Here is a 72,089-nt window from a genome sequence, read left to right as displayed (position 1 = left end):
AAGAGACAAAAACTTTTGCATAGCCTTCGCTGCTTTGTCCCATTTACAATGCATATAATAATGCATAATATTATGCAATTAAATGTAATCGTAGCCAACGTAACTAAAATTTATTTCAATAAATATATATATTTTTTTAAATCTTGCAATATTTGTTATTTGTCACATGTAAGACTTTTTCTATGTACACAAAAAGGCTATTTCGCTCAAATATTGTTCACAAATTGTCTAAATCTGTGTTAGTGAGCACTTCTTTGCCGAGATAACCCATCCACCTCACAGGTGTGGCATATCAAGATGCTGATTAAACAGCATGATTATTGCACAGGTGTGTCTTAGGCTGGCCACAATAAAAGGCCACTGTAAAATGTGCAGTTCTATCACAAAGCACAATGCCATAGATTCGCGAGAATGCACGTTCTAGTTTGCAGTCAGGTGTCAACTGTTTGATGTGTTCAAGCACAGCTTTTTGGCCCAGACGGGCACAGACGCAGATGACGCGAGGCGACAATACAGTCGGCTTTCGTCACCGCTAGTTGGTTGATATCAGTTCGGTGTGTCCCGGGTTTAAGTAGACCAATTTTGTGCTGTGAATAATAGGACGATTTTCCAACTGGCTACCACCGCAAGTATATTGCAAACGTGTGAAGCACTGCATAGTATATTTTAGGGATGTGTAAGAGGAAGGAAGGAACAATCACACACATCCATACCCAAAATAAAAAAAATGTATGCAGTTGTTCATTTTTAAAAACTAATTTATTTAATAAGTAGTTAGATAAGAACATTAAAGTATCAAAAGTTGTGTTTACTAGTTATTTTACTAATAAATTGAAAAATCTCGAAGGAACCCGCGGTGCATTACACTTTCTGGTTCTGATGTCAGAGCATCACTCTAATATAAACTCAATGGCCATGTTCTCTGTTCTCTAAAGCCCTTTAAATGAAGAACAAATCTAAGCAGCCTGCAGCAGTGACTACTAACTATAGCAAGCTTTATAAGCTGGAGAAATGTTTTATATTACTAGCAGAATTATGTTTTTAAAAAAAAAGCTTTTTGAAGTTTTCTTCTACCTGGAAACAATCATGTTCACAAGATACTAGTACAGTGAGTGCTTTTGAGAATTAAAAAAAAATACTTAAGTTGTTTATTCACATTTCATGGCTTTAAAATTTTTGATATGGTTGCATAATTAAGGAATATAAATAAAACTATTTGGGTTAAATATTATACAAAATAAATGTTGAATTACTACACTCAAATGATATTCTTAAAAAAAATTCATTCCTTTCTGTAGATCTGGACGTTTTAATAAACCAACCTGTTTGTTCCCCAGTTTCTTCATGTTTGACTCTGAATGTTTCATCAATCTTAATGTCTTCACTCTCCTCTTTAATAAACTCCATCTTTGTTTGTTCCTCAGTTTCTTCATGTGAGACACTGAATGTTTCTTCAATCTTTATGTCCTTGGTCTCCTCTTTAATAAATGCCATCTTTATTGTCGTTTGTCACATGGATCTCAGTTAATCCAAGAGTTTTTCTGTCTGTTTGAACACTTTGTCCTGTTTAAGAAGAGAAAAATAAATGCAAGCTAAATCTCTTGGTTCTTCTTATTACACTCAATGATAAAGGACATCCAAAAGACAGACACGGCTGTGTGTCGAACTTGTAGGAGAAAAATACCACCGAAATGTGGCAACACCACAAATCATAAAAAATGCTTAACGTAGTTTAAAGTACTAAGACTGTATATGTACTAACATGATATTAACAGACCAAACTCACTAAACATCATACTAATAAAATATACTATCTACAAAAAAATCAGATGAGCCCTGAATATGAATGCAACTTTAATTAATCCATTAATTACATCCATTAGGGATGTAATGGTATGAAAATTTCTTATCACGATTATAGTGACCAAAATTATCAGGGTTATAAGTGTTATCACGGTTTTGTTATAATGTGCTGGAGATGTAAAAAAAAAAAAAAAAGCACATACATATAAATCACAAGTTTTATATTTAAAATCACCAAACTGTTCAAAATGTTCAAATAAAGCTTCAAAAAAGTTTAATAAAAAGTTAAACCTGACATTTCAGCCTTTAAATAAAGAAAAGGAATATGTCAAAATGATAATAGCTTAATAAACCTTCGCGATCACAACAGCAAATTGGTTTCGAGCGGAGATTAACAAATTTACAACATGCTTTAACCTCGCGCATTCTTCCCTATTTATGTTTAATACGTGAGTGGGAATAATTTGTGCTCGTGATGAAGCGGTAGCGGAGCATTCTCAGAGCAAAAGAAAACCTCAATGCTCCGACTTTTTTTTTTTAGAAAATCCACTCATAGCTCCAGACAAAATCACATCGCTCTGCTCACATACTCTGTCTCGCACATTTCAATGCACTTTGAATGGAACATATAGCCTACAGTACGTTCGCTTCGAACTGGAATCATGGCGTTATATCCAGTGATGTCCACTTCACAGGGCACTTACGTTTGAATACAACAAATGTCTGAAGCCATAAAAGAAACATACTAAATGTGCAGAGGGCGCGAGGACTGGAGTTGAGAACCGCATCTTTAGGTAAGCCATTACATGGAGCAAAGATAAAAACAAAATGCCATCAAATCGTTTCTGAAGACAGTCAAAACCGTCAGAGGTACACTCATATACAACCCCTGGCAAAAAGTATGGAATCACCCCTCTCAGAAGATGTTCATTCAAATGTTTAATTGTGTAGAGCAAAAACCAAGCACATATATGCCACAAAACAATTTTCACTCAACAAAACAATATTCTGGCTGTATAAAACACTTAAAAAAACAACAAAGAAAGATAACTATAGTCAATTACAACTGTTTTTACAGATCAAACAGAGGGAAAAAATATGGAATCACACAAATCTGAGGAAACTTATATGGAATCACCAAATAAAAACACTACTAGTACTTTGTTGCACCACCTCTGGCTTTTATAACAGCTTGAATTCTCTGAGGCATGGATTTAACTAATGACAAACAGTATACTTCATCAATCTGTCTCCAGCTTTGTCTTATTGCAGTTGCCAGATCAGCTTTGCAGGTTGGAGCCTTGTCGTGGACCATTTTCTTTAATTTCCACCACAGATTTTCAATTGGATTGAGGTCTGGATTATTTGCAGGCCATGCCATTGACATTATATGTCTTTCCTGTAGAAATGTTTTCACAGATTTTGCCCTATGGCATATTGCATTATCATCCTGAAAAATGATGCTACCATCACCAAACATACTTTCAATTGATGGAATAAGAAAAGTGTCCAAAATCTCAACATAAACTTTTATAGAAGATGTAATGACGGTCATCTCTCCCATACCTTTTACCTGACATACAACCCCATATCATTAATGAATGTGGAAATTTGCATGTTTTCTTCAGGCAGTTGTCTTTATAAATTTCATTGGAACGGCACCAAACAAAAATTCCAGCATCATCACCCTGCCCAATGCAGATTCGTGATTCATCACTGAATATAACTCTCATCCAGTCATCCACAGTCCAAGATTGTCTTTCTTTAGCCCACTGAAACCTTGTTTTTTTCTGTTTAGATGTTAATGATGGTTTTAGTTTGGCTTTTCTGTATGTAAATCCCATTTCTTTTAGGCGATTTCTTACAGTCCGGTCACAGACATGAACTCCACTTTCTGCCCATTTGTTCCTCATTTGTTTTGTTGTGCATTTTCTGTTTTCAATGCATATTGCTTTAAGTTTTCTGTCTTGGCGCTTTGATGTCTTTCTTGGTCTACCAGTACGCTTCCCTTTTACAACCTTTCCATTTGATTTGTACTTGGTCCAGATTTTAGACACAGCTGACTGGGAACAACCAACATCTTTTGCTACATTCCGTGAAGATTTACCTTCTTTGAGAAGTTTGATAATCCTCTCCTTTGTTTCAACTGACATCTCTCGTGTTGGAGCCTTGAGTTATGTCAATCATCTTGGTTCAACACATCACTAATGTGTGCAAGCACTCGTTTTTAACTGCAGACTAATTAGCAGTTGTAATCAGATACAGGTGTTTGTTTTAGAAATGCAAAGTGCATGGTGATTCCATATAATTTTCCTCAGATTTGTGTGATTCCATATTTTTTTCCTCTGTATGATCTGTAAAAACAGTTGTAATTGACTATAGTTATCTTTCTTTGTTGTTTTTTTAAGTGTTTTGTTGAGTGAAAATTGTTTTGTGGCATATATGTGCTTGGTTTTTGCTCTACACAATTAAACATTTGAATGAACATCTTCTGAGAGGGGTGATTCCATACTTTTTGCCAGGGGTTGTAATTGATTAATTCATATATTCATTTGAATAATTCCCTTAGCACTCTTTTACAACTTTTCCGCCCAGTTTTGACTCAACATTAAAAACGACTCTGCTGCACTTGATACTGTAACTGAAAACTGTGCTTTATGCTGGACAGGATTACTTTAATCGTCAGTTGTTCAAATCGCGGTAATCTAATACGGTTTTAATGATAATAAAAAGATGAAATGGTAATACTAACCGTGAGGAATTTTATCATGGTTTATCATCAAACCGGTAATCATTACAAGCCTACTTATAAGGACACTCAACAAATATATATATAAATATATGTGTGTGTGACGTGACATTCAGCCAAGTATGGTGACCCATACTCAGAATTCGTGCTCTGCATTTAACCCATCCAAAGTGCACACACACAGCAGTAAACACACACACACTGTGAACACACACCCGGTGCAGTGGGCAGCCATTTGGGGGTTCAATGCCTTGCTCAAGGGCACCTAAGTCGTGGTATTGCCGGCCCAGGACTCGAACCCATAACCCTAGGGTTAGGAGTCAAACTCTCTAACCACTTGTCAACGACTTCCCTGTGTGTGTGTCTATATACATATAATATCATACACTTAAAATTTGAATTCGAGTTGTATCACCACATCTGAAGTTTTCCAGTCAGAAGCCTGAAAGGTTTCTGTTGCTGAAGTGTACATGCAAGCTCCTACTTTCATTAGTTTTGGAGCAGCATGCTCCAAAGAGTCTGCTGTCCACCAAAGAATATGATTCATATGAGCACCCAAACTGGCAAGTATCTTTTCCAGCATCAGACTGTGGTGGCTCCTCAGATATAGTAGCTTATAACTTTGAATTGTTACAATGGCAATAAATACTACAAGCACTGAACGATCACCCTTCAGTAGTGATACATTCTGAATTATCTATAACCCAGATAAATATAGACTTTGCTCTTTCTCTGAACATTTATGAAATTGTGAATTGTCACTTGAATTATTTTTACCCAGGAAATACTTAAATTAATCTTTCTTCCCATTGAATTAGTTATGTGTTTTCTCACACATTCTGAATGAACCATGTGTCCACCGTTCTGAATTTTGTTAAACTATTTGACACATCAGCAGGGATGATCGACATGGACATGAGAATTTTGAACAGCGCCATCTAGTTCACTTTTTGGTGACCTCATTCTCACACTGAAACCTCTCCTCAGCAGGTTGGCAAACACACATGAGTGATTAGCTCAACGTGTTACACCACGGATCCCGATGCTTAGCGTCATGGGTTTGCCACTCAGTGTGACACGTGCCCAGACCGCACGAGGTACTGTGGCAGAAAAAGAAATGGCAGAAATGCATTCACTTCAAAATTCTTAATTTTGAATTGATTCTCTCTTGAAACTATTGGATTTTGGCAGTTGTGAAAATGCAAGTCTGCCAAGTGGCGCAATGAGATGAATGGCATACTCCTGACCCCATAGCTAGTCGGTTCGAGTCCCGTGTGGTACAACTTTAAAGTTATACATAAAGTTGTCATTTAAATTCCTTTAGTATCCGAGTAAGAGCTGTACTAATCTTTCTTACTCTTGGATTTGAAATAAGTGTGTGTTTTTTTTAATACAAACTACGCTGATTTAGATTTTACGCGGACAAATCCGGTAATTCTGCAAACTGCAGCGTACTTCATAACTTCAGTCAGCTCGCCTTGGCTACTGCAATTTTACTCTCTGTATATTTACAATTAAACAAAATAGGATATGAAATACCACTGCCTCCTTTCGTTTTCATTTAAATATGGTAACAGCCGCAGAAATGTACTTAGTTCAGGGAAATGTGTATATATACAGCCATTACAATGAAACTAAATATTATATCAATTTGACTTTATTTTCATTTTAACATAGTTAAATTGAATACAGACCAAAGATTACCTTTTAGATTTACCAAAAAAACTAATTATATTTTATGTATAACCACTAAAGAGACATCAGAGCCAGCGGCACATATCAGAAGGACTAGCTCAGGTATCCTGCTGATCGCGTGGAGCTTACTGTCTCTGAAATTGGCTAAATTTTTTAATAGGTGTTGTCTTTCTGTCTATCTACTCAACCTCGAGCCAATAGCCTTCGAGTATGAGATGTGACGGAGCATGTGATTTGTTGAATGTAGTGAATCAATACCCCTTCTCATTCGTGAACGAGTTGAATGAACTGGTACATAGTTTATTCGTGAATGAAATGAATGAGTTTACAGGGTCAGTGAGCCAAGCATGTAAATCTCGATCAGCAATCAGCAGATACAAAGTGCAGTTATAGGAGCTGTGCACACACGCTTGTTTTCATATTTAGCATACAGAACATAACTCCACATTTAATCCCTGATTTATTAATGTGAAATATATTATATATGAACTGTCTGAGAAAACAATTAAAATGTTAATTATGCAAGAAAACCTCGTGCTTTGTTCATTTGAACAACTTAGACTATAAATTTAATGTGATTATGCACATTTTAATAAAGTCAAATCAGTTTTGGTCACAAGTGAATACGTTCATTGGTTTAAGACATAACACATAAGATACTCTTTTTCATCACCTGCTTTGGCGTATTTGTGTATAATTTGAAGAAATGGTCAATGAACGTAATGCAATTAATTTGCATTACGTAATTCAAACGTAATTTGCAATAGGCTGCAAGGAGACAATCTTGCAGCACGCATGCGGATCTCAATAAATGAGGCTTGAGAGGCTCTGGAAATGTTGTTCCAGAAGCCCAGAAAGATACACTGCAGGGACAAAAGCAGCACAGATGGAGCCAACATTAATTAACATAATTCAGTTCTGGTGAGCAAAATATTCCATTAAAGACTATTTACAGTGTATATTACCAGTGTTGGGGAGTAACTAGTTACATGTAACGGCGTTACGTAATTTTAATTACAAAATAAATGTAACAGTAATCAGTTACAGTTACTAAGAAAAAATGAGTAATTAAATTAGTTACTTATGAAAATTGTAACGATTACAAAGAGGATTACATTTGAATATTTACACACATCCACATACAGCTTATTTCTTTCCCAAATTGCACTGAGACATATGGCCCATAATCTCCGAGACGCGGAAAACACATTCGTAGAATCCAGTCATAAAAATGGAATTCAGCCTATAACGCGGACGAAATATGCCACATTTTGGATGAATAGATCAAAAGTAGGTCAGTACACTTGAATCAAAACCCGATATGGACTGATGTCTGTGAATATTCTCTGTGTCTGTGGAAATCAGGCGCTGACTGGACATTGGGAGAACCGGGACTATTCCCGGTGGCCTGGCAGACGATTTGGCCTTCTACTTTAATATTGTTATTGTATAATTGCAGGCCGAATATACTAAAGCGATTATTTCCGAATCTGCCATTCGATAATTAAATCCGTAATAAATCATGAATCGGTTAGTCGTGACTGGCAATGGTTGGGCTCGCGCGCTCTCCGCGCCTCCGCCGAACGGTTTGGATCAGACTCCGAGTAATCAATGCGAGAGAGAGAGACCGGAGTGAACTGTGTAAGCGCACAGCTGGAGCAGAGAAGCGACACTTCTGTTCAGGGTTTCAGGTGCAGGTCAGTTTCATCTGTAAAGATGCTAATGTAGTTTTGTCTTTGTTTACTTAGTCAAGCAGCAGCAGCACATTGCTCGCAATCACTCAAAATACTGTATAAACGACGTCATTATTATCTTTTGTAATGTTACAGTAGTAAGTTAGCAGACAAATCATCATATTTTATCATAGGTTTAGGGGGAGCTAGTGGATACAAAAACACAACCCTGAGGAAAATTAATGTAGCCTATGGTATGGCACTAACCGTGGTTTAATTATGGAATTTGTAGTAAAAATAAATACAAGTGGTAATTCATTTGCCAAAAAAACTAAATTGCACTTACAAAACATGGTAAAAGTCAAATAAAAATCTTCAGTATTAAAGTCATGAGAGAGATGGATGGATAATGGAAATGAAGGTGCAGTTCAGGAGAGAACTCTTAATTACGTTGCAAGTCCCCAACCTAAGGATTCACATTTTTTCATGTCAGGTCCAAAAAAAAAATAGGGTTGTCCATGTTTCAGAATGGGTTGTGGGTGTATGAGTGTGAGATTTCCCAGCCTATTTTTTCCCCAGTCCGCCCCTCATGGAAATTAATCTCTAGAACAGTCACTTCATGAGCATTTTTTACTTATTTTGAGAAACTATCATCATATCATATACAAAGAGACAGCAGTGTTTCAAAAAGACACCAATGTTTCAGGAGTTTAGTACACAGAATAGGACACATGCTTATTAGATAACCGTATTTGAGTTGATGTATATGCTTTTATTTTTTTATTAACTTTTTCCCCAAACCATTGTTAGATGCAGTTAGATGCCTGTAGTTATGCAAAGATTTGGTTTCAAAAACAGTATCTATAAACTATTTCTTTTGATTTTAAATCTGCTTTGAACTTCAGATCAATCTCTAAGTAAAAGGCAGTACTAAAGTCTGATTTTGAGGTGGATGTGTTCAAATTTGATCATCTTAATTTAAGTGATGAAGGATGGTGAAAGTCTGACAGTATTGAGCTCTACTTTAAGGTTAAACCTGCATGACGTAAAATGGTTGAAGATGATTAACAGTTGCAAATTAACATTCATCATAAATTTATAAAAGTAATCAAAATGTACTCAAAAGTAATTAGTTACATTACTTTATTAAAGTAATTAAAAAAGTTACACTACTATTACATTTTAAATAGGGTAACTTGTAATCTGTAACCTATTACATTTCCAAAGTAACCTTCCCAACACTGTATATTACTAATAACTAATAACAAAATATATTAAAAGCCTCAAACCATAGTTTAATTCATATTATAATCTCACATTTGTGTCTGAAGCTATAAATGGATTATAAAAATAGATTATAAATACATCTTTCATGTGGAGATAAATAGCAAGCACTTTGAGTGTCTTGTTCATTATACTTATTTTCGTTTAAAGACAGATCTGAAATTGTATCATGTTTATTAGCTACACAGCACGTGAGTATGAATCTGTCTCTGATCTCGTTGGTATCTGTTCACTTCGAGAGCTCTGACTGTTATTCACTGCAGCAGGCTGCTCTCGCCTTCGTTTCAGACGCATCTCAAACAAGAGTTTCATCAGATCCGTGTCTGCATCACTAACAGTTTCTTTCTGAAGAGAAGAATAACTGAACACGAGACGCACCGTTTCAGTTACTCACACGAAATAAACTTCAGTAGTGTAACTAGGTAAGGATAAGCACGGTTCTATAGACAATTCTTCAAATAAGTTTGATTTAAACGCTTTAAAAAGATTAAAGCACACACCTTTTATCAGCCGAGTCACAGACGCTGGAGCGCGCAGCAGCCTTATGACGTCATAACGACACTCCAAAATAAAAGTTTTGTCTAGACGCTAAAATAATATCATTTTATATTTTCAACAACAATTCAGTGTATTATCAAAATTATACAAAAATGTATGCTAAATATATGAAGATATTTTGTCAATTGAATGCTGTTGTTATGGATCAACTGGGGATCGTGTTAACATATATATATATATATATATATATATATATATATATATATATATATATATATATATCTCTGGATATGAGACTTTATTATTTTCAACATTACAGATCTTCTTTATGCACCAAGAGCTTGTAACACTCCAAAGAGAAAGGAAAAATTCAAATCGCATCATATGACCCCTTTTAAAACCAGTTCAAAAGTAGATTGTGTCGTCATATTCAGTACTTTATCCATCTAATTAAAGAGCAAGAGAGAAAAGAAGCAGCAAAAAATACAGAGCTTAGTATTTGATTATAATCAGACTCGCTAACTGCTTTAAAAAAAAAATATATATATATATATATATATATATATATATATATATATATATACACACAACATTTATGTCTTTCAGTATATGAACATAGAAAAAAAACTTAGGAGAAAATTTAATTAAAGGAATAACTGTGCTACATTTTGAGAAAAATTAACTTTCTATACATTTACCAACGGTTGCAATTAACTTATTTAATCTTTTTATTAGCTGACAACCATAAACAAGCAAAAACTCTACTGAATCCTTTGTGCACCAAAAAACTCGGAAAGCACAAAAACTTAACTGCAGCTCATTGTCAACCTTGCGAGAAAAAATCCTAATACGACTAAACTGGAGAGTCTTCTTTCTTGAAATATTGTCCTCTGGAGAAATTTCTTGATAACTTTCAATTTTGAGAACAAACGATTAATTGCACGACAAAATCTGGTGACAAGTCATCGGTGAATCACTAAAGCTTTTGCCATTGAAACAGATCATTGTCAGTGAAGTGCAGCAGCGGACCAGGGCACAAAAACGTGTAAATATATTTCACTCAAATCATTAACAGATTAACAAAACGAAAGGAAACAAAAATTGTGCTGAGTTTCACTGTGACGTGATCTAACGTTCACTTAAAGGAATATGTGGCAGAAAGCCATTCTTTCGTTTTGCAAAAGTTTACAGTTTTCTTTTAATTCTTTATTTCTTTATTATTATTATCATAATAATAATTTTGCCAAGGCTTTACAGTGATGAATGGTCTTGCTTGTTTGACCAACCAGCATTGGTATCTGACTAAATTACGATTAACAGAAAAGCAATACATTGATCGCACTGGAGCCTCATGCGCATCACCTCCCTTGACATCGCAGCCTGTTCATTATCAAAATAAAACACATACAAAGAAACATAAAAGTTACAGTGCTCCATTGAAATAGTGATGCTCTGGTCACGCTAAACACAACATTGGACTGTGTTATTATAGCCTTTGTGAAGGACGATGATTTATGTAGATAATCCAAGTGTAAAGCCTATATGTAATAAATATTATTTTAGCATTCAAATATGTTGTGAATATGAAAACATTTGGATATGCTTCAGTTGCCTTTAATTTGTTTTTGGCTTGACATTTATATAGCCTAAATAACGTTAAATAGGGAGGATTTGCTGTGGAGGGAAGGGAATAAAATAGCCTGTGTTTATAATGTTTGTAAACACTGATTTTCCGATATTTTAGCCTACATTATTTCTGAATTTAATAATAAAATGCGACATTTTTTTTTTTCTTCTCAAAACACAATTTTATACAAGTAGTGTTTTTTTTATCCATGCAGCAAACATTTTAAATATCTTATAAAAATGTTTTAATATCTTTAAAGCCTTTGACCGTTTTTTTTTTTTAACATCTGGCCAAAATCTAGAAAATATCATGAGTAAGTGAAATTTAGGCTAAGACTCTCTTTGTGTTTTTTGAGACTATGACGAAATGATGCTAACCATTTTTTCTACTCAAACCGCTTTCTGAACGGTAATAATCCAGAGAAACGCATCAACAGAAATCGGTAAAATAACGATTCTGCTCTGAGTGAACCGATTTTTTTTCTCTCTCTAGATTTTAAGCCCTGCTTAAAGCATATGGAGCCCCACGCAAGCAGGAAAAAAGTATTAAATCGTGAGCATGAATTTGTTTTCTCGTTTTACTAAATTGTGTGCACGATATTACTAAGGCCCAATTCAAATTCTACCCCTTAGCCCTTCCCTGTCTCGATACTCTTTTGGTTGGAGGGGTAAGGGGAAGGGCCAGATAGCCCTTCAAACGAAGATTTTTCATGTCCACACTTCAAACGAAGGGGTATGAATTATCTCTGCAACATGGCTGCTACAGCGAACAAAAAGACACATAAATGTAAGCTTTTCTGGCATAAATAAAGATTTTAACGAAAAGTAATCATTTGTTTTATGTTACATTCAATTGTGAGTTCATATTAACGGCCATGTTACTCAAAGAAATGTTTGCAAAAAATTGCTAATATTTGCTAACGTCATATCATGAAAGTGAAGTGACATTCGGCCAAGTATGGTGACCCATACTCAGAATTTGTGCTCTGCATTTAACCCATCCGAAGTGCACACACACAGAGCAGTGAACACACACACACACTGTGAGCACACACCCGGAGCAGTGGGCAGCCATTTATGCTGCGGCGCCCGGGGAGCAGTTGGGGGTTCGGTGCCTTGCTCAAGGGCACCTAAGTCATGGTATTGAAGGTGGAGAGAGAACTGTACATGCACTCCCCCCCACCCACAATTCCTGCCGGCCCGGGACTCAAACTCACAACCTTTCGATTGGGAGTCCGACTCTCTAACCACCAGGCCACGACTTCCCCACATTACAGACTGCATGATAGTGTCACAGCATATGTCTGATCAGGGCGATAACTGCCGTAGACATTGATGGGGGCTAATCCCCCCCAATAATTATAAATCGCTAAACCATTTTCTCAAATATTGCCTATTCGAGAGAGAGAGAGAGAGAGAGAGATGGAAGTTGCATGTATTCGCCAGAGGTGCGTAGTAACGAGTTACATTTACTTCGTTACATTTACTTGAGTAATTTTTTGGGGTAACTAATACTTTTCGGAGTACAATTAAAGATGGGTACTTTATACTCTTACTTGAGTAAATATTGGGGGAAATATCTGTACTTTTACTTCGTTACTGTGTGTTACGCTCCTCTCGTTACTTTATCTTAATGCAATAAATGTTATAAATGCTTCAGTTTATTCCAAACGCGCCGTCTACTTTTCTCTGGGCAATGAGCGATGCCCATTCGTGAATGATTCATTCTTTTGAGTCAATTCTGTTCAAAGGCTTGATCAAACCAATTGGCAAACGAGTGAATTGGTTCATGAATCAGTTTGAATGAGTCGTTCAGTTTCCTGCCGCACGCGCTGAGCGTCTGAAGTGGTTCACTCGGAGTTGTAACGTTTAAGAACAGAAAGAGTGTTGAAAACGTGGCTGGAACTGCACTGAATTAAAAGCAAATCTGCAAAGGCTATTATTTGCTAGCGATGGAGATCCTTATTAGATGAACACCGCGTGTGCTGTCTACTGTTCAACAGGTAATAACTTGGGCTACATTCGATTACATTACACGATACCACTGTGACATTAGTTTGTTGTATGTGTGTGGCTTATAACAGAGGGGAGTCAAGTTGAATGCAGCTTCCAAAAGACAAAAAATAGCCGATTAAGATTTTATTAATTTTAATACAGTCACACCGCAGCGAGTACGATCAGCAAGTCCAGCTGCTAAATTCAGATCTGTGATTGCTTGCTGGCGCTGAGCCAGAGATAGATGCGTTTTTACAGCACTGCGCATTATAACCAATCACACATGATTCTTTTGAGCTTATTAAAGCATTGGCCAATCAGAGGTGTTCCGATGAGTCATCGCTAAAATGCCGGTGCTTCCTTCACTCGCTCGCTGACTGAATACCTCTTTCTGGCGAATTCTCTCGTCAGAAACAACAAAGTGCAGATGTGTGTACGAATCTTTAATTAAGATATTGATTTCACAGTGTTAACAGTTTCAGTGATTTTAATGGGAGTTTCTGAGAGTGATTGAAATCTAGACTGTCAGTGAAAATGATCTTTAATAATGTAAATGTTATTTGCTCTCTTTCTGAACAATGAAAGATTAGTAGCAATATTTATATCACATTAACTTTCAATGTTAAATTCACATTTAATATAAAGTCAGTCGTATTAAAAATATGTTATGGCATGACACCTAAATCTGTTACTTAAGTAAACAGACAGGGTTTTATAATAAATTACATAAATTGGAGTAAAGGCTGATGAAATATATACATTTATACACGCACACATACATTACATACATTTTATCTATATATCTAAATAAAAATAGGCTCAGTATATATGACCCAAAGTAACTAGTAACTAACTACTTGAGTAGATTTTTTTATCCGATACTCTTTTACTCTTACTCAAGTAACTATTCAAGACTAGTACTTTTACTTTTACTTGAGTACAGTTTTTGGGTACTCTACCCACCTCTGATATTCGCGTCTGTGCATTTCTCTTTTTAGAGTGAGTTCACTTAAAAACAGCGATTGTATCCTCTCGTCGCTGGAAAATATAATGTAGCAATTCAGTATTTAAACTGTATTTAATAAAAGTCATGGGGCAGCGTTGACAAGTTTATTTTCTCCTGGATGTGTGAGCTGCGCGATTTCCGATATGTGTGTGTGTGTCAGTAAGCAGTGCATTAATACAGGACGATAATTAAAGGCTCTAATGCACACTAGCACACCAGTATATGTGTGTATTGAAAAGGCTAGACGACGAATGATGGAGTGTGACGTCATGGTAGTGGTGTCCCAATCCTTAGGGGAATATTTTCTCCACTACCCCTTGACACTCTGTTTCAAGGGACAAGGGGATGGGGTAGGTGGAGGGGTAGCGGAAGGGCAAGGGGTATAAAATAGAATTGGGATTGGGCCTAAATCTTGGCCAGAATTTAGTTGAATCAAATAAACGAACAAATTATTATATTGTGCTTATAATTTACTTAAAATGAGGGAACAAGTTAGTAAGTTTTGTGCACGATTTAGTAAAATGAAGAAACAAATTATATTGTGTGCACATTTTACTTGTTTTTTTTTTCTGCATGTCAAATGTGGGGCTCTGTACATGAGCCACTTTAAGCGTAAAAATATTCACATCGATTAATGTGCGGTTGTTTTAGAGGTTGATGACAAGTTTAGTGTGAGGAAAAAAATGTTTTCCCCGGTTCCTGCAGGGGTGTCCCTTATGCCACTGGTCTAGTGCAGTTATTGGTTTTGCACACAAAGAACTGCCAAAGTCTTCTGCTTCTTACCTGAAGAGGCGAAAGGAAAGTTCTGCATTTCTGCAAGTCTTTGTGATAACAAATCATGACACCACATAAAATACAAAAAGGTTTAAGTTTATCCAGTTTAATGAAAAAAAATTAACACAAAGTAACAAACTGATTCCAACATTTTTTTCCAGAACAAAAACAGTGCAGTTCAAACAAATGATAGAAATGAATGAACATAACCTACCTGAAACCTTTTTTGTAACATTTGAATTTTTAGATTTATGCAATCTTATGCAGAATACAGCACACTGAAGTAACCAAGTATATTTTCAATATGTTGACCGATTTAATCTTTTAATAATGATGTTTCTCTGAGGCCCTCACTGTTATTTCAACTCGTGCTTCAAAACATCCAACGGTTGATTTAAATCGTGGACTTAATTGCAATAAAAAAAAAAATTAAAAATCACACTAGGGATGTTGCAATTCGTAATTAATGTTGGTAGGTTATATTGTGCAGCCCATTATTCTACACCTTTCCTTCAGCAGCGTGAGGATGTTGTAAAGTTTGTTAAAAGTATACCATTGCTCAGCCTTTTTGAACTTTTTTTTGCCCCGAAATGAAGATGAAGATGAGAACTGACCCCCCAACTGAGCCTGGTCTCTCCCAAGGTTTTTTCTCCATTCTGTCACCAATGGGAGTTTTGGTTCCTTGCCGCTGTCGCCTCTAGCTTGCTTAGTTGGGGACACTTCATTTACAGCGATATCGTTGACTTGATTGCACAGATTTCAATTATGAGCTGCTTTTAATTGAAAATGAAGTATTTACTTTTCCTTTTTCACTGACACACTATTTTCTATTTAAAATACTATAAGGCTGCTTTGACACAATCGGTTTTGTTAAAAGCATTATATAAAGAAATGTGGCTTGACTTGACATTTTATGAACAGTTGTCCCTCAATTCTGACTGATTGATTAGAATGTTGTTCCAGGATCATGTTGTACTTACTGAAATCCCGTTCATCACTCTTAATGTTTCACAGATTTAGGAGCTAGTTTTAGTGCTAAAACACTTTGTATTAAAGGGATACTCCACCGTGTTTTCATATTAAACTATGTTTTTCCCTTAACTAAGACGAGTTGATACATACCTCTTTCGTCTCAGTGCGTGCACTCAATCGCTTTGGCGCACGGTGACACTTTGAAAGCACTTAGCTTAGCCCATTCATTCAATATGGGCCAAGCAGAGAAGCTACCAAACACCTCCACGTTTTCCCTATTTTAATATAGTTACTCGCGCAGTGTAACTCGACCTAGGACGGTAACACAAAACGTTGCGCTTTTCTAAGCGTGTAAAATGGATAACTATATTGTGTGGCGGAATACCATGGCAAGTGCTTGTAAGCACTCCGTCTTGGCGCAGTAATATCTTCACTCGTGAAAAATCCTCTCACCTAGTGAAGATATTACTGCGCCAAGACGAAGTGCTTGAGGTGTTTGGTAGCTTCTCTGCTTGGCCCATATTGAATGAATGGGCTAAGCTAAGTGCTTTCAAAGTGTCACCGCGTGCCAAAGCGATTGAGTGCACGCACTGAGACGAGAGAGGTATGTATCAACTCGTCTTAGTTAAGGGAAAAACATAGTTTAATATGAAAACACGGTGGAGTATCCCTTTAAAGCAAACATTTAGGAGTCCTACATTTAATATTTTCTCCTAAATGGGAATGTTGTGACATATTTTACCCTTAAGATGTTTTGTGGATACAGGTTTTCATTTGTGTAGAATACTAAGAAACCCTGAATGGGTAAGGAACTCTTCAGTGTCTTGAGAGTCCATTTCAACTATGTCTTATAATTTTAAAGTTAAAATTGATTTCATAAATTTTGTGAGCAATAAGTTATTGTTTGTGAAAGTTCATTATCCTGTCAGCATAGTCTGAAGATGATCTGACTCTATTGTAATGAAGAGAAGGGAATAATTGGAATTTAGGTGTGATTATTGTACACGCCCCCTTAATTTGAATGAATGGTTGTTGCTTAATCAAGTTAGTGTACATCTGAAGTGGGAGGAGGTGATGATTATTTAAGGATGGTTTGAGTACTGTTCGAGAGAGATTCGGGGAGCTCTCACTTGTGGGAAAGTGCTAGACGGTCGCTCGCGATAATTAGTATCTCCGGCGGTGAAGATCAGCAGTCAGTAGTGGATAAATGTGTTAGACAGTTAGGGATACAACTTTGGGCTAGGAGAGCTCGCAACCGATGTCACTGTTTAAATAATACAGAGACATGGGAAGCTGATTGGGTCTGTTGAGGGATGCAAATTGATATCCCGTGTATCCTCGTAGCCTGATGTGAGCTCGTCCGCTTTGCATGTGGACCAATAAAGGCTGAAAAGGGGGGTAATGTGTTTTATAAGATAATGTGTTATGTTTTAACAAGTAATAAAGAATTGTGTGTTAACTGCCATCTGAGTGTGCTGGTCTCTGCCTTCCCTGACCTTCTTGCAGTTGTTACACTATTTTGGTGAAAATCAGACCAAAAGTTGAGGAGGAGTTAGAAAAAGTAGGATTTTAACATAAATCAAAATGGCGGACAGGGAGTTCGGTTTCCTACTTAAAAATGTATATATGTCTGTTGTCTTCAAACCTTTGCAGAGATACAGCCCTCAGATGTAGTTTGGCATCTTTCCAGCAAATTAATTCATGCATTAAAGCTGAAGTAGGTAGCTTTTGTAAAAATGTATTTGTGAAACCTGTCATTATGTCCTGACAGTAGAATATGAGATAGATAATCTGTGAAAAAATTAAGCTCCTCTGGCTCCTCCCAGTGGTCCTATTGCCATTTGCAGAAATTCACCGCTCCCGGTAAGAAACAACCAATCAGAGCTGCGGTCCGTAACTTTTTTTTGTGTTCAAGATTTACAAAATGTATATAATAAGCGAGTACACCATGAATCCATTTTCCAAACCGTGTTTTTAGCCTGTCCTGAATCACTAGGGTACATCTATAATAAGTGTTTATATTCGGACCATTTTAGAGTGCTTCGGGGGTACCGCGGCGGAGTAACCCGGTACCTTTGTGATTCTTCATAGACATAAACAGAGAGAAGTAGCTTCGGCTACAATGTTCTTCCGCAAGACGCAAGCAGTTCTGTTTATTAACCGCTAGAGCGTCAAAAGTTACGGACTGCAGCTTTAAACGAAAACCGTTTCGTGTATCAATACGAAATCCACAACTTTTTGCGAGCTTGGTCTGAAGATGATCCGAGCTATGTTTGGTGAAAATTGGACCAACAATTTAGGAGGAGTTTGAAAAAGTAATTTTTCAACATGAATCAAAATGGCGGACAGGAAGTTTAGTCAATAATAGGACTAATAGGACTAGAAGCACAATCAGAATAAAAAAAGTCACATGTAAACACGTCAATCGGATTGAATTGGCCAGATCCGACTAAAATTTTGATCGGATTGTAAGGGGTGGATAATCCCTTTTGAAATCGGCGCGAGAAGACATGTAAACACTTGATTCGATTGAAAACCGAAACTGGAAAGTACTGCGTATGCGTAATGACGTATGACGTGCGGAACGAGCTGTTCTTCCTGGTGACTAAAGTGTCATAAATAAGTGTCCTGTCATTATAAAACTACCCTTCCACACAGCGTATGTGAAGTGGAACAGGACCACGTTCCACCAGTCCTTGTTTAATACTCTCATCAACAGACGACTAGTTTTGGGTGCGGGAAGGGGCAATACTATTATTTTTATTTTATTAAGTAACATTAAGCAGCACAACAGTTCATGTGTTGGTCTTTGCCTAATTAGGACCCGAAGTAGATAAATCCAACGTGTGCTTTTTAAAACGGCATGCGACCGCAGCGGGAAACTGTATATTCATGCAGTGTGCGCATGTCTAAAGAGTAAATCCGATCAGAAGCTTGTGACATGTAAACCCCCACATCTACCCGGTCACTTTATTCGGCGTTCATGTAAACGCTACGTTCGGATTTGTCAATCAAAATTAATTCACAATTATTAATTCACAAAATTGGTGATTTTCGGTTTTTTTGCAGAATCTTTTAAGTTGAGATCACTAAGAAACCTCTCAGTGTTTGAGATGGCAGTATTGGTATATTTAAAATCGTACATTTTGAGGTTGAAATCAGCTTGTTTTTCAGAGACTAGAGCGTGCAGTAGGGGCGTTTCATTGTCTGTGTATTTCCATACTAGTTAAGCCGGCTGTTGTTTCTTTTGTTATTGCCCCCGCCCTCCAAAGGAAGCATGGCTACTTATTATGCAGCGCTCTGGCCGGCTCTAGCTGATATAAAAATTCAATGAAGATGGACGCCGCAAAGATTACTGCAAACGAGCTGAACAGTGGCTATAATCTACAACTAAGAGAAGATTAAGACGAGGAAGAATGTATCGGACTGGCGTCAGATGAGTTGGACCGTAAGATATCAGAGGCTGTATCGATAGTAACATTTGATGGGGATAAAGACAGAGAAATGGGGAAATTACAAAACTTTGACTGTAAATGCTACATGAGGAGAAAAGTAGCCAGAAGCTTTCTCCAGACATTTTGTACAACATACGGCTGGATTCTTTAGCTGCAGAAAAAGAGTGGCAGGACATGCAAATTATTGGACATTTAGAGGCAAACAGATGCACAGTGCAAACATTAATGCCCAATAGGAGTGCCATCGATAAAGAAATAGTTTAAACAATGTCTTTTTTTAGAGCACGTAACTTAACTAGAAGCTGTAACATACCTGTTTGTGGATATATCCTGACGAGACGTCGCCTCGGAGTCTTCACTGGACCATCGTTCCTCGGGGAATGGGATGATTTTTCATGGGTCTGCCATCAATGAAGTGGAAAGACCAAACGTACGGAAATTTTGGTGGTTTCTTTAAGTTTAAGGCTTTCAGTTTTAACCAGAGCCGACAAACAACTTCTCCCTTCAGAAGGGCGTGCAATTCATAGGGTGTCCCCATCCACATTCAGATCTGGTGCATGGATTATGGTCAAAACAAGAGTCTTGCAGGTATTTTTTATGCTTACACCAGCTATTATGACACCCCTTAACTACACAAAGTACTCCAGTCTTTTTGTGGTCCATATTAAAAGTAAACTAGCCTGTAGGTTCTACACAATGACTGCAAAACTACTGCATCACAATACAACTACCATTAGCGGATGTGCTCTACCAGAAATCTGACACATTATGGTTCTAAAATGTCGGCGCCATGACGTTTTTTTAAAGAACTTCAAACTTTAGAAACTGAACACCAAACTTATGTGTAGTTAGCATTTATAGATAAACTAGTCATCAAACAAATGTGTGATGTAATCTAAGGCAATGTCTTCAGCAGGAGTAGGTGTGGTAGATGAAGCAGTTTTGCTTTTCTTGGGTTTTTTGTCTGGAGTTGGACAGACAGGGCCAGGTGTGTGTTTTCCTGGCAAGGTGGGGTCTTGTCCTTTGGGTAGAGTGCTTTGGGAAGAATTGGGACGTTGAACTGATTAACTTGCTGGTGTTTGTAGCAGTTGAGGTCTTCCATGCTGCTGCTGGTAGGTTCTTTGAATGAGACAGGTTTATCCAATTCAGTGATTACTTGGTTTCGGTTTCTAGTCAAGTGTTTTCATCCTTGGTACATTCTGGTGGACAGGTCAGTGAATATGTATGAGCAGTTTGTTGTGTATTTGGTCTATCCCTTAGTGCAAGTTGAATTGATCCAGTCATGTCTGCAATGTGACAGTATTTTACTTCACAGTTGACGTTATTCAGTGTCACAGTTTCACTTGAAGTGTCAACTTTGTAAACTGAAGCCAGAGTTTCTGTATTTGTGAAAGGCAACAGTGTAATATAGAAACAGTAAAAGTATTTATTTTGTTAAATGAGTTTTTTATAAATTAAAAGTTCTAAAATAATTAGGAACTATTTTCTTTTTTTTTATTAATAATTACATTTTCTACAAATTCTTTTAAAATTTTCTAAAAAAAAACTGTTCTGGTTTATAAGTGGTTGATACATAGTTGGTATGATTTTTGTAATTACATGTTGGTTGTAATAAATTTATATACATGGAGGATTTTTAAACAGTCATATCAGAGTATGTTGCTAGCAGAAATAAGTTTCTTTCTAGGAAATGTAAAGTAAATACATGTAATTATAGGAATATTACAGTGCTGTTGAGTTTTTGTGTAGAATGAATGTGTAAATCTAGGAGGACTAGGTTTGAGAAAGCAGCTTGCATGTGTACAAATATGCAGTGTAAAATTCAGAGCTGGAAAGTCACAAATTTATGTAACCCTTTGACCACGAATGCAGTCATAAGGGTCAATTTTTCAAATGTAAGATTTATACATCATCTCAAAGATGAATAAATTAACTTTTCAGTGATGTGTGGCTTTTCAGCACGTGTTAAATATATTGCTTTCAGAAAGCTACTTCTTTACTGAAACATCAAAACAAGCATGAAATTCACTTACCTCAAAATGTTATTGTATCTGGAGGGCTGTTCTTTTAAAGGGTTAGTTCACCAAAAAAAGATTGAAATGGTCAATGGAAATGGTTGTTTCAAACCCATATTAATTCTGCTATTTTGAGACCAGTATTTTCTTCTGAACAGACATGTACACTATGATATAATTTAAGATTTATTCATGAATAAGATAGATTACATGTACAATAACTCTGTATTTTTGAAGTTTGAAAATACAGATTATCTAGACTCAATGCAGTAATATAAAAATATCTTCATTTGTGTTCTAAAGACAGACAAAAGTATTACATGAAGGCAAGTAAATTATTTGTGTGTGTGAGTGTGTGAACTATTCCTTTAAGAAAGGAAGACCAAGAATGATGACTCCCCAAATCAGACAACTCCAAAGTTGTTTTGATTTCTGCGATGAAAAACACAGACATCAATGACTTACATAAAATATGAACATGTAATCATACTGTTGTTGCATCAAAATGTGAAGAAAACAGGCAGGAGACAACAGAAACATTTATTTTCTAAAAATAATCAATCTCAAAAGAATGATGCTCTACTACAGGGGTTGGCAACCTACGGCACGCGTGCCAACAGTGGCACGCAGAGGGATAATCGCTGGCACGCAAGCAATAAGGAAAACTGTATAATGACGTACAGTTTGATGTAATAACTTCTCATAGTCACACAGCCTGTTAGGAGCTACAAATACTATTAAAGTGTGAGAATTAACTTGCATGGATGCACGTGCAAACACTGCACATACTAGGTGCTTCAGATCAAAGCCTCGGTCTAACAGCACTCGTCAATGTCAAAATGACTGAGATGGCCAATCAGATCAAAGTAGGCGGGGTTTACTGTTCACAGAAGCAGAGCGCGAAGCGTCAGTTTAACGTTAAAGAGAGTGAGGTAAGAGTGGGGTAAATTGTCTCTCTCTGTAGACAATGAAGCGATTTTGCCCCTTTGTTGTTGAGAAATATAATGTAGCGATTCAGTATCGATTAATAAAAGTAGCGTGACAACACTCATAGGTTTATGAGCTTCTGAATGCTACTTTTTGCACAGCACGATCTCAGATCTCTGTGTGCGAGTGGTGTGTGTTGTGTGTGTGTGTGTGTGTGTGTCTGTGTGTGCACGTTCATCAATTAAAGCAGTGCATTAACGTTGATTAAACGTTAAAAAAACTTTTTTTTATCGTATAATAAAAAATTGTGTATGTACCGTTTAAATACAGAATTATATCGGGGTGTGGGGGGGGGGCTGTGCACACTTGGCACAGTGGTTAACCATAAAAATAAAAAATGGCACGTCATGCCGAAAAGGTTGCTGATCCCTGCTCTACTATGTCTCTGGCTTTCAACATCTACAAAAACAACAAACATTATTTTACTCTTAGTAAAAAAGAAAATTGATAACATGGAAATATGATGTTTATGTGCCTTAAAGCATGACTTAAACAGGTACAGCACATTCAAATGGCTGTCGCAATAATGCATTCAAACAAATGTAATCTTACAGTACTACTTCATCTGTATCTAATTTTGAATGAGCAGAAATCTAAGAAATGCATCGATCTGTTGATAAAATAACTGACAAAATTTGAAAAGCAGAAAGCAGCAATTATACCTTTTAATGATGACAATGTTATTAGTTTGGCATGTGGTAGGAAAGAAGTTTGCACACATTAGCCTAAGTCACTTAGAACATCTGTTATTTTCTTTTTTTTTTATATAGGCTATGTTATGAACATAAAATTTTAAACATACTGAAAAACTTTAGCCACGGATCAGTGTTTCTGGTATCAGTGAGCGCGGAGTGGAGCGGGAGTTAAGTGATTATTAAATGCTCTGAACACGGAGGGGAAATTGTTGATGCTCCATTCCGCTTACATACTTTGGCATTTAAAGTTAAAGTACTTTAAAGTTTAAAGCATTTAATTCACACGAGCCGACTGTCACACAGATAACACGTGACCATGCTGGATACACATACACAGTTCACAAGATCTCAAAGCTGAGTTTGACTAAGTTTGCAAGGTTTGTGAAATGAAATGTTCATTAGTCATTCAAAGATTTGTTTAAATTATATAAATGCGTATATGTTTAATGCTGACGGCAAACGAGAAAGTATTATAATGTTTGCCTTTCTATAACTAATAGTAATAAAATATTAAAAAAAGCAATCGTTAAAATACTTTCTGTATACATTAATTCCATACATAATTAGACAGAACTGTTAATGATGACGTCGAACAAGAGAGTGAGTAAAAAATATCAAAGTCCCACCTCGAACACATCGGCCAAGCAACAATTTATCGGCCAATGCTTATATTTGAAAAATGCCAAATATCGGCCAATATACTGGTCTTGGCAATATATATCGGTCGACCACTATATATAAGATGGCGGCCTGCATCCACTCATTCAGATGCTTTGGAGCAGAGTGCGATCAGTCTTCCAGTCACTGTTTGCATTCAAACAAAAATGTTATCTCTTGCTGACATGTCTCGTCTCCTTAGCATTGAGCTGATTAAGTCAGTGTTGCCAACTCCTTAGTCAGGAAAGTAGGTATTGGCTGTCCTAAAAGTAGCTTGAAGTAGCTCAATGACTTCATCACCTAATTTGCATTACTGACCATAACTGACCATGTAGGAGAAAAGAATAACGTCACTGGAGAGACAAAAGGTGGGTAAAAACACACTGAATATGTTTAGAACCACAAATTAACTTTCTTCTATCGATTCTTTATTTTTTTAAACGTCACTATTCCAACTCTCCTTTATCTGTCCTTGGGACCGGCAAAAGTGACCCAAAAGAGACACTCTGGCGGAGTTACTTATTTTGTATTTTTGTATTTTTTAATAGTTTTTTTAAAGTCCACATGAAATCAAAATTGACTTTGTTTACTTTACTAGCACACATTGCTAGTCTTGATGTAAACAATTAAACTGTGAAAATTTATCTACTGAAATTTTTTCGTTGTTGTTTTTTGTAATCTTTAATCAAAATGTGGACATTTACTTCTGCTCTGGAATGGCATTCCTTTTCTGATGACGTCAGTTTGAAGGCTCGGGCAGAATATCTTTAAACACACCCTTCCAACCGTTAGATTCCAATGAGTGAGCGACAGAGAGAAGGAGCGCAAACATAAAACCATGCTCTAGTCAGTATTCCGTTTCAGATGGAAATACGTCACTACACTGAAATAAAGTCAGCAACAACTTACGGTTCAAGTTATTTTATATATATTTTTTGGTTTGGTTTGGTTTTTAACCTTATGGTCCACTTAGGAGCCTACAACAAGTCACAGTAAATATTAACATGTTTACCATAACTTTTCTTTATACAATCTCTTTTATTTTATTTTATTGTAAATAAATTAAAAAATAATTAATTTTTAAGTTTGATTTATAACCGTATAGTCCACTTAAGAAGCCTACAACAAGTAAAACATTAACAGATAATCTGAGAAAATGGTAACCAGTCTGGCCCTAATTCAGGTTGATTGTGTCTTTTTCAGACCCCCCCTCTACATACAGACAGGCAGTGCTGGCTCAAAGAAAGAGTGGGTCATCGTCATTTTGGTCAAGGTTCTCTATAGCAGGTTCAGCAACTGAGGGATTTGACTTAATGTTTTGCAGCTTTTCGGCACATCAGCTGCCTACTCATTTATCGGGCAGCTGGTGCTCATAACAAACCTCACAAGACCGCTTCAGTCCATAACCAATGTACAGGATGGAGTTAAGGGTCTGCAAGGACATCCAATTTCTTAGCTTGCTTTTTACCACACACATCTGGCTGAATACTCTCTCGACTTCAGCATTGAAGTGTGGTAAGGACAACACTGACACATGGCAAGTTCTTGAAAAGGGTTGATATCAGCTGCATCTCTGAACTTCCAAATCTCACTCCAGAAACCCAGTGTGTTTTTGTCTCATTCCATTTACTAAGATGGATGGCACGCCATTGCTGGATAATCTTGTCTATCTCTGCAGGGGAGTAGCCGAGGAACTTAGCTATTTCTTCTATTTCTCCAGGGCTCTTATTGTTCTTTAAAGTTTCCTCCACATTAAAAACTGACATGTACTGCAATGCTTCGATGTTGTCCGGCAGTCTCACCCTCAACTCATTAGTGAGAGAGATGGCGATGGCTACACACCGCTTTAGAACATTTTTTTTCATCCTCCGGCACAAGGTGGAGCTCAGCTGCCTTTGACCTAAAAAGGTAACCAAGGTACGGTTTGGGACTGATGTATCCATCTATTGGCCCTTTGAGTACATCAATATTTGCAAGTGGACTCAGCACCCTGCTGCTCACTGACTTGATCAGGCTAACTAAGCGGTCAAGTAGCTTAAGAGGATCTACTTGCTCTCCCTCAAATGCCTTGATGGCCAACTGTACCTCACCCAGCACTGACTTCAAAAAAGTCAGATACAAAATGTTTTGAGGATCACTATAAAGGAATATAAAACCTCAGCCATGTAGCAGTGTTCACTGGACTTGGTAACCGAGAAATGCAGCCTAAGCTCCTCCCACTGGTCCAAAATGTGTGAAAACGCAGGTTCAATGGAGAGCCAACATGTGGCATGGTCCTTGATAATCTGTAAAGGTTTTTCCTCACAGTTGATGGTCTCATATATGGCCTTGTATGTTCCTGCACTTTGGAGACACTGAAAACCAGTTATAAGTCTCTTGTACCAAGTACTTCTGTCACGATCCACACACAAGAACAGAGGACAGGTAGATCCAATAGCAGTAAATGTTTCTTTAACAAGGGAAAACCGTTACATCAAATCCAGTCCAGGCAGGGGTCAAAACTAAGGTGGCAATCAAAACTCAACAGAAACAAAACACACAGGCATGAACAGGACTCGGAAGTGGCGTGATCAATACAAGGACTCCGTGACACATACTAAAACAGACAGGGTATAAATACACAGTGAAATGACAATGCTAATGGGGAATAGGCTGAGTGCAATGATTAATGACCAGGGACAGCTGAGTGCAATGAGGAGACAGAGATCGTGGGGAATGTGGTTCAGGAGGTGACAGACATTGTGGGGAAGGAGGACATCTAGTGGTTACCCAGGGAACACAAACCAGACACTTGTGACAACTTCACTCTACGGGGGATGGTGTCATTGGAAGCATGACTTACAGCAAGCTGCAGAGAGTGGCACACACATCGAATAAGAATCAGATCTTTGAGGCCATACTCTTCCTTCAGGACTTTATGGACCCCATTGTTAATCCCTGTCATAACAGAGACATTGTCAGTACCTATCCCCAGGAGTTTCTCTTTTTTTAAGACCACACTTCTCGAGGAAAGCTACAACAGCACGGGCTATAGATCTATCATCTCTTCCCTCCAATTCAACAAGCCCCAGAAATGTTGAGACAATTGTCCGCTTGGTGTCACTTATCACAACCCCCAGGTATTTAGAAACACTTATATCCATGGACTCATCTTTTTCATAAAGTATGGTACTAGAACACCATTAATAATTTCTGTGCACTTTATCCTGTGCATTTTGAAAAGCTACCAGAAAGCAGCTCTACATGCTTCTCCAATGTGATCACATGCTAACATGGAACAGTGTTCAGCGATAGCTAATGCCATGGTGGCCTCAACCTTTTTAGCAGAGTCAATTGTTTTAAGCATAAGTGGCTGTTGTTTGGGTTGAACTATCATAAGGCTTTGCCTTTTGAGTGTGTTTTTAGTTATTTTGTGTTTCTTTACATACCTAATGAGATTAACTTGATGTAGCTACATTAACATTAGTCAGTATTGATTATTAATTTAAGAAAAATTTTTCATGGCTACAGAAAAATAATTCTAAGCATTTACAGTGCTTAGAGCATGTAACAAGACTGATCATTTAACTGACATTTATCTTCATGCATGTTCATTAATAGACAAATTTGTCTATAAATTGAGCCAGAAGAGTCTGTTTTACAGGCTTTTTGCCATCCCTGAACATTGGTTCAATTGAGTTGAGCAGAGTTCTGCCTTATTTCAATTCATAAAACCATGGCAACCAGGGGCTTGGTTCTAATACTTTGGGGATTGTGGCAGACACCTTGGCGCAGGGTTTTTAAAGATTTTTTTGTTATATAGCAAAATTGTTATATATAGCAAATATTTGTCTCAGTCGTTACACTGTACTTTGTCATACACTGATCAGGCCGTGTAGTGCCGCTTTAAGTTAAACAAGCCTAAGGTTTACGTTCCCTCCATCAAGGAACAAGAGTTGCGATCAGGGCTGCAAGATATATTTTAGTATCGATATAGCAATGTGCGAACATTACAGGATATGTGATGTCTAGTATCTCATTCACATATATTTCAGTTCTTGTTCAGTTTAAACATTAAAGCGATTTTAAACCATTTAAAAAAGACATTATCAAGAGCTCAAATTGCTGTTATCTGAGCAGGCACACAAACCTGCACAGATCTACGTAAATACCCAATTCTGTTCATTTCTATTTGTGCCAGAATGGGGACACACAAATAAATTTGTCAAAATACCAGTCTCAGAAGGTATCCTCATAAATGATAGCTTATTAGGTGAGTCTGGAGCCCTGAATGTTCATCCCAACTTTTCTAGAATTATTACTTCTTTTCAAATAAGTCATGCTATTCAAGTGATCTGGTGGAGTTTTCTTCCTGCAATAAATTTTTTTGATATGAATACCAAATATCCCAATATCACTTCCTTTTTTCAAATATACAGCCCTAGCTACAATAGTAACAGTTGTTTTAAATACTTACCATGTGTATCAAGGGTTAACTGCCTACATTGTTCAGGCCCCTCAAAGATGTCAGCATGCTGTATTGCCTTCATTAAAAATCTGAACTATTCCCTGGAAGGACCTCCTTCATCTATGGCCCCCTTAGGCACACACTCCTTGTCAACGAAAATAATATCCAGTTTTGCACCCGGGTCAAAACACTGTTGTTTAAATGCTTGAATGCTTCCATTTAAAATATTGTCTCTGCAGACATTTATTTGATTGCTGGTGGGACATTGTTGAACATTGTTGGACATGTTGAAATCCACTTTGCTAACCAGCTTCATTAAAAGGGCCTGCAGATTAGCTCTGTAAAGGAAAAAGAAAAATCTTTCAGAAATAACTATTAAATGTTGTAGCAATACTACAAAAGCCAATATGTCATAAAACACATACAAAGAATCAATTTCCTCAAATGTTTCAGGAGGAATAGATAAAGGGGACCAAGTTGGAGGTGTGGTAGACCAGCGAGAACCTAAGATGCCAGGAGATCCAGGAAGTGAAGCTCCAGGATACAACTGTGAATTTAGGTGTGCATGGGTAGGTGAGGAGCTGACATGCGTGGAGGTGAGAGAAAATGAGTTTTATTAAAGGGTTAATTCACCCAAAAATTAAACCAATATCAATAATTCCTCACCTTCAGATCGTTCTACACCTTAAAATATATCAATGCCATTGTTTTGTCTCAAGATCGAGCGGCAACCTCCCACTCTCTCTCGTGAAGCCAACAAGGAAGTGACTAAAATTCATTGCATGCAATTCATTGACTGACCGCTTGAGGCTGGCTGCAAAAGGGAGTCAGTCCCATAGGCTACCCACGATAAAATGCCGAACTTTACAGCAGAAAAAATGCTTACAGCCTGGTTAAAAAAAATTATTTTGGTCCATATAGCTAATTTTGCCCTTCATGAAAGTGAAAGTGACGTGACATTCAGCCAAGTATGGTGACCCATACTCAGAATTCGTGCTCTGCATTTAATCCATCCGAAGTGCACACACACACACTTTAAACACACCCGGAGCAATGGGCAGCCATTTATGCTGCAGCGCCTGGGGAGCAGTTGGGGGTTTGATGCCTTGCTCAAGGGCAACTAAGTCATGGTACTGAGGGTGGAGAGAGCACTGTACATGCACTCCCCCCACCCACAATTCCTGCTGGCCCGAGACTCGAACTCACAACCCTTTGATTGTGAGTCTGATTCTCTAACCACTAGGCCACGACTTCCCTTGTCCCTTGTTCATGACATCATAACTTCATAAATGTGAGGATGAATTTTTTTTCATAACTCATCGGTTTAAATTATATTAAGCTTTAAAGTTCTGAATAATTAAGGGCGTGGCCACTTGAGTGACAGTTGGATTGCCGCTGCTGACACTGCCATCGAGCTAGGTGGGCGTGGCTTCAGCAACCAGCTCCCGCCTTTTGCCCATTTTCAATTGTCCAGGAAAGTTGCGCGGTGACGCGCTGCCAGTTTTTTTTTTTCTGTGGCACGTTTAAGCTACTTGGATGTCCTAATTAAACTAAGGCCTAATACTGGCTTAATCTAAGCCATTATATTAGTTTATATCAAATTATTAACATGCAATTGTTTTAATAAACATTTTTAATGAATAATTTATTTTATGAAAATACTTATAAATACATATCGTGAGGTGCCTAAATGATTTATTGCTTGTCTTCATTGAATAATACAGAAGATAAAGATCCTATAATAATTGCATATTAAATCCCAATCACATTAGTAAAAGTAATTTCCCTAAATCGTTCAGCACTAAGTACATCCGACGCTTTGCATTGCACTTGGGGATGTAAGGATTGGATTCAGCTGCTTGGCCATGGAAACCCATTCCATCAAGCTCTCTATGCACTGTTCTTGAGCTAATCTGAAGGCCACATGAAGTTGGGAGGTCTGTAGCTATTGACTCTGCAGAAAGTTGATAACTTCTACACAGTGTGCACCTCAGCATGCACTGAAACTGCTCTGTAATTTTACGTGACCTATCTCTTTGTGGTTAAATTGCTATTGTTCCCAATTGCTTCCACTTTGTTATGATACCACTAACAGTTGAGCGTGGAATATTTAGTAGTGAGGAAATTTCACAAATTGACTTATTGCACAGGTGGCAACCTATCACAGCACCACACTTGAATTCACTGAGCTCCTGAGAGCGACCCATTTTTTCTCATATGTTAAGGCCTGTACACACTGGGACGAATATTGTGTGTGATATGTCTAGAGGTCATGAATGCATGAACTAGCTTTTCTGCATCAGAAACAGGTAGCATATTTCGTAGCTTAGCAATGTTTCTAAGATGGAAAAATACTGTTTTTTGTAACATGGGAAATATGCTTTTCAAATGACAAGTTGCTGTTTAATATAACACCCAGATTTTTGCCTGTAGAGGAAGTAACAGTACATCCATCTAGTTGCAAACTGTACTCTACTAGATTCTGTGTACTGTTTTTAGGTCCAGTAAGTAATATCTCTGTCTTATCCGAATTTAATTTGAGAAAATTATTGGTCATCCAATCTTAAACATTTTTAACACACACTGTTATCTTAGATAATTTAGGAGTTTCATCTGGTCTCGTTGAGATATCATCATCTGAGCACCATCAGCATAACAGTGGAAACTAATCCCGTATTTTCTAATAAAATTACCCAGGGGCAACATGTATGTTGAAAATAGAAGACGACCTAAAACAAATCCTTGTGCCCCTCCATATTTTACTTGTGATAAATGAGATGACTCCCAATTTAAATAGACAGAATGGTATGGTAATGGAATCGGACAGGTAGGATCTAAACCATCTTAGAGCCTGCCCTTGAATACCTGTATAGTTTTGTAATCAATCTATGAGTATGTCATGATCTATGTTGTCCTACGTAGCACTAAGATAAAAGTAAAGTAAAACTAGCAATGTGATGCAGCCTTGATCTGACACAAGAAGCAAGTAATTTGTAATTTTTACAAGTGCAGTTTCTGTGCTATGTTGACTAAAATTCTTCATACAGATAATTTTGCATGCTAATTACACGCTCCTTCAAAACTTGCAACATGTGTGGCATTGTGCTGTGTGATAAAACAATAAGTTACTGTCGTAACCCCGGTTCTCTGAAACATTGAGTGGAGAGATCCACCTATGGGAAGGGCATCCGTACCTGACCTCTGCAGAAGCATTCAATTGCACCAAGTCTGGCTAGACAGACAGAAGCGTGCAGCCAATGCCAGGTAAGGCCCCACCCCCTTACCTAGGGGTATAATAATGGCTGCAGCGCTGCTATTCTCCAGTAAGTATATTCGCCTCTCGTGTGGCAAGCGGGGCAAAGCTGGTGGATCTCTCCCCTCGATGTTTCAGAGAACCGGGGTTACGACAGTAACCTATTGTTCTCTTTCATCATCTCGTGTTCGAGATCCACCTATGGGAGAGACATGGACAACCCCCCGATTGCCCATTACACTCACAGTGAGGTTCTGAAAGCCAGAGAAGGACGGTCGCCCCAGGGAGGCGGTGCCTGACACGTCCCATACTCATGAACCTGCATTACTGATGCACAATCGTGACTGCTGTGCATATGCAGCACATGAAAAAATGTTAGCATCACACACATGATAACCAATGTGCATATAAATACACCCAGAAAAGGAATTTTAAAAACATGCTTAGTGACAGGGATGTACATGGCCAGCCGGCCCATTCACTCCTTCTTCATCACTTCCAACGGGGTTGCAGGGAAGGGCTAAGAAGTCCCCACCCCTAAAACCGAATGTGCTACCGAGATACTGGTGACATCCAGCCGGTAATAACGCACAAAGGTATGAGGAGAAGCCCAACTGGCAGTGGAGCAGATGTCCTTTAGCGACACTCCCCTAAACAAAGCCCAAGAGGTGGCAATGCCCCTCGTGGAATGAGCTCTGATTTCCCCTGGTGGCTGCATTCCCTTTGATTTATAAGCCAAAGCTATAACATTCATAAGCCAATGTGAGAGGCGTTGCTTAGAAATAGGATTCCCTCCATGAGGGGGGTGCCCATGAAATTAAGAGCTGGTCGCTCTTCCGGAAAGCACTGGTCCTGTTCATATAAGTCCGTAAAGCACGGACGGGACACAGAGCATTTTGCCTCTCATCCTCCGGGGAGGAAAAAGGTGGAAGGTGAAAAGCGAACAGCTCCAACACCTCCGAAGTGAACGCAGGGAAGCATTTCGGCATGAAGGCCGGATTAGGCTTAAGGGAAACCATATCTCCACTAAGAGAGAATTTAGTGCACGAGGGATGAACCGAAAGTGCATGTAGCTCACTGACACGTTTGGCTGATGCCAAGGCCAAGAGCAAAGCTGTCTTGAAGGACAGCAGCTTTAGGGAAATACTTCCAAGAGGTTCAAAAGATATTGATACAGAGCCTCCAACACCATGGAGAGGTCCCACTCAGGAACAGTTTTCCTGATGACTGGCAAGCAGCGACGGGCACCCTTCATAAATCTGCGGATTAGAGGATGCTGCCCGACTGTTGAGCCCTCAAAGCCCACATGACAGGCCGAAATCGCAGCCAAGTAGACCTTAATTGTGGAAAAAGACCTGCCTTTTTCCAAGAGGTCTTGGAGGAAACACAAAATATCAGGAACTGAACACTGATAAGATGTGAGACCATGCCTATCACACCACCCTTCGAACACTTGCCACGGCCCTGGCATTCTCTATAATAGCAATCACACGCGGCGAAAGCCCCAGTGTGCTTAGGTTCGTCCTCTCATGGGCCAAGTCACAAGAGCCACCCTGTCTGGGTGTGGGTGATAAATCTCCCCGTTCGCTTGGGACAATAGGTTCGTGCGGGGGGTTCCGCCAGCCATGGTACTTTGGGACACCTGGGTGCTATCAGAATGAGAGACAGGCCCTGCTCTCTTACCCTGGCCAGTGTAGGAATTATCAGGCACAGGGGAGGAAAGGCATACAGCAGCACTCTGGGCCACGGGTGGGCCAGTGCATCTACCCCGAGGGGCGCGTCCTCGTCCTATAGCGAGAAAAACATAGGACAATGGTAGTTTTCGCGCGAGGCGAATAGATCTACGGTTGCCTGTCCAAATCTCATCCATAACATATCCACTATCTGCGGGTGAAGGCGCCAATCTCAGTAGATTGGGTTTCCCCTTGATAGAAGATCCGCGCCTCTGTTTAGAAGGCCCGGAACACGAGTCGCGCGTAACGACAGGAAAACCCGTCTGCTCCACACTAAAAGCTTGTAAGCTAGAGTGTGAAGTTTCGACGAGCGCACGCCGCCCTGACGGTTGATATAAGCCACTGCCGTGGTATTGTCGCAACGTATGAGCACATGATGTCCCTGCAGGCGAGGCAGAAAATGATTCGGAGCTTTCCAAATGGCCATAAGCTCTAAATAATTCATGTGCGCTGAATGTAGTCTGCTCGGCCACATACCGTTCACCGTTCTGCCCTCCTGGGTGGCGCCCCAGCCTGTTAAGGACACATCTGTTGTCACAAATTTCCACATCATAACCATCACCGGAGGAGTTCTCTGTGCGTAAAAGTCTGCGATCTTCCAGTGGCACAAGGCTGCCAAGCAGGCACGCGTCACTATTACAGAGCGGCAAAGATCGCGCGTCGGGCTGAAATGTAGTAACAAAACTAATTTCATGAACGCTCTCATTCTCAGGAGTCCCAGCAGTACAACCTGGATAGATGAAGCCATAAGACCCTGCAGCCTGAGGCATGTGTGATATTGTACTTTCACCCCCTCTCTGAACTGCGTCAGACAGTTCATTAGAGAGAGAACGCGCTCTTGAGAGAGACGCGCTCGCATGGAGTTCAACTCCAAACCCAAGAAAATGACATTCTGACTGGGTGTAAAATTGCTCTTGCTCACATTCACTCTGAACCCAAGAGATGTGATATGCGTGAGCACACGGCAGGTGTCCTGCAACACTTTCTCTTTCGATTCGGCTATGATGAGCCAATCGTCTTTGTATGTCAAAATACTCAGACCTGACATTCTCATGGGTGCTAAGCCCACCTCCACACACAGACAGAAACACCAGGGGCTTAGACTGAGCCCAAATGGCCTAACTGTGATTTCGTAACATGTGCCTTGGTAGGCGAAATGAACAAACTTCCTGTGTGGCGGATAAATGTTTCTATGGAAGAAAGCATCTTTCAGGTCGACCGATGTAAACCAGTCGTTCTGTTTTATGGCGTGGGCGAGCGAGCCATGAGTCAGCATTCTGAAATTGTATTTCCTCTTTGTTCAACACACGAAGGTCCAAGATAGGGCAGAGAGCGCCGTCCTTTTTTGCGACCAGGAAATAACAAGAATAAAATCCCTGATTCATCAGACTGGGGGGCACCACCTGAATCGCTCCCTTGTCTAGGAGGGAGGATATTTCCTCTTTCAGAATGTGTGAGGCGTTCCGTGTGTGAAGAGAGAACGCCGTTGAAATGCGGGGGTTTCATTGCAAACTGCAGTCTGTATCCCTGCATTGTAGTACGCATCACCCACTCGGGAGCCGAAACAGTTTGCCCAGCCCATTCGTTACTCGCGAGTGTTCCCACACGAGCCGCAGCGGAGCTGTGTAAGCCCAGCTGGTTTATTTGTGATGCAATGGCGCCATCTAGTGGACACACCAGGGGCAACATGCAGGGATTCAGACAGATTTCCTCCCTCCGTAACGAATTCATTTGATGCGCACAAAATAAAACCAAAACATAAAATTAAGCCTAGGCCTGCTCCTCTCTCGTCCTTCACTGTCGTCGCTCCAGTTTTATATCCTTCCATCTCCTCTGTGGGACTCGAGACCGGTGGTGGGTCGCAGGTGTCGCGGATTTCCCAATCACTCCACCGGAGTATTATTACACAATAAATACTTAATACTAGATGGCTAGTATAGCAAAACCATGTTAATGTGTGGTTTCTTTAGTTTAACTGGTTTACCTTTTTTTTGTAGTAGGCTAAACCCGTGTTTATTTTCGTACATCTGTAATTAAAACATTATGTAACATTAATGAGTGCATTAATGAACGTGAGTAATCTTACCTGATGCTGATATTACAATAGCCAGTATTAAGAGTTTACGTGATCTGGCTCTTGATTTTATTATTGTGACGAGTGGGGCCGAGAGACGTGGGAACAGGAGCGAGGCCGGTGAAGTGATTGGAGATGAGCGACACCTGTTCGATATGGAGCCAAAAGAGTCTCAATAAAGATAAATGCAGACACTACATTCACATATGCACACACATGATTCATAAATACAAACACAGGATACACAAATGCGCACAAAATTTAAAAAGCACAGAAGATTCACAAATGCATACAAAATTTAGAAATGAACACAAAATTCAGAAATACACACACAATTCAGAAATGCAAACAACATTTACAAATGCACTCAAGATTCACAAATGCAAAGGACAAGATTCTGAAATGTATTTCTGATGCACACACACGTATATCTTGATTTACAAACTGCTTGCGGTCTGTGAACTTCACTGCATTTTTTTAAACAGGGAATGATCTGCAACCAATCAGATATCTCCCTTCTTTTAGCCAATCACAAGAACGCACTCCACGTGGGGGATTGTTTACTTATAAGCCAATCACATGAACGCGTTCACACAGCCAATATGCCTGTGGTGCTGCATATTATAGCCTACTTATTTATGAAATTGTATGAAAATACAGATGTTTAGATTACAATTCAGGTTTATTTTTTTATTATTTTTTACAAAATATACATTTAAAAATGTCTCAATACATATAGCCCAGTGACTGCAGAAAAAAAGTTAACCATGGATTCATACATTTGCAATAGGCAATTATTTCATTTTATTGAAATATTTTAATGAAAGTAAAAAAATTTTTTACACCTTTTTGAATATTTAAATATATCTAAATATTCTTTTGGATGCAATATAGAAGTCACTTTAATTATAATATTCGGTCCCTACATTAAGAGAGAGTCAGTGGTCCGCTGCGAGAGGAAAGTGACTCTCCGACTGCAAAAAAAGTGGGTCTCCAGCTGCGTGAGGAAAGTGAGTCGTTCGCTTAGGAACGTGAGTTGATCGCTGCGTGAGGAAAGTGAGTCGTTCGCTGCGAGAGGAAAGTGAGTCGTTCGCTGCGAGAGGAAAGTGAGTCATTCGCTGCATGACTCGTGAGGAAAGTGAATCGTTCGCTGCGTGAGGAAAGTGACTCTCCGGCTGCGCAAATTGAGTCTCCTGCTGCGCAAAGTGGGTCGCCGGCTGCGTGAGGTAAGTGAGTCGTTCGCTGAGGAAAGTGAGTCGTTCGCTGATTGGCTTATATGTAAACAATCCCCTATGTGGGGTGCATTCTTGTGATTGGCTAAAACAAGGGAGATATCTGATTGGTTGCAGATCATTCCCTGTTTAAAAAAAGGCATTTGTGTGTCGAGCCAAGTCAGGGGAGTCTCAAAATTCACACACAAATGCAGGGAAGTTCACAGACCGCAAGCAGTTTGTAAATCAAGATATATGTGTGTGTGCATCAGAAATACATTTCTGAATCTTGTCCTGTGCATTTGTGAATCTTGAGCGCATTTGTAAATGTTGTTTGCATTTCTGAATTGTGTGTGTATTTCTGAATTTTGTGTGCATTTCTGAATTTTGTAGTAGTTCGACCCAACAGTCTCGAGTCCCGCGAAGCACATGGAAGGATATAAAACTGGAGCGACGACAGTGAAGGACGAGAGAAGTCCAGAGCTGGTCGCACCACTCATCTCAATCTCAATTGTTTTTTATATATTTTTTTTCATTATTATTTCTTTGCCGGAAAGCAAATATATCAAACATGCGCACGGTAAGAGCATCTACGGTAATTCACGTTGGCCAAAACACACAAGGAAATGCGTTGTGAAATAAAATATCACCGGCAATCAAAGACATTCGCATTCGGACGGGATTAGTTTTCTCAGAAGATGACTGCGTTTGCTGAAAAACAGTAGGTAATTTGCTCTGGAATTATCACAGAGGTTGTGTGAGAAAAAAACAGATGTGGCAGATTTGGACGTCTGTGAAACACAGATTTCTCTAACGACCCCGTGTAAAACTAGTCCCGTCCCAGTGACACCTTCATTTGCATGTTTGACTGGCGTGATTAATTGGTAAACCAAACTATGGTACAAATAGTATGATGCATTTTAGGATCACATAGTGTACATAATTGTTTGAGGAATAAAAAGCCGATCATTAGGATATCATAATTTTTTTAGTGCATTAACTGAAGCAAGGCTTAAGACAGTTTTATAATCACTTAACATTACCTAGCCAGCTGCTAGCAAATTAAACCGCCTACCTGCGTTGCTTCATATCTGCTCTGAAAACTTAATTATAATTTGATTTATAATCATGTTGATGTTGTTTTATCAACGAAATCCAGTTAGCATCTAACCAGAAGTGCAAAGTGCTTACTGCTTACAAGCAGTAAGTACAGAATATACAAGGTCTACAATATGTACAATAACTATACAGATAAGTATTATGGACATAGTTTACAGATTTTAAATACTATTAGCATGATATACAGATAGGTGTGCTATGAACATACTATACAGGTGGATTATGTAAAAGTGTATGTACACTATAGGCAGAAGTATGAACATATGAACATAATTTACACTATTGCAATGGACAGTAAAGTGCATAGAAAATATTTCAGTGTGCAAATGGATTATTCAGTGTTCCTGGATGAACAGACAGTAGTGCAAGTAATAACAAGTTACTGTTTTTTGCATGTTCTAAATAAATAAATAAATCGGACAGATGTAGTGATAAAGAGGGTTGAGGAGTCTGTGTGAATGGTGTGGGGGGTGTCAGAGGGCAGAGGAGACAGCTTTAGGGAAAAAGCTGTTCCTGAATCTGCTGGTCCTTGTCCGGAGGCTCCTGAAGCGCCTCCCGGAGGGCAGGAGGTTAAACAATCTGTGGTCAGGGTGAGAGGAGTCCTTAAGAATGCTGCGATTCATAGACAGCGTTTTCTCTGGATGTCCTCTATAGCAGGAAGTTGTGTCCCTGTGATGCGTTGGGCAGTTTTCACCACCCTCTGCAGTGCCTTGCGGACAGCCACTGAGCAGTTCCCATACCAGACTGATGCAACTGGTCAGGATGCTCTCAATCGCACACCGGTAGAAGTTCATCAGGATGGACGAAGACAGCTGGTTCTTCTTCAGTGTCCTGAGGAAGAAAAGGCGCTGGTGAGCCTTCTTGACCAGGCTGGAGGTGTTTGTGGCCCAGGACAGTTCCTCCGAGATGGGGGTTCACAGGAACTTGAAGCTGGAGACACGTTCAACAACCATCTCGTTAATGTGGATGGGGTCATGCGTGCTTCCTTTCTTCTTCCTGAAGTCCACAATGAGCTCCTTAGTCTTATTGGTGTTAAGGAGCAGGTTATTGTCAGCGCACCATGTGGCCAGGGGCTGTACCTCCTCCCTGAAGGCAGTCTCATCGTTGTCTGTGATGAGGCCAATCACCGTGGTGTCGTCTGCAAACTTAATGATGGAGTGCGGATTGCAGCACTGTGCATACAGCATCCACTGTGCTCCTATTTCTGCGGTAGGCAAATTGGTGTGGGTCCAGTGTGGGTGGGAAGCAGTCTTTGAGGTGTGCTATGACCAGTCGCTCGAAGCACTTCATAATGATGGGTGTGAGTGCTACGGGGCGATAGTCATTCAGGCACATTGGGGAGGAGTGTTTCGGTACTGGCACAATGGATGTGGACTTAAAACATGTTGGCACAGTTGCTTGTGTGAGGGACAGGTTGAAAATGTCTGCTCTGCACATGCCCTAAGCACATGTCCAGGAATGCCATCCAGGCCAGCAGCCGTGCGTGCGTTGATCCGGGTCAATGCAGTATGGACATCTGTGGAGGTGAGTTTGAGAGGTTGGTGGTCTGCTGAGTGTGTAATTTTGGTGGCCGTCTCCTTGCTGTCGCTGTTGAAGCGAGCATAAAAGTAATTTAGCTCGTTAAGGAAGGAGACGTCCGTGACTGTTGGAGTGGAGTTGCTTGACTTGAAATATTGAATATATACCAGATCCATGCAAATAACAAGCTCTTAATTTATAAGTAATCATTATTTTTGCACAAATCCCCATTTAATTGGTTAATATAGCCATTCAAGAAAGGCTTTATGACCTGAAGCTGAATCTTCTGCCGCCTGGTCACTCACCAGTTCACAGTGAGCGGGACTCACACTGACTGCAATTCCAAACACCGTGATTTGCATGAGCACATCCCCATCCAGCTAGGAAAGAAAACATGCAATCTACCCGAGGGATGACTTATTATTTCACAGGCCAGTGGTTTGGGTGTAAGGTGTGACATTTTTTATGACAATAAAATTCATTTTAGAATAATTGTACATAAATACATTAAGCAAACAATTTAGAATTTTCATGAGAAACTTTTATCCACCTTTTATACATATACTTAACCACAGACAATGGAAATATTGTACAGGTTGTGGTTGATCTACAGCACAAATATTTATAGCACCCCTTATTCTGTCCTTTATTTTATAAATGTAAATGTGTATAGAAATGTGTATAGAAAAACACAGAAGTGGCAGATTCGGACGGGACTAAAATCACCAAGTACGTCTGTGAAACACAGATTTCTCTAACGACCCCCTGTAAAACTAGTCCCGTCCGAATAGGGCTTTAGACGAGACAAGAGAGCAGGCGAAGCAGGGAAAGCAGGGAGGAAATGCGTCCAACTCTGTTAAGAGCAAGAAGATATACAGCAAATGATAGCAAATGTTGTGACTTTACTTGTTGAGGCACATCATCAACTCACCATTTAGTAATTGTAGTAATTTACACATGAATTTGCACAAATAATGCAGTAATTAATCATGTATTAATCATGCTTGATCCTATTGCATCTCATCTCCTTCAAGCCATTTCTCCTGCAGTTGTACCTGCACTCACTCACATAATCAACACATCCCTCCACACTGGTGTTTTTCCCTCATCATTTAGACAGGCATGTATAAGTGAACTCCACTACTTAAAAAACCCAACCTCAATCCTTCTCTTTTAGAGAACTACAGACCAGTTTCCCTTCTTACTTTCATTGCAAAAACACTTGAACGAGCTGTGTTCAACCAAGTCTCTACATTTCTCACACACAACAACCTCGTTGACAGCAACCAATCTGGCTTCAGAAGTGGACATTCAACTGAGACTGCCTTGCTCTCAGTTGTTGAAGCTCTAAGACTGGCAAGAGCGGAATCCAAATCATCAGTACTTATCCTGCTTGATCTGTCCGCTGCTTTTGACACGGTTAACCACAAGATCCTCCTATCAACCCTACTGGCAAAAGGCATCTCGGGAACCACACTTCAATGGTTTGAGTCTTACCTATCAGATAGGTCCTTCAAAGTATCTTGGAGAGGTGAGGTGTCCAAGTCACAACATCTAACTACTGGGGTGCCTCAGGCTCAGTTCTTGGACCACTTCTCTTCTCTGTCTACATGGCATCATTACGTTCTGTCATTCAGAAACATGGCTTTTCATACCACTGCTATGCTGATGACACTCAACTCTACCTCTCATTCCATCCTGATGATCCGATGGTAGCTATTCGCATCTCAGCTTGTCTAACAGACATTTCTTGCTGGATGATGGACCATCACCTTCAACTCAACCTTGCCAAGACAGAACTGCTTGTGATTCCAGCAAACCCATCATTTCATCACAATTTCACCATCAAGTTAGGCACATCAACCATAACTCCTTCAAAAACAGCTAGAAGCCTTGGAGTTATGATTGATGATCAGCTGACTTTCTCAGACCACATTGCTAAAACTGTCCTGCAGATTTGCTTTATTCAACATCAAGAAAATCAAGCCCTGTCTTTCGGACCATGCACAACTCCTTGTTCAAGCTCTTGGTATGTCCAGTCTGGACTATTGCAATGCCCTCTAGGCAGGTCTTCCAGCCAATTCTATCAAACCTTTACAATTAATTCAGAATGCGGCAACAAGATTAATTTTTAATGAGCCAAAGAGGGTACATGTCACACCTCTGTTTATCAATTTGCACTGGCTTCCAATAGCTGCTCGTATAAAATTCAAGGCATTAATGTTTGCCTACAAAACTACCACTGGCTCTGCACCCATTTACCTAAATTTGTTACTTCAGACTTATGTTACTTCAGACTTCTTCAACCAAGAATAGACCAAGATGGCGGCGCGAACACATCGCGAGGCTCAGCGTCTTACCAGATTTCGGAAAATAGTGTTAATTTACCTGGTTATTTCATTCGTGTTCGCGCGATTCAGTTGTGCGAAGTACAGCTATTGTAAACAGTCACTTTTGGACATCAACAAACGGTGTTCCAACATAGTTTTAGATCGTCCTTTCGACTTCAGCGAACTCCCGCCGGAGCTACTGAGATCACCGCGGACAAGCGGATCACTCGTACCGACCGGAAGTGCTCGGTGTCGGCGTCGAGACCGTAAACAAAGACGGGGAAAGCGTGGAGGGCTGCGTGCTAAGCTAAGGCTAAACCCACATCGACCAGCTCTGCCCAGCATCTTCCTTGCCAATGTATGGTCTCTGATGAACAAGATGGACTAACTAAAGATCTGGACCCTCACACAGAAATGGCTTATGGACTGCAATGTTATGTTTTTTACTGAAACATGGCTCTGCAACGATGTCGCAAACAGCGTGGTGCATATGGATGGGCGCTCTTTCTTCAGGGCTGACAGAGTAGCAGCAACCTCTGGTAAAAACAAAGGTGGTGGAGTATGCATTTATGTAAACAAATCATGGTGTAAAGACTCTGTCATTGTTGATACCTACTGCTCTGCTGATCTGGAGTTCCTGATTATCAAGTGCAGGCCATTCTATCTACCACGTGAGTTTACTTGCATTGTTGCTGCTGCAGTTTATGTACCTCCAGACGCTAATGCTAACATGGCTATGAAAGATTTTTGTGCTGCTATTAGCAAATTACAAACCCTGCACCCGGATGGAGCCTTTATTGTTGCTGGGGACTTCAACCACTGCACTTTAAGATCTGTTCTCTCTAAATTTCATCAGAATGTCTCCTGCACTACAAGGGGACATAAAACATTGGATCACGTTTATACTAATGTGACTGATGCCTATAGAGTCACACCCCTCCCCCACCTGGGTCAGTCTGATCACCTCTCTTTGTTCCTGCTCCCCAAGTATACCCCGGTCATCAAACGTGTGAAACCTACAATAAGGACTGTTAAAATCTGGCTGGAAGGTGCTGACTCCACTCTCCAACATCAATTCCAGCACAGAGACTGGAGTGAGTTTGCTGCCCCGGCCACCACAAACTCTCAGATCAACATTGACACTTACACCAACTCTGTCTTGGAGCACATCAACAGATGCGTGGGCAGAGTGACCACACACAAAAAAATAAAAATTTTCCCCAATCAGAAGCCCTGGATGAACAGAGAGGTTCGCCTCCTGCTCAAAACAAGAGATGCAGCCTTCAGGTCTGGAGACTGAGAGGCTTACAGCTCAGCCAGAGCCAACCTGAGGAAGGGTATCTGCCAGGCCAAACTCGCACACAAACAGAGGATTGAAGAACACTTTAAATCTTCAGACCTCCGGCGTATGTGGCAAGGCATACAAACTATCACAGACTACAAACCACCTAACTCTGTGCCCCCCTCCAGCTCTGCCTCCCTCCCAGACGAGCTCAATCACTTTTATGCTCGTTTTGATCAAAATAATAAGGAGATCTCACTCAAAGCTGAGCATCAACCCAGTGAACTGCCTCTCACACTCTCCACCTCAGATGTTTACTCCACTCTGTGTAAGGTGAATGCATGGAAAGCAGCTGGCCCTGACGGAATACCTGGTCGTGTGCTTAAAGCCTGTGCGGAGCAGCTGGCTGAGGTCTTCACGGACATTTTCAATCTGTCCCTGGCCCAAACATCTGTCCCCACTATCTTCAAAACCTCCACCATCGTTCCAGTACCGAAACACTCCACTGCCTAGGTCCCTAACGACTTCTGTCCTGTTGCACTCACCCCCATCATTGCCAAGTGCTTTGAGAAACTGGTTGCATCCCACTTAAAATCCTGTCTCCCTGCTTCACTAGACCCATTCCAATTTGCCTATCGCCACAATAGGTCAACAGAGGACGCCATCTCAACGGCACTTCACTCTGCCCTCACCCACCTGGACAGTCAAAACACACATGTGAGAATGCTGTTCATAGACTTCAGTTCTGCATTTAATACAGTAATCCCCTCCAAGCTGATCTCCAAGCTCAGCCAGCTTGGATTCAGCACAACAATCTGCAACTGGATTCTAGACTTTCTGACGAACAGACCTCAGGCTGTTAAGTTAGATAACCTCTCATCCTCCATCATCACCCTGAACACCGGCGTGCCACAGGGCTGTGTACTAAGCCCTCTCCTGTACTCCCTATTTACCCATGACTGCTTTCCTGTTCATGGCTCCAACACCATAATAAAATTTGCAGATGACACCACGGTGATCGGTCTGATCAAGGATGACGATGAGTCAGCCTACAGGCATGAGGTCCAGCACCTGGCTGTGTGGTGTGCCACCAACAACCTGGAACTAAACACCCAGAAGACTAAGGAGATGATTGTGGACTTCAGGCGGACTAGGAGTCATGCACACACACCCATCTACATCAACGGAGCTGTAGTGGAGCGTGTGTCGAGTTTCAAGTTCCTTGGCATCCACATCTCTGATGACCTCACCCGGTCCCATAACACCTCCACACTGGTCAAAAAGGCACAGCAGCGCCTCTGCTTCTTACGGAGCCTTAAAAAAGTTCACCTGAGTTCCAGGATCCTTGCTGAATTCTAACGCTGTACCATTGAGAGCATACTCACGAACTGCATCTCAGTATGGTACAGCAATTGCTCTGCATCTGACCGCAAAGCACTCCAGCGGGTGGTGAAAACTGCTCAACGGATCACCGGCACCCAGTTAACTTGCATCGAGAAAATTTATCAGAAGCGCTGTCTGGGCAGGGCAAGGAACATCATTAAGGATGCCTCTCACCCTAACCATGGACTTTTCACCCTCCTTCCATCCGGCAGGCGTTACAGGAGTCTACGCTCTCGCACTAGTAGGCTCAAGAAGAGCTTCTTCCCCGAGGCTGTGACACTTCTGAACGCCACCCCACCAATCTAACCTGCACCTGCTCTTTTACTGCACTGGTCACAGTACTTTACACACATGCATTTGCACTAATCATATTTTGCACAAACTGCACACTGTCCTAGCCATTACTGTAAACTGTCTAAAGCTGTTACTGTACAAAGCACAGTAAACTATTTCTATAAAAACATAATTGCACTACTGTTATTCTGTATATACTGTAATACATTGTTTAACAATACTTTTACACTCATCCAACTGTATTTATATTCACTGTTCTCACAATGCTGCTGTTCATATTGTATATATAATCATACATTGCTCTGTTCATAATGTACATACAATCCCTACATTTGCATTCCTATTTATATTCTGTACATACTCTGCTCAATACTGTATATAGCAACTGGAGGGATGTGTTGTACATTCTGTATATCATAGCTTCACTTACTCTGCACTTTTATGTATATAAAACACTATATTCTTGCACTTCTGGTTAGATGCTAACTGTATTTCATTAGCTCTGTACTTGTACTCTGCATAATGACAATAAAGTTGAATCTAATCTAATCTAATCTAATGTGCCCTTTAGAAGCTTGCGTTCTGCAAGTGAACGTCGCTTGATTGTGCCATCCCAAAGAAGCACAAAGTCACTTTTACGGACTTTTAAATTAAATGTTCCCTCCTGGTGGAATGACCTCCCCAACTCAATCCAGACAGCTGAGTCCTTAGCCATCTTCAAGAATCGGCTTAAAACACATCTCTTACGTCTTTATTTAACCCTCTAACTTTAACACTCACTATTCTAATTCTATTCTTTAAAAAAATCTAACTACCTTTCTAATCTTTTTATATTCTATTTTCTTTTCATTAATTATGCAATTGTATGTGTGTGTGTGTATGTGTAAAGACCTCTAACACTAGCGTGCTCTATTCTTTTTTTATTCTATCTGTTTTCTTTATATTATATTATTTAAAATCCCATGCTAGATGTACTGTGTTAACCTAACTGAGACTTGTTATAGCACTTATATATCATTGCTCCTTTTGTTGTTTTTGATTGCTTCCACTGTCCTCATCTGTAAGTTGCTTTGGATAAAATGAATAAATGTAAATGTAATGTATTAATACATATAATTTTACCTGTTTTGCCTGGAAATTGAAATACAAAGCTTTGGCTCACTCTGGTAATTAACAAGTTAATTAACGCTATTAGTTAATAAAATAAGTTATTAGGGAATTAATCCATAATGACATTTAATTGATAACAATAATATATTAACGAGACAAGACACTTTATTAGTTGCTAATGTGGCAATCATTAATGAATAGGTTAGATCAGTGCTTCCCAAACCTGTCCTGGAGGACCCCAGTATTCAGTATTATCTGTGCATTAGTTAAGCATTAATTAATGATTATTAGTGCACACATATTGTAAAGTGTTACCAATAATGCTTTGTTTATAATGAGGAATATGTTTATCTTTGGAGTGTTACAAGCTCGTGTGAAGATTTTCATAATGCAGCCCAAATGTTCAACTTTTATTCTCACTGTAGTATTGTTGTCGCATCCATGTTATGGTGACACTGTGTGTTTTGTTGGGAAATCAAAACTACTTTGTTTGGCCTTCCAAAAGAGGACACGACTAGAAATCAGTGGTTTAGTTGTATTTATAACATTGTTCTATAACACTCCAACCAAAATATTCAGATGGGTGCAACACATTTTTAATGGAAGACTGTTTCCTGATCCTGAGAGTGAAGACTACAATGCCAGCTGTTCTGACTCACAGTCTGTATTTTTACATATTTAAATGATTTGCCACTGATGATTCAAACATGAGTTTTAAGCAGTGTGGAGAAGCACTTGTTTTGTCATTTCTCTAATCACAAATGCAGATATAGTTTTAAGTTTATGCGGTGCGATGCAACACAACTAGTCAAAAAGACAGTATAAGTCATTTTAAACAGTAATTATGTACCCACTGGATGCAACAAACACCTCGTTTATAATGTTTTTTTTTTATGTTTTGTCTCGTCGCTCCATCACAGTATGGCAAGGGGCGTAACATTTCTGTCATACGCTTGAGGTATTTGGGCAATCACAACACACTGGATAGCTTGCCAATTACAGCACACCTCGCTTTTCGACGCATTTCAGAAGCCGGGGCATAGAGAAGAAACAATAGCCTACAGTATGTTGAAAATTAGTTTTTTTTTTTTTTACCTTAACTTAAACCATATAAACACATTTCATTACACCAAATAATATTATTTTTAGGAACATCATATGACCCATTTAAGCTATGACATTTTCAGAATGCTTTAATGGTACAAAGACCTCTTATATGTCAAAAGATTAAGGCCAACTTAACTTTTCTGACAAAATTGCATGTATAGACAGCTTAGAACTAGAGTATAAATGTATTACACTGAAATTTGCAATAGATTCTTGTGTAAACATCATCAACAACACATCACTTCGCATTAATACAGATTCATGTTAATGATTCTTCATGATATTTGTCTTTTAAAGCCAGAGGTTCAGAATAATTGTAATCACATTCTGCAAAGCTCCTGTTCTCTTAAGGGAAACAGCAGGTAACCGCTGAATGTGCTGTGGTCATTGTCATCATCATATATTCTCCTGCCAGACCGAAGACTCACATAGACGACATCTCCAACCTCCAGAATCAACACAGCTCCATTCGAGGAGTTTAAGACACCCTGAGCCTGATCTCCATGTGCTACAACCACATGCTCTCCATTCTTCATAAGGTAAATGGTTGATGGATTTGATAGAGCAGTATTACCATAGACAGAGATTCTGAACATGTACGCTCCTTTCAGTGGTGCTGTGAAAATACCTTAAGCAAATAAGAGGAGAAAGAAGAGAATCGGCTGTTACCTGTATGATTGCATAGTTACCAATCAATGTAAAACATGGCAGTTCTTTTTATGCTCTTATTCACATTACACAACTGCAGAGAGTGAATAGACCAGAAGGATTGTCAGTACTATGTGATTTATGGCTCAGTTTTGTTGATAAATACCTGTAATTGGGTTGTAGGCATTTCCTATGTTTGTGAAGACGTTCCTGTAGGTCAGTGTGATATCAGTAGTAAAAGGACCGACATTTCCACTGTTTCCACGTTGCAATAGTGAAGCTGAAAACGCTATCTCTCTGTCTGATGCAAAAAAAAAATATAAATTATATATATATATATATATATATATATATATGTATATATATATATATATATATATATATATATATATGTATATATATATATATATATATATATATATATAATCAAGGTACCTAGGAAATGAGGGCGAGGAGCTAATCAATGACCATGGCAATACACAAGAGTAACAATAGTAACAAACAAGCAAGACAAGGCAAACAGATGAACACATGACTAAACCAACCAGTGAGAACATGAAACATACACATGGCAGGCAAATTTCGTAAACCACCGGCCCTCGGTGGTCAAAAAAAAAATAATGCTAAAAAATATATACTACTAACGTCATAACCCTTGCAAAATTATTTTAAATATATTAAGAAAGCCACCGCTACTGGTCACGTGGTCTATGGTTAGACTGATTTGTTTAGATCCAGTGAAATTGCTACCTTGACAACGCCACGTGAGAGGCGTTCACACCGCCGCTGACTTAAGCTTCCAAAGTTACCAGAAATCATTCATTTTCAATGGAAGCTGGCTTCTCTCAGCTGCAAGGAGCGTCAAATTCCTTGACGTTGCGTTTTGAGTGACCAAGCGTCAATGAGAGCGTCAATTCGCTCTCCGCAATCCATTGAAAGTGGCTCAACTTTATGGTAATAATGAGCTATGACGCGGTTCAGCGGCAAAACGCCTGCAACCAACTGGAATTTAGACGTCCTTCGCGCTGGCTGATTCCGCAGAAACATACAATGTAAACTTTCGTTCAAAATATACATAAAATGTGAGCATATCACTTGCTAATCATTTATGAATGTTTTTGTAAATTATATAGTTTATAATAAACTAACCACTTATAAATTACTTTCAACTGAACTTTTATTATAAAGTGTTACTGATTATTAATTGGCGTTGGCGACGTCATTATAGTATGAATATATATAATACACACACCACTGTCTACCTACCACTAATTAAATTAGCCATTATTATTAGGCTACCAACATTTACTAGCTTGTGCTAGTTCACGGGCGACTAGCAATAACGTACGTTAATGCTTGAGCGGCGCCACTGTTTTTTCTGTCAATTCACCTGTTGACGCCTGATTTCGGAATAAATCCGTAATTTTTTAGCACTTTGATGCATTCTCCTCCAGCATCCGCTTCTTCTTCATTCTGGCCTTTTCGGCCCCTCCTTTGTCCTTTCTCTTCTTGCCTTCCATGGGGGTATCGTTAAATGTTATGCAACCACGCTAATCCTTCCTGACTGTCAATTATTTTTTTCTAGAATTTGCGCGCCTTCTCTCTCTCTCTCTCTCTCTCTCTCTCTCTAGTCTGGCGTGTGCCATTTCTGGGTTATGCCATTAGACGAGGGGGCAGGGGGCGCTCATTATCTCCCTACATTTCTGTAAACAGACTTGACCTGCAATCGGTTCATTGGATAAACGAATTCCCCATTCCCATGAGGTTTTACTCCATTCTATGTTAATTTAAGAACAAACAAATGAATTAAATACTCGTTTTTTGTTTGTTTTTTTGTGACCATGAAAGTTCTGTATGAAGAATATGACGGGGGAGATGAGATGAGTGTGCAGGGGGGTAACTATGACTGAGAAATACAGTGCCGGCCGCCGCGCTCCCGCTCCGGCCACTCTCACGGCCGTTATGAATAATTTATAATGGGCCGATCATGAAAATTCATCAACCAGCCGGGAAAAGTCCCGATCGTCCCGATTGCCACTCCGCCCCTGGTATGAATTAAGTATAAAATAAAAGACATGAACCACAAGAACAACAAAAACAGCAATATAAGTTTCACCTCTATTTTCCTTTTTCAACTCCTCCACTTGACTCCAAGTAAGATTTGACATTTCTGTGAAGGAATACAATTTGTCATGATATTTACACTGCTTATAGTAATAGATAACACAGTGTAAATCTTAGTTTAAAATTGAATCTGAACTATGCAGTGTACTGCACAGGTGTTTTACTCCGAGGATCAAAAGAGTGAATGATTTGGTGAGGTACCTTCAATTCCCTTCTTCAGCTCTTCCAGGATGAAAATCTGTTGCATCTCTAAGGCTAATTTTAACAGATAGATTAACACAGTTTACATTCAATTTTACACTAACTTTTCCCTGTTGTAAAAAAAAAACAGCATATGCTGGTTAGGTATGTTTTGATGCTGGTTTATGCTGGTCCTTTGCTGGTTTATGCTGGTCATGTGTTGGCAAAGGACCAGCATAAACCAGCTTAAACCAGCAAAGGACCAGCTTCCCAGCATCAAAACATACCTAACCAGCATATGCTGTTTTTTAAGCAGGGTTACACTGTACAGTGCATCATATTGTTTTACTTTGAGAATCACTGAAAAAACTGTGAATATTTTAATGAGGTACCATCATTTTTTTTGTTCAGTTCTTCCAGGATAAACGTCTGTTGTTCCCTCAGTTGTGTCTCTAAGGCTAATTGTAACAGATAACACAGTTCACATTAAATTTTACACCAACATTCACACTATACAGTGCATCATGTTGTTTTACTTTGAGAATCATTGAAAAAAACTGTGAATGTTTTAATGAGGTACCATCATTCTTTTTGTTCAGTTCTTCCAGGATAAACATCTGTTGTTCCCTCAGTTGCGTCTCTAAGACTCTGATGTTGGCTTTCTGCTCTGTAACGGTGGTGGTCAGCTCTCTCAGTGTTGCATGAATGTCAGAGAAGCACACATGGCAGTATTGTTGGCTGTCAGTTGAAGCATCAGCTATCAGATTTGGTCTTCTGTCCTCATTGATGAGCTGTTGCTGGATCTCATTGTCAGCGAGTCCTCCATTTACCTGCTGCTGTACCACAAACACAAAGCTTTGCAACAGCAGCAGTGTACATAAAAAACACTCCATTCTTTTGCTCTTTTTCTGTCATCCCCACAGCCCCTCATGCTCTTTTTATAGTGTTCTGGTTTACTGTCTTTGTACTTTATCTATATTGCTTCAGATAAAAAGTTGTGCAGTTAATTGTTAATCTTAATTAGTTGATCTTTAGTTCTATTCACAAAGTTTGTGCAATGTGTCCTCCAACCCTTATGACCACTTACGTTATTCATAACTTCTTTGAAATATGCTAGTTCACTAAAATAGCACCCCTATGGACAGCATGTAACCAGTGGAGTTGTTTTTGGAGAATGCCAGTCTCTGGTTGTGGCACTATGTTAAATACATATCACATTGTTTTTATATCAGTACAGATTATCATACCATTTTATGGTATCCATGTGCATACATTACAAAGCTTACCAGGTTTACCACATCTATAGTATGACAAAAAATATATGTTTACATATTATGTTGAAGCCTTGTGGCAATACAACTGAAACAGTGTATATTTACCTCTTGTCCCACTGTAATGAACATTTAACAAATTTCTTAAAATTTTTTGTACATTTATTTCTGTATTGAATATTGATATCATGCCACAGATGTTGTTGATAGTGTTTAACTTGTGTTGAATCTACAAAATTAAAGAAAGTAATATGGCATACACCATATATTCCAGACCATTCAGGCCCCGTCCACACTGGAGACAGAGCTTACCCCAATCCAAGCTTTTTTTATCCTTGTCTCAAGAAGTATATATACATGCCAGACCAGTGTGTGTCGCTGTAATTCTGCCACAGAGATACACTTAAAACAGAGAAGACATGGACTTGCTCATAAACCTTGCGTGTGGTACACAAACAAACATGGAACAATACATTTATTAATCTGTGTTAATGTTAGTTAATTAAAAGACAATCATTTAGTGTTTGTTCATGTTTTGGTTGCTGTTACGTGATGTAGCGGTGCCTGACTAGGGACAAGAAGTGGGCTGATGACCCGGTTTAAAAAAATAGCGGTTTCATTCTTCCAAAATGCCGGATCCGATAAAAAATTTGTGCGTATTCACAGAAATGCTTCTCTGTGTGGACGGGGCCGCAACTAACAAATTCTTAATTGATAAGTAATCATTTGTTTTCCACAAATCCCCATTTTATTTGTTAACATAGCTGTTTAAGGAAGGCTTTATGACCAAGTGGACTCCGGTCGCGTGCTGACTGCAATTTAGTGATGTCCGATTCGTGAACGAATCGTTCAATTTAACCGGTTCTTCTTAGTGAACCGGTTGAACCAGTTCACCAAATCGAACTGAATCGTTTGAAACGGTTCGCGTCTCCAGTAAGCATTAATCCACAAATTACTTAAGCTGTTAACTTTTTTAACGTGACTAATGCTGCGTTTCCACCGAAATTACCCGGAACATTTGTACCAGGAACTTTTTTTCCCGGGAACTTTTTTCCCCCCAGACCTGTTGCAGATTAGGCAAATAGACTGGTGACGTAGGTCTGCGCGCGTTTCTCAATACAAAGTACGCTGATTTTGGACGTGCATTCTCGGTAGTGCGGAGTCTGTGCATTCGACTCGGGAGTGTAATGTCCGCGACAACACAAGTCCAGTAAATCTGCAAACAGCAGCGTACTTGATAACTTCAGTCAGCTGACCATGGCTACTGCTATTTTCCTTTCTGTATATTTACAATAAAACGAAATAGGATAACAAATACCACTGCCTCTTTTCGTTTTCATTTAAGCATAATAACAGCTGCAGAAATCAGTGGCGATTTCTTTAAGACTGCAAGGGAAGCTCGGCTTCCCTTATAATGTCACAAAATTAATGGTCAAATATGTACTATTGTATTAACATTTTATTGACTAAAAATGCGTTAGAAAACGTTCATCTCAAAGATGAGTTCGTTCAGAATCAGTTACATATAGCAGGTCGGCTGACTCGATTTCCTTCTCATACATTCCCGCAGCGTCACAGTGCATTTCCCTATTGAAGCCCAGCGTCCATTGACTTCAATGGGGCTGCTTTGAACGGTTTTTTTTCAGTGCTTCGAAACTAGACGGTCATTGGATAAATGCTGCGATTATGTCCCGCCCACGGACGCTCAGCGTCTCTGGGGGTGAATGGGGAGTGGGCTGGCCCGGACTCCGAGCTTCTGCGTGATGATTGGAGGGTCTGTCGAAAGACTGCATCTCCTTTTGACTGACAGCGATTCGCGCTCAGTCCCATCACGGATTTCTCAAGTTCAGTCGCTGCAACCTATTTCTTTGATATTTGCTTGGCGAAATTGCTTGATTTTCATCATACATTTCACACAATTATACACCACATTCCTTGTTTCAGTTTTACAGAGTTTAATATTAGAGCTTCCCCTCTCTGACAGACCAGTAGCCGCCACTGGCAGAAATGTACTTAGTTCAGGGATATGTGTATATATCAAGCAATTACAATGAAACGAAATATTATATAGATTTGCCTGTTTTATTTTCATTTTAACATATAGATAAATTGAATACAGACCAAAGATAACCTGTTAAATTTACCCAAAACGAATTATATTTTATGTTTAACCAGTAAAGATACATCAGAGCCAGTGGCACATATCAGAAGGTCTAGCCGAGTAGAGGCTGCTTCTCGGTGGATAGATGATCACTGAGCTCCCGCTGGTCGCGTGGAGCTCACCGTCTCTGAGATCGGCGAAACACATTTTTAAATAGGCACTGTCTTTATAAATAAACCACATATTTGAGTTTTAAACAACTACATTCTCGCCTGAAACACTTTTAAAATTACATTTCATGACACAATAAAACAGTAATATTTTGAACATGATCCGAATAAATGGTGGTTGAACTCAATCAATGCTGCGTGAACTCAACTTGCTTTGGCTACTGCAATTTTCCTCTCAGTATGTTTACAATAAAACTAAATAGGATATCAAATACCACTGCCTCCTTTCGTTTTCATTTAAGTATAATAACAGCTGCAGAAATGTACATAGTTCAGGGATATGTGTATATATACAGCCATTACAATGAAATGAAATATTATATAGATTTGACTTTTTTATTTTCATTTTAACATATAGATAAATTGAATACAGACCAAAGAAAACCTGTTAGATTTACCCCGCAGCTGAATTATATTTTATGTTTAACCACTAAAGAGACATCAGAGCCAGCGGCACACATCAGAAGGTCTAGCCGAGGTGAGGCTGCTCTCGGCTGACTCATGAGGACTGAACTCTCGCTAATTGCGTGGAGCTGACCGTCTCTGAGATCGGCGAAACACATTTTTAAATAGGCGCTGTCTTCATAAATAAACCACAGATTTGAGTTTTAAACAACTACATTCTTGCCTGAAATACTTTTTAAATTACATTTCATGACACAATAAAAGTAATATTTTGAAAATGTTGATCCGAATAAATGGTGGTTGAACTCAACCAATGCTGCGTGAACTCAACCAATCAGGATGTTTAGCGCCCAAGTCCCGCCCCCGAAAGTTCCGGAACTTTGAAAAAGTATCACCTCGCCAGCAGGGACTTTCTGAGAGGCATTTTTTTACCCAGAACTTTATTTAATTCCTGGTTCCTGCGGTGGAAACACACCTAGTACCAGGCCAAAGTCCCTAGTTCCTGGGTAAAGTTCCTGCGGTAGAAACGCGGCATTACACTCCCTCTGAGTCAGAATAAACCAATATCCCGGAGTAATTAATTTACTCAAACAGTACACTGACTGAACTGCTGTGAAGAGAGAACTGAAGATGAACACCGAGCCGAGCCAGATGACGAACGAACACGCCCACTGCTGGAGCAGTTCTCGTTCTCGAGTCAAGAACCGGTTGCATCGGTTTTCAGATCACCAGTACACCGAACCGAAAACCGTTTCTTTCGGACGCGTCCGATTTGAGAACCGATGAACTGATGATACTGCGCATGCGTGTAATTTTTTAAAGTATTTTGTTAAACATCGAAAGTGTGATAAAATAACTCAGTGAAGCAATCGTTTACGTACCGAGTAGCAGACTGCAAACGCGTCCTGTGTGAAAGCACATCGAGTCCATTCTGCACCACATACGTAACGCACTGCATACGCACTTTAGACTGAGTATGTGTGAAACAGGCGTGAGCAGGGCCGTAGCTGGGGACAGCGGGGCCCCGGTGAAGGTTGTACCAGTGGGCCCTGTTTGAAATTGTTTAATTTGTATGTTCGTTTATTTTTATTTATTCGTGCTATTTACACAATGTTTAAGTTTTTTTCAAGTTTGTAGGTGTCAAGGTACAGAAACCAAATAATTAAATGTAAAATAGCACTGGATAGTCTTCAATGTAAAAATGAAATATACAATCAAACCTACATTTATTCAGACACCTTCAACATTTCTCACATTATTACAGTTTTGCAATATATATCAGAAATTATATCTGGTGTCTGAATAATTTTTGGTTTGACTGTTAAAACTACAAAGTAATTCAATCAAGAGCAGTGAGTGATTTTCATTTTCTTGGATTAACATTACAGCAGCCAGTAGCTAAATTAGGCGCGGTCACTTTAAGAGACGATGAAGTTGGACAATAATTAAGACTGTTTAATAGGAATAAGGGAAGATTTATGAAATATCTGTACTGTGTTTATAGTTAATGATGACACATTCACAAATTGAGTTTGTAGTAAACAGAACATGAACACGAGTAGAGCAGCTGATGATACTGAACTGCAGCACGTGCCGGTTAGAGTGATTCTCGTTCTCCAGTCAAGAACCGGTTGCATCGGTTTTCGGATCATCAGTACACCGAACTGAAAACCGTTTCTTTCGGACACGTCCGATTTGAGAACCGAGGAGCTGATGATACTGCGCATGCGTGATTCAGTGTAAAGCCGACTGACTCACTGCGCATCTAAACCGAACTGATTCTTTTGATGATTGATTCTGAACTGATTCTGTGCTAATGTTGTGAGCGCGGGTAAACCGAGGGCTTGAATGAAGGGCAATCTGGCGAAACTTAAGTTCATTTAATAACAAATACATCGCAATGGATTATGTATAGTAAGTGGATCATGGTTTCTGTGCTGATTACACCTAATTTATTTACTTTATATATTCCAGACTTAAATCCTCGTTTGCACATTATTGCTGTTACTGTATTTGGGTGTGTTGTTGCAAAACTTAATTGTAAACGTTTCATGATTATGAGGTTTTTAACTGACTAAAGTTGATTATTGACTTTATATAGACGTGATGCCATTTACGTCATCGCCAATGACGTCATTACGTCGAGCGTAAAAGAACCGGTGAACCGTTTTTTTCAACCGGTTTATTGAATCAAACCGTCCGAAATAACCGGTTCGCGGAAAAGAATCGAACTTCCCATCACTACTGCAATTCACCTTCCGGATTTTGATTGCAGCAAATAAGTTTGGGTGAATGCAATATCCAATATCCAGCTAGGGCAAGAAAACATGCAATCTATCTGAGGGTTGTGTGCAATGTGTGTGACATTTTTTTGTATGTCATTAAAATTCTTTTTAGAATAATTGTACATAAATATTTTAAGCAAACAAATTTGATTTTTTTTTTCTTTCTGAGAACCTTTTATACATATACTTAACAGCAGACATGGAACTGATGTACAGGATGTGGTACAGTACAAATATTTTGAGCATCCCTTATTCTGTCCCTTATTTTCCTATAAAGTCATATAAAATATTTTATTTCCTATAAAAATCACAATTATCCTTTATTTTCCCTTATCCCTAAAAATACCTAGTTAAATTGTTAGGCAAAGTTCAAACTGTGTGAATTGTTTACTACTGTTTTAACTACAGTCCCTGACAAAAGTCTTGTCGCTTGTGTACAAATTGACCTGAAGTGCGTCTGAAATATATTTCTAATCAAGATTTTTTTTTTTACAAGAAATGGCTCATTTTAATCCCAACAGATTTTGTAATAATGTTTCAGTGCAAAACGAAACTGTCAAAAAGTATTCTAATATTCACACCTTGGTAAAGCCCATTGAGTCAATTTTTGCAAAGACAAAAGTGTTGTCGCCCGGTCATATGAGCTTCACCAGTGACTAATAATGGATCAATTAGGTCTCAGGTGTGTATAAAAACAACCCCAGTACACTAGACCTTCACATCAACTGTAACTAGACCTCTGCAAACATGCCTAAGATTCACCCTGAGACTAAAGTTTTGATTATCAAGAGGCTGAAGACCAGATCCACTGCTGATGTGGCAGACACCTTCGATGTATCTCAGTGTCAAGTACAGAGGATAAAAAAAAAACATTTGAAGTAGGGATGGGCGATACCACATTTTTTCCGTGCGATACGATATCGATACTTTTTGTTACAATTTTAACAATACCGATACCAATACCAATATTGCTTATAATTTTAAATTTAATAAGTGTAACCAGTGTAAAATAAGTGTATTCAATTTCAATTCAATTGTGCATTATAGCTGACACCTACATGGACAATTACAGTTGTTTTTACAATCATACACTCACCGTCCCGATTGGCCTGCACACACTGCTTAAAACATTTAGTTATAAAAAAATTATAAATATAATTAAGTATTGATACTTTGCAGAAAATATCGATACCAAAATAGAAGCTTCTGAGTATCAATATTAGCACTAAACAAAAGACAGTTGAAAAACCGTGTGGCATTTGCCAAGGCCCCACAGCCTGCTAGAAGGATGGATGCTGGAAAAGTGGCAGAAGGTGGATTTTTCAGATGAATTTTCTGTTGAATTACACCACAGTCGCCGCAAATATTGCAGGAGACCTACTGGAGCCCGCATGGATCCGAGATTCACCCAGAAAACAGTGAAGTTTGGTGGCGGAAAAATCATGGTCTGGGGTTACATCCAGTATGGGGGTGTGCGAGAGATCTGCAGGGTGGAAGGCAACATCAATAGTCTAAAATACCAAGAAATCTTAGCTACCTCTTATGTTCCCAACAATAAAAGAGGCCAAATTCTGCAGCAGGATGGTGCTCCATCGCATACTTCCATCTCCACATCAAAGTTCCTCAAGGCGAAGAAGATCAAGATGCTCCAGGATTGGCCAGCCCAGTCACCATGGAAGACGAAACCAAAGAATACTGATGAACTCTGGGAGGCATGCAAGACTGCTTTCTTTGCTATTCCTGATGACTTCATCAACAAATGCAGTCCTTCAAGCTCATGGAAGTCATACAAGATTATTAAATTTGGATCTCACAGCACCATTACTTAATTTGCTGACATATTTTTGGATTTGCAGTAAATTTGTTCAATTTCTGTATAGGCGACAAAACTTTTGTCTTGCCAAAATTTGACCTTTGTCTTGATTAAATGATAAATATTTTTTTTTCAGTGAAACTAATTTATTTCAGTGCATTAAACATCATTTGGGAGGGTTTTAGCTGTTCATATGAGCTATTTCTAACATCAACTTGTTAAAATTACAAATGACCTGCTCTTTGCGTCAGGTCAAGGCTGCATCTCAATGCTAGTTTTAAGATCATGACATACTCATAGATCGATTACAAACCTATACAGGTATTCAAGGGCAGGCTCTAAGATGGTTTAGATCCTACCTTCTCCGATCGCTACCATTTTGTTTAGTTAAATGGGGAGTCATCTAATTTATCACCAGTAAAATATGGAGTACCACAAGGATCCGTCCTAGGTCCCCTTCTATTTTCAATATACATGTTGCCCCTTGGTAATAATTATTAGAAAATAAGGGATTAGTTGGTACTGGTCTGCTCATCTCTAATGATTGGAAATTTAATCCTTTACCATCTTTGGGGATCAACAGCTCCTTTGAATCTCATTCTGTTACTGTTATCTACCCTCTTGAAATACATTTTGTAGTTGTCTAGCGACCCCCAGGAACACTAGGTAGCTTTCTGGATGAATTAGATGTGCTGCTCTCAAACTTTCCTGAGGATGGTACTCCCCTAGTGATGCTTGGAGATTTCAACATCCACCTAGATAAACCTCTGTATGATGATTTCCACACTCTGCTTGCCTCTTTTGATCTCAACTAAGTGTCAACTACTGCTACTCTCAAATTAGGCAACCAGCTGAACCTTAATTATATGCGACACTGCTGCACTGATCATGTACTGGTTACTCCACTGCACACGTCGGATCACTTCCTCCTCACTCTCACCCTCAACATGGTCCTTGACACATCACTTACACCTCCACATGTCATCTTTTGACATAACCTACGCTCACTCTCACCCTCCCGGCTATCTGCAATGGATTTATCTTCACTTTCTGTTAGCATCTAGTGATAGCTGCTGAACCTGGTAGCTGCTCGCATCTCAGCTTGTCTAACAGACATTTCTTGCTGGATGAAGGACCATCACCTTCAACTCAACCTTGCCAAGACAGAACTCAACCATAACATCAACCAACTCCTTCAAAAACAGCCAGGAACCTTATGATTGATGATCAGCTGACTTTCTCAGATCACATTGCTAAAACTGTCCGATCCTGCAGATTTGCTTTATTCAACATCAAGAAGATCAAGCCCTTTCTTTCGGAACATGCTGCACAACTCCTTGTTCAAGCTCTTGTTCTGTCCAGGCTGGACTATTGCAGTGCCCTCTTGGCAGGTCTTCCAGCCAGTTCTATCAAACCTTTACAATTAATCCAGAACGCGGCAGCAAGATTAATTTTTAAAGAGCCGAAAAGAATACACGTCACACCTCTGTTTATCAATTTGCACTGGGTACCAATAGCTGCTCGCATTAAATTCAAGGCATTGATGTTTGCCTACAAAACTACCACTGACTCTGCACCCATTTACCTAACTTTATTACTTCAGACTTATGTGCCCTCTAGAAGCTTGCGTTCTGCAAGTGAACGTCGCTTGATTGTGCCATCCCAAAGTAGCACAAAGTCACTTTTACGGACTTTTACATTAAATGTTCCCTCCTGGTGGAATGACCTGCCCAACTCAATCCAAGCAGCTGAGTCCTTAGCCATCTTCAAGAATCGGCTTAAAACACATCTCTTCCATCTTTATTTGACCCTCTAACTTTAACACTCACCATTCTAATTCTACTCTTTAAAAAAATCTATCTACCTTTTGTAATCTTTTTGTATTCTATTTTCTATACATTTATTATCCAATTATATAAAAAAGACCTCTAACACTAGTTTGCTCTATTATTTTTCTTTTCTATCAGTTCTTTTTATTTATTATATTATTTAAAAGCCCTTGCTATGTGTACTGTGTTAAGCTAACTGAGACTTATTATAGCACTTATATATCATTGCTCTTTTTGTTGTTTTCGATTGCTTCCATTGTCCTCATTTGTAAGTCGCTTTGGATAAAAGTGTCTGCTACATGTAAATGTAATGATTTATTAATAAAAGTTATTATAAAGTGTTACCAGTAATTCTTACACAATACATTCATTTAAATCTTTTACCTTCCATTCTAAAAATAACACCCCTCACCCTCCCTTCCTTCAACTTGTTCAGTTAGAAAAACTACTACCACACCCAACTTTTTTCTCCTAGACGCTAATTCTGTTTCTCCCTTTTCCCCTAACCCAGATCTGTTTCTAATCTTATCTTTAGTTAACTCATAAATCTAATCTAATGCTCCCACCTTCTATTACATTTTCCATTTATCTAAAACCTCACCTTAACTTCCATTCTACACTACTTTATTTTATCCCTACCCTGAACTGTTCATATATATATATATATAGCCATGGCTCAGTATCCATTTAAGTCAGTTCATCCAGAGATGCCTTATATATATATATATATATCTTATTTTTTTTTCTTTCTTTTTTTTTTTGCATGATCAGTCTTTTACCAATTAAATGCAAACATTTTACCATTTCTTCTGAAGTATCCAAAACTGCATGTACAGCACACATCCCCTCCAGAAGTCTGAGATCTATGAGTGAGTGACGCCTCATGGTACCATTACAGAGAGGCTCAAAATCATTTTCCAGAACATTCTTATTCACCATTCCTGGCTGGTGGAATGATCTTCCCACCCCTTTCTGGAATGCTGAATCCCTGACAGCTGAAAGCTCATCTCTTTCGAAACTACTTGGCTTCATCGTAAAAAAACAAACAAACAAAAAAACACTTTCTCTTTAATTATTCCTTCTTTTTCTAGCTTGTACTTGTTTGAACAATGTATAAAACTTGGTATTACAAACACTTCCAGTGTCTGTTTGCCTCTTTAAGAAGAATCGCATTATGTATCCACCAATTGTAAGTTACTTGGGATAAAAGTGTCTGCAAAATGACTAAATGTAATGTAATTTTTCTCGTGATCTCAATAAAAAGTTACACAACTGAACCAACAGTATAGTGGCAGTATAAAACTGATTGTGGAGTTATTGCGCTCCTATTTCATTGAAGTTTAGCGGAGAACCGCAAATCGAAAGTTTATGCACTTCTGAGAGTAGACTTCTGACAGCAAAATGAAAATATTTCCATGGCTTTTTAAAACATTAACAGATGGAGAATATACCTGTGAAATGCAAGTTATGCATTAAGGAAAACAGCACATCTCCAACATATTAAACAGCGTGTCTCTGTATGCCAGCATTGTTTTAGGTCTGTTATGTAAATGTTTTATTTTGTTAAATTTTCATCGATTGTATTCATTTCAAGTATCCCAAAAGCAGAGAAAGCATTTAAGAATATATTATTTCTACAAACATCACCAACGCTGGTGCTCCCAGACCTAAAGAGAAACTGTTGAGGAGAAAAATGGGTTCATGACTTCTGTTTTGTTACAGGATCACAGAGGAAAATTAAGGCCTGTGGCTTATTTTTCGAGTAAACTCAATCCAGTAACAGAAGGTTTGTCAAAATGTCTGAGAGCTGTTACAATTGCCACATGCTGTTTCTATGATCCTTTGGAACAGAAGACATCCCATTTGTCAACTGCCAGGTGGCTCAGGTACAATGCAATTCTATTAGAAATGCCAAACATCATGATAAGAAGATGCACAGTGCATAATCCAGCTACACTGCTACCTACAAAGCAGAATGGGGAAGAACATGATTGTGTTGCCACATTTGAACAGGTCTGTACACCAAGACCAGATTTAAAAGAAACCCCCTTAGAAAATGCTGACTTAATTCTGTTTGTTGATGGTTCAGCATCTAGAGACCCAAAAATTGATGGAGGCTTGCAAAATTGTTGAATTTCAAACGGTTAGAGTTTACAGATTATTGTTACTCTTTTTGGGGTTTGTCATGATTTTTGGGCATTGTGGAAACACAGGAAATTTATAAAGTCTGATGGTAAGCCTGTTCTAAACCATGACAAAATAGCAGCATTGTTAGAAGCAATTTTGCTACCAAAGTCAGTTGCTATCTGCAAATTGCGTTGCACATTCCTAAAGTGATGATTTTGTGTTTTTAGGTAACAAGTAAGTTGATATCACCAGGGGTGCAACTATCCAGTGTTATAGGGGTATGCAGCAAATCATTTTGGTGCCCCCCCCCCCCCCCCCACCCACTTCTAAATAAATAATTGTGCCGGACATCATCATGTAAGGCCTTGAAATAATAAACGTTTTTTCAAAGTATATCAGACAGCCACTGTAAGCCTACCATAAATATATGGTATACACACACACACACACATATATATATATATATATATATATATATATATATATATATATATATATATATATATATATATATATATATATATATATATATATATTAGGGGTGGCACGGTTCAAATTTTCACAGTTTGGTTTGTTTCACTGTTCAAGAGTCACGGTTTCGGTACAGTTCAGTATGTGCTATGTTTATGGAGAAACTATACTTTAAAAAAAAATCTATCTAACTACGAGCAACAGCAAAAATAAATACAATAGAGTAAAGATACAAATAAAAAAAAGTTTTTTTTTTAGGGAGGTCTAGCATAAGGTACAGAAATTGAATAATCAATAAAACAGCATCGCATATTTAATTTATAAATTAAAGTTCTTTATTAAAGTTACAGAAGCTTTTTAATCAAGAGCAGTGAGTGATTTCTTTGTTGTTGTTGTTTGATTAATATAAAGACTGTCACTTTAAGAGAATGCGCTGATACAGTGGCCTACGTTCAGCCTGTCTGCTGTAGGATACTTACCAAGACGGGCATTTTAACATAATTTTTGTCAGAATTTGTCATTTAAACACAATACTTTAAATGAGAGAGCTTATATTTGCGTGCGTTCTGAGGCGCAGGTTTGAGCGCTTCGGATGAGTGCATGCACAAATCTTCTCACTGCGCGGGCGAGCTCGCATCCTCTGGCTCTTAAATGTTCATATTCTGTCTGCTACATTCCCCGTGTTAGCAAACTCTAGCTAGTCTGTTAACATGAATACCTAACATTATTTGCAAGCCTCAAAGCATAGACGTCACATTTTAAATCCTACCTGTTGACTTTCACCATCCACTTATTTAGCTGCTGTCGCTTCCCTTGTCATGCCATCTCCTTTCCCTCTTTCTTTTTCTATTTTAAGCACCCGATAAGCTTTTTTATTTTATCCATCTTTTTCGAGTTTCAACGACAACGCACTAACGTTACTGCTGCTCACTCAGCGCTCACGGCGCCCCGCCCACTCGCGAGAACGCCCTTATATGTCTAAATTCTATGATGGAATATTATGAGGGCACCGGCGCCTGTTAGTCTTTTAAAATTGATATAACTTTTTTTAATATATAATTTTTAATATTAATGTATATAACTTTTATTATTAAAAAATAAATAATCATCGCTTTGGCGCCCCCCCATGGTGCGGCGCCCCTATGCGCCGCATATAGCGCATACCCACTTTTTGCGCCACTGGATATCACAGCAAAGAGAACAGAACCTTCTTTTACCTGTGTAACAGTTAACAATGACTTATTCACACTCCCGTCTGATTCTCTTACAGCTATGCAAGCATTTGCCACAGCAGAGGAGAAGAAACAATGGGTGAAGGCCGAGTGCAAAATGAAAAACTATCTTTGGCTGAGTACTGAAGACAGACCATGTCTGCCAAAACACTTTTTCCCCACACTATGCCAAACTTGTACATGGCCTAGATCTCATGAGAAAAAAGGGGGAATGTTTGATTTGCTAAATCAATATTGGTTCACAAAGGGATTCACTTACTTTGCAGACAGGTATTGTCAATCATGTATGATCTGTGCCACAAACAAAGTGGACAGAGAGCAAATGATGTCTCAAGTGACACACCCAATTCCAAATCAGCGATTTGATAATATAATGTTCGAATGACAATAGCACACCTTTTGCAAATGAAGCTATCAGTCAGGTGTGACATTAAAGAACAAATTAATGAAGTGTGCGCAGACAGGACTGTCTTGAGTAAAAGCACTCCCCATTGTGTTAATATACATGAGAATGAGGAAAATAACAAAGTATAACTTGAGATTCTGTTTGACAGGCCAACTTCCCATGGAGTAGGACCAGAACCACAACCACTGATCTCTACAGGCTTGTGTGAAGATGACATACTAAACTATTGTCGAAAGATGTCTCCTGTTCTCTCTCAGATATCTCAGCAGGTCAAGGACACTCTGCCCAAGCCAGCTGAAGGACTCTTGCATGATATCAGGTCTTGCTGATAACACACATTGTGATGAAAGTGACAGAGAAAGCTACGTGTGAATGATTAGAAGAGCTGTAAATTCAACCATAAAATCTTCAGCAGTTCATCAGATGGTAATGTGCATAAATGGGTATTGACTTGTATATATCTGTCACGGTTCATGGGCTCACAATCTCATCTGTGCTCTTTTTTCTGTGGTGTGTGTGGGTGTGGTGAGTGGGTGTGGCTGATTAACATGATGAGCTATCAGTTTCAGCTGTGGCTCCTTTGCCACACTATATAGTTGTGTGTTACACCATCTTGTGTTGTCAGATCCTTGGCATTTGTCCTCTTGCTCCTGGTCGTCTGTTCCTCCAGTGTCTGGTTCATCGATCACCCACCATTTTCTCCTTGGGGGTACTTCCATGTGGCTGCCCATTTTGTCACTGCGCTACGGAGACTACGAGCCCTCGGCGAGCTCTGCTGTTGCTAGTTTTTTCCTTTTGTGTTTGGCATTGCTTCAATAAACTGTTTAAGCATCCACTCTTGAATCCTGTTTAGTGATTTGTGACAGAAGGATCTGACCACAATGGATTCAGCGGAGGCTTCAGGACTACAGGGTTGGTTTTTCACTTCAAACAATACTCGCTTAGATCAACAAGAGGAGCCAGCTCCTGGCGACTGGGCATGCCATGCAAGCACTTGTAGTGCAGGTGTCCGAGCTCACTACCCACTTACAGCTTTTAAGGCCGCTCGTTCCTCCGACGCGAGTTACCAACGCTCACCAGCGTGAGCCCAGACTACCCATGTACGGTGGAGAACTTAATCTCTTCAGAGCCTTTCTAACCAAATGCTTTTTTTTTTTTTTTAGTCTAGCCTCTCACGTTTGCCACTGAGGAATCCAGGGTGGCCTTGGTGCTGATACTGCTGACTGGTAGTGCAGTGATATGGGGGATGGCGGTGTGGGAGAATCGACATCCCTAATGTTCCTCGTTCCACACCCTTAAACAGGAGATGAGGAGGGTTTTTCGATCACGCAGTGGTTAGCAGATCTCCAACTAGGCGAGCGGACCATCTCCTGCTATTCCATTGATTTCAAACTCTAGCGGTGGAGTTTAAGTGGAGACGCACTGGGACATGTTCCTACATTGGTTGGCTGGTCACATCCAAAAGGAGAGATTTACTCTGTAGTTATCTCAGGGTTTGGATGGACTGATTGATGTAGCACGTCATTTGGACTCACACCTTCAACAGGGCGATCAGCGTAGTCCGCACCAACGGGGCCTTGAGTTTTCTGAATACTCTCCCACGGACTCCTGGGGTGCGATCAGTCATCCGCCAGAGGTCAAACCTATGCAGGTGGGGAGAGCTTGGGTTTCCCGGGAGGAGAGAGAAAGGCGGAGAGGAAGAGGGCTATGTATATACTGTGGAGGTGCAGGACACTTCCTAGCCGTATATCCTGTAAAAAGGGAAGCCCGACTACAGATCTGAGGCTGTTGTCAGGTGGAGTCTCACTTAAAGCCTACTCTAATACTCTCCCCCCGGTAAGACTGAAATGGACAACCAGAAACCAAGGCATTATTGGACCAAGGAGCTGAAAAAAAAACTTCAAATTTCTATAACCCTGCTTGATCGTAGGATTTCTGTCAAGGCGTTCAACGGACAGTCTCTGCCTTCTGTGACTCACTTCCGTGTTTGCTTGGAGCGAGTCATGTATGGGTCTTGTCTTATGTCTGCTTGTCCCTCTGTGTCTTGTTCTCTGTTGCAGGATGAGGTGGCAAAACTGTCTAACATCTAATGTACCTGCACGTACCTTTCACCTGAAGGATGCGTTTAGTAAGTCCAGGGCTGCTTCTCTCCCTCCAGACCGTCCCTAGAACTGTGCTATAGATCTAGTTCCAGATATGTCTATGTCTAAGCACAGGTTATACTCCCTTTCGGTTCCTGAAAAGGAGATCATGGAGAAATGCATTTCTGATTCTCTGGCAGCTGGGCTCATTCGTCCTCCTCCTCCAGTTGGGGCATGATATTTTTTTTTGTGTGTTTTGAAAACAAAGGAACAACAAAACGGGGTGAAACTCAATACAAACACTTTCTTTGTCCACTAATTCAACTAACCCTAAACCTAACAGTCTACTCTGAGAGTTAGTAGATAAGTAGTTGCAAATAATGAGATTTAGTTGATATGTAGTTGATATTTAGTTACTTAGTAGAGTGCCTAAAGTGGATTATCAAAATAAAGTGTAATCTTACTCCCCATATTCTTGCCTAAATGTAAAATTTGCATTGAACAAAATATTTTGCACTGCCTTTTATGCTTCGCATGAACAAGATAAATATATTCATTTAAAATGTAATAAATGTAATAAAAACCATCAAATTTAACTTTCTCATGCATGTCAAAACATTGTAGAACCCTAATTTTATGTTTTAAATCAAATAAGTTAACTTTGTGTTTCCTTAAAATTGTTGCTTCAATTAATTTTTTGCCAGATAGAACCTTATTCCAAGCGAAAAGTGTTTTATTAGAATAAGGTTCTATCTGCATTTGACTCATTCCAGAAATCCCCATTTACAAATTTAAGAGGATTTTGATATTGCACATTTAGGGATCCTGTCATTTTCATGTTTTAAAGACACTTGTTCCCCAATATAATTTTTGCTATATGGAATGCAACAACTTTTAAGTTTAATACTCAAAAATCTCAATACTGCTAAGAACGCATATAGAACCTTATAATTACAAAGTGTCGTGTTATGATGCTCTGTAATATTCAGTGGATGCTCCTTAATTACTGTTGGTACTCCTAACTTCTTGAAGTTGGTAGCAGGTAAAAAAAAAAAGTTAATTTCAAGACCTGAAATTGATAGCTTACACTTTATCAACTATTGGTCCGGCGAAACGTTAAAATCAGTATATCTTAACAATTTTTATATTTATATTATTTCCTTGGCCAAAGGTCAAAATACATGCCATCAATATTTCATTAAACTGCTTGGAAGATCGAAGTAAATTTTTTTTGAATATAACTCTGATTGGATTCATCTGAAGGAAGGAAGTCATATACGCCTAGCACCTTAAACTCTGGGGCATTTTTTGTTATTTTAGCCTAAATTTGACATACTCAAATTCAAATGTTTACCCTACACTCATACAATGGACGAAATGAAAAAAAAATTACATTTGTTTAATTGTAAAGAAAACCCTTTTGAACTACAAAATATGAGTGTAATTCTTTATAAATAATATTATAGAAGTAAAAAAATTGATTATTCTATGCACCTGTTTGTATTTATTCTTTGTATTTAGTTTCTCCCTGTTTTGTTGTTCCTTTGTTGGGTCTACTTATGTCCTTGTGTTTCCAGCCTTTCCCCGTGTTGGATGTACCCTGTGTTTCTTGAATTAAAGACTGTTTTTTTATATTCCTCGTTTCCACGCTCCTTCAGTCCTGTGATCCCACTGTGTGTGTCGTGACCAATATGGAGCTGTTTGTGGCTGACTAAAGCAATAGTACGATACAAAAGTTTGCTCAGAGGTAACAAATTTCACATCGCTATTCTATTGAAGATCATTCGATCTGTGACTGTCACACAATTAAATAATCTACATAGTAAAATTTCTGAGAATGAAAGCTTTCTTGTGATATATGACGTGACTGTTTTGTGAAAAATATATAAAATACACATATGGGCTGATACCATATAAGGAAAGCTATGTAAATTGAACTCTATTTTGGACCCGTATATGGGTCCGCAGAGTTTGTTGGCTTGAGGGTGAACTATCCCTTTAAGCACCAGCTCTGGTGGTCAGGAGGAATGAAACAAAATAAATATATATATATATATATATATATATATATATATATATATATTTTTTTTTTTTTTTTTTTCCCCAGCTTAACAAGTTAAAAATATTTAATGCAACAAATGCACTCACCCCCTCCTTGAACTGCCACCTTAACGTGGTGGAGGGGTTTGAGTACCCGAATGACCCTAGGAGCTATGTTGTCCGGGGCTATATGCCCCTGGTAGGGTCTCCCAAGGCAAACAGGTCCTAGGCGACGGGTCAGACTAAGAGCGGTTCAAAACCCCTTATGAGAAGAATAAATCAAAGGACCGTGACGTCGCCCGGTATGGCGCAGCCGGGGCCCCACCCTGGAGCCAGGCCCGGGGTTGGGGCTCGTATGCGAGCGCCTGGTGGCCGGGCCTCCCCCCACGGGGTCCGGCCGGGCTCAGCCCGAAGGAGCGACGTGGGGCCGCCTTCCCGTGGGCTCACCACCTACAGGAGGGACCGTAAGGGGCCGGTGCTTAGACAATCGGGTGGCAGTCGAAGGCGAGGGCCTCGACAGCCCGATCCCTGGACACGGAAACTAGCTCTAGGGATGTGGAACGTCACCTCACTGGCGGGGAAGGAGCCCGAGATTGTGCGTGAGGTAGAGAGGTTCCGACTAGCGATAGTCGGACTCACCTCTACGCACAGCTTGGGCTCTGGTACCACACTCCTCGAGAGAGGATGGACTCTTCACCACTCTGGAGTTGCCCATGGTGAGAGGCGGCGGGCTGGTGTGGGTTTGCTTATAGCCCCCCAGCTCAGCTGCCATGTGTTGGAGTTTACCCCGGTGAACGAGAGGGTCGCTTCCCTGCGCCTTCGGGTCGGGGATAGGTCTCTCACTGTCGTTTGTGCCTACGGGCCGAACGGCAATGCAGAGTACCCAGCCTTCTTGGAGTCTCTGGGAGGGGTGCTGGAAAGTGCTCCGACTGGGGACTCCGTCGTTTTACTGGGGGACTTCAATGCCCACGTGGGCAACGACAGTGACACCTGGAGGGGCGTGATTGGGAGGAACGGCCCCCCTGATCTGAACCCGAGCGGTGTTCAGTTATTGGACTTCTGTGCTAGTTACAGCTTGTCCATAACGAACACCATGTTCAAGCATAAGGGTGTCCATCAGTACACGTGGTACCAGGACACCCTAGGCCGTAGGTCGATGATCGACTTTGTGGTCGTTTCATCCGACCTCCGGCCGTATGTCTTGGACACTCGGGTGAAGAGAGGGGCGGAGCTGTCAACCGATCACCACCTGGTGGTGAGTTGGATCCGATGGCGGGGGAGGAAGCTGGACAGACTCGGCAGACCCAAACGTACTGTGAGGGTCTGCTGGGAACGTTTGGCCGAGTCTCCTGTCAGAGAGATCTTCAACTCCCACCTCCGGCAGAGCTTCGACCGGATCCCGAGGGAGGCTGGAGATATTGAGTCCGAGTGGACCATGTTCTCCACCTCCATTGTCGAAGCGGCCGCTCGGAGCTGTGGCCGTAAGGTTTCCGGTGCCTGTCGAGGCGGCAATCCCCGAACCCGGTGGTGGACACCGGAAGTAAGGGATGCCGTCAAGCTGAAGAAGGAGTCCTATCGGGCCTGGTTGGCTTGTGGGACTCCAGAGGCAGCTGACAGGTACCGGCAGGCCAAGCGGACTACAACCCGGGTGGTTGTGGAGGCAAAAACTCGGGCCTGGGAGGAGTTCGGTGAGGCCATGGAGAAGGACTATCGGTCAGCCTCGAAGAGATTCTGGCAAACCGTCCGGCGCCTCAGGAGAGGGAAGCAGTGCCCTACCAACGCTGTTTACAGTAGAGGTGGGGAGCTGTTGACCTCAACTGGGGATGTCGTTGGACGGTGGAAGGAATACTTCGAGGATCTCCTCAATCCCGGTGTCACGTCTTCCATTGAGGAAGCAGAGGCTGAGGGCTCAGATGTGGACTCGTCCATAACCCAAGCTGAAGTCACCGAGGTAGTCAAGAAACTCCTCGGTGGCAAGGCACCGGGGGTGGATGAGATCCGCCCTGAGTACCTCAAGTCTCTGGATGTTGTGGGGCTGTCTTGGCTGACACGCCTCTGCAGCATCGCGTGGCAGTCGGGGACGGTGCCTCTGGGATGGCAGACCGGGGTGGTGGTCCCTCTTTTTAAGAAGGGGGACCGGAGGGTGTGTTCCAACTACAGGGGGATCACACTTCTCAGCCTCCCTGGGAAAGTCTATGCCAGGGTACTGGAGAGGAGAATCCGGCCGATAGTAGAACCTCGGATTCAAGAGGAACAGTGTGGTTTTCGTCCAGGCCGTGGAACACTGGACCAGCTCTATACCCTCTACAGGGTGCTGGAGGGTTCATGGGAGTATGCCCAACCAGTCCACATGTGCTTTGTGGATTTGGAGAAGGCATTCGACTGTGTCCCTCGCGGCGGCCTGTGGAGGGTTCTCCGGGAGTATGGGGTCCGGGGCCCTTTGCTAAGGGCTATCCGGTCCCTGTACGAACGGAGCAGGAGCTTGGTTCGTATTGCCAGCTGTAAGTCAGACTTGTTCCCGGTGCGTGTTGGACTCCGGCAGGGCTGCCCTTTGTCGCCGGTTCTGTTCATGATTTTTATGGACAGAATTTCTAGGCGCAGCCAGGGGCCGGAGGGGGTCAGGTTTGGTGACAACACGATTTCGTCTCTGCTCTTTGCGGATGATGTTGTCGTGTTGGCCTCATCAGGCCAGGACCTTCAGCATGCACTGGGACGGTTTGCAGCCGAGTGTGAAGCGGCTGGGATGAGAATCAGCACCTCCAAATCCGAGGCCATGGTCCTCAGTCGGAAAAGGGTGGCTTGCCCACTTCAGGTTGGTGGAGAGTTCCTGCCTCAAGTGGAGGAGTTTAAGTATCTTGGGGTCTTGTTCACGAGTGAGGGAAGGATGGAACGGGAGATTGACAGACGGATCGGTGCAGCTTCTGCAGTAATGCGGTCGATGTACCGGTCTGTCGTGGTGAAGAAAGAGCTGAGCCGCAAGGCGAAGCTCTCGATTTACCGGTCAATCTACGTTCCTACTCTCACCTATGGTCATGAGCTTTGGGTCATGACCGAAAGGACAAGATCCCGGATACAGGCGGCCGAAATGTGCTTTCTCCGCAGGGTGGCTGGGCGATCCCTTAGAGATAGGGTGAGAAGCTCAGTCACCCGGGAGGAGCTCAGAGTAGAGCCGCTGCTCCTCCACATCGAGAGGGGTCAGCTGAGGTGGCTCGGGCATCTGTTCCGGATGCCTCCTGGACGCCTTCCCGGGAAGGTGTTCCGGGCACATCCCACTGGGAGGAGACCCCGGGGGAGACCTAGGACACGCTGGAGAGACTATGTCTCCCGGCTGGCCTGGGAACGCCTCGGTGTCCCCCCAGAAGAGCTGGAGGAAGTGTCTAGGGAGAGGGAAGTCTGGGGTTCTCTGCTTAGACTGCTGCCCCCGCGACCCGGCCCCGGATAAGCGGTAGAAGATGGATGGATGGAAATGCACTCACAACTAGCTTCTAACACTAGCTTGGCTCTATTCTTTTTTTATTCCACTAGGCATATTTGATATTTTTGCTACATTCACCTCCGGTAAAACTTCCGTGATTTGTGTGGACAAAATTTCATTATATAAATCACATCAACATATTCCAAGCTTTTTCAGTTGCCAGATCTTGAATGAAATGCCTACTCAGAGCCCAACGGATATATCGTTTTTCTGTTATTAAAGTCAAAGTCACCTTTATTTATATAGCGCTTTAAGCAAAGTACATTGCGTCAAAGCAACTGAACAACATTATTGGGCGATATGAGCCTGTCGCCGATATATTGTATGCTGCTATGATTTTTTTTTTTTTTACAGAACATATAATGCAGAGTAAATGCTTCTGAATGGCGTAATTACTTAGTTTGTCCATTGTTTGCTGCTGGCGACCCAGGTCAGTGTAGTGTAGAGATGCTTCTATTTTCCTCATTTGTAAGTCACTTTGGATAAAAGTTTCTGCTAAGTGTAAATGTATGTTATCTAGTTAGCATATTTCTGTTATCGGAAATTGATTTACAAACATAATTTTAATAAATAACAGATACACACTAAAAGTTATGAAATTTGTCAAGGCTTGCATGTGATATGGC

At 40.0% G+C, this 72,089-nt stretch overlaps 2 protein-coding genes across 3 annotated transcripts in view; both read right to left on the bottom strand.

Annotated features, from left to right (window-relative positions):
- The window catches only part of LOC132106114 (gastrula zinc finger protein XlCGF8.2DB-like), a 20,084-nt gene extending 10,327 nt beyond the window's left edge, over positions 1 to 9,757 (bottom strand). The window contains exons 1-2 of the mRNA XM_059511752.1: positions 9,705 to 9,757; positions 1,323 to 1,563 (exon numbers count right to left, since the gene is read on the bottom strand). Coding sequence (XP_059367735.1) covers positions 1,323 to 1,494 — 172 coding nt within the window. The 5' untranslated portion in view covers positions 1,495 to 1,563; positions 9,705 to 9,757. The remainder of the gene's footprint in view (positions 1 to 1,322; positions 1,564 to 9,704) is intronic.
- Positions 9,758 to 46,763: 37,006 nt separating this feature from the next.
- Positions 46,764 to 50,622, bottom strand: LOC132106129 (complement C1q-like protein 4). 2 transcript variants are annotated; one of them, XM_059511774.1, is made up of 4 exons: positions 50,278 to 50,622; positions 49,510 to 49,563; positions 47,560 to 47,694; positions 46,764 to 47,373 (listed from the first exon to the last, which is right to left on the bottom strand). In XM_059511774.1, the coding sequence occupies exons 1-4, from the start codon at positions 50,588 to 50,590 to the stop codon at positions 47,066 to 47,068; spliced, it is 810 nt and encodes a 269-aa protein (XP_059367757.1). In that variant the 5' UTR covers positions 50,591 to 50,622; the 3' UTR covers positions 46,764 to 47,065. The 2 variants fall into 2 exon arrangements, with proteins under 2 accessions (XP_059367757.1, XP_059367758.1); XM_059511775.1 differs by lacking the exon at positions 50,278 to 50,622 and adding an exon at positions 49,719 to 49,798 and having other exon boundaries at positions 46,766 to 47,373.
- Positions 50,623 to 72,089: the final 21,467 nt, after the last annotated feature.

Source organism: Carassius carassius, chromosome 26 (assembly GCF_963082965.1).
Source record: "Carassius carassius chromosome 26, fCarCar2.1, whole genome shotgun sequence".
NCBI classification, from domain to species: domain Eukaryota; kingdom Metazoa; phylum Chordata; class Actinopteri; order Cypriniformes; family Cyprinidae; genus Carassius; species Carassius carassius.
Note: the sequence above shows the minus strand (reverse complement) of the source record. Positions and strands in the feature narration are given on the sequence as shown.

Excerpts from the sequence above, each read along its gene's own strand:
- LOC132106129 (XM_059511774.1), bottom strand. The coding sequence starts at position 50,590 with ATGGAGTGTTTTTTATGTACACTGCTGCTGTTGCAAAGCTTTGTGTTT. Across the intron at positions 47,695-49,509 it reads GTTGAAAAAGGAAAATAGAG|ACAGAGAGATAGCGTTTTCA; the intron begins GTGAAACTTATA and ends TTTTTGCATCAG. Across the intron at positions 47,374-47,559 it reads TGCCTACAACCCAATTACAG|GTATTTTCACAGCACCACTG; the intron begins GTATTTATCAAC and ends TATTTGCTTAAG.